Source organism: Dryas octopetala, chromosome 6 (assembly GCF_963921425.1).
Source record: "Dryas octopetala chromosome 6, drDryOcto1.1, whole genome shotgun sequence".
NCBI lineage: Eukaryota > Viridiplantae > Streptophyta > Magnoliopsida > Rosales > Rosaceae > Dryas > Dryas octopetala.
The window spans coordinates 3,544,505-3,607,673 of record NC_141371.1 but is presented as its reverse complement, the minus strand read 5'-3'; the positions used below and the strand labels follow the sequence as shown (position 1 = coordinate 3,607,673).

The 63,169-nt window shown below is 35.8% G+C and overlaps 10 protein-coding genes and 1 long non-coding RNA gene across 15 annotated transcripts in view; 7 read left to right on the top strand and 4 right to left on the bottom strand.

Moving 5' to 3' along the window:
• Nucleotides 1–6,418: 6,418 nt before the first annotated feature.
• LOC147281219 (uncharacterized) lies at nt 6,419–10,607 on the top strand. Its single transcript, XM_086248646.1, has 2 exons — nt 6,419–6,739; nt 7,829–10,607. The coding sequence occupies exon 2, from the start codon at nt 7,844–7,846 to the stop codon at nt 10,265–10,267; it is 2,424 nt and encodes an 807-aa protein (XP_086104772.1). The 5' UTR covers nt 6,419–6,739; nt 7,829–7,843; the 3' UTR covers nt 10,268–10,607.
• Nucleotides 10,608–11,260: 653 nt separating this feature from the next.
• Nucleotides 11,261–16,071, bottom strand: LOC147281218 (transcription factor PIF3-like). 2 transcript variants are annotated; one of them, XR_015122961.1, is made up of 9 exons: nt 15,025–16,071; nt 13,648–14,890; nt 13,456–13,557; nt 13,271–13,336; nt 12,860–12,925; nt 12,225–12,752; nt 11,746–11,875; nt 11,554–11,645; nt 11,261–11,467 (listed from the first exon to the last, which is right to left on the bottom strand). XR_015122961.1 is itself a non-coding variant. In XM_086248640.1 (9 exons), the coding sequence occupies exons 2-9, from the start codon at nt 15,084–15,086 to the stop codon at nt 11,635–11,637; spliced, it is 2,208 nt and encodes a 735-aa protein (XP_086104766.1). In that variant the 5' UTR covers nt 15,087–15,186; nt 15,922–16,071; the 3' UTR covers nt 11,261–11,634. The 2 variants fall into 2 exon arrangements, 1 of the variants encoding a protein (XP_086104766.1); XM_086248640.1 differs by having other exon boundaries at nt 11,261–11,645; nt 15,025–15,186; nt 15,922–16,071.
• A 5,189-nt stretch (nt 16,072–21,260) lies between these two features.
• LOC147281217 (uncharacterized) lies at nt 21,261–21,995 on the bottom strand. Its single transcript, XR_015123127.1, has 2 exons — nt 21,876–21,995; nt 21,261–21,711 (listed from the first exon to the last, which is right to left on the bottom strand). It is a non-coding gene; the product is annotated as an uncharacterized LOC147281217 (long non-coding RNA).
• Nucleotides 21,996–27,569: 5,574 nt separating this feature from the next.
• Nucleotides 27,570–28,650, top strand: LOC147281216 (hydrophobic protein RCI2A). The gene is made up of 3 exons (XM_086246612.1): nt 27,570–27,797; nt 27,937–28,035; nt 28,282–28,650. Exons 1-2 carry the CDS (start codon nt 27,717–27,719, stop codon nt 28,018–28,020), a joined length of 165 nt encoding a protein of 54 aa, XP_086102738.1. The 5' UTR covers nt 27,570–27,716; the 3' UTR covers nt 28,021–28,035; nt 28,282–28,650.
• A 3,308-nt stretch (nt 28,651–31,958) lies between these two features.
• Nucleotides 31,959–33,289, top strand: LOC147281215 (uncharacterized). The gene is made up of 3 exons (XM_086246360.1): nt 31,959–32,328; nt 32,464–32,562; nt 33,036–33,289. The coding sequence occupies exons 1-2, from the start codon at nt 32,020–32,022 to the stop codon at nt 32,545–32,547; spliced, it is 393 nt and encodes a 130-aa protein (XP_086102486.1). The 5' UTR covers nt 31,959–32,019; the 3' UTR covers nt 32,548–32,562; nt 33,036–33,289.
• Nucleotides 33,290–34,128: 839 nt separating this feature from the next.
• On the bottom strand, nt 34,129–36,344 carry LOC147281214 (anaphase-promoting complex subunit 11 RING-H2 finger protein). Of its 2 annotated transcripts, XR_015122913.1 has the most exons (4): nt 36,170–36,344; nt 35,927–35,961; nt 35,676–35,727; nt 35,448–35,517 (listed from the first exon to the last, which is right to left on the bottom strand). XR_015122913.1 is itself a non-coding variant. In XM_086248055.1 (3 exons), the coding sequence occupies exons 2-3, from the start codon at nt 35,454–35,456 to the stop codon at nt 34,412–34,414; spliced, it is 174 nt and encodes a 57-aa protein (XP_086104181.1). In that variant the 5' UTR covers nt 35,457–35,517; nt 35,606–35,624; the 3' UTR covers nt 34,129–34,411. The 2 variants fall into 2 exon arrangements, 1 of the variants encoding a protein (XP_086104181.1); XM_086248055.1 differs by lacking the exons at nt 35,676–35,727; nt 35,927–35,961; nt 36,170–36,344 and adding exons at nt 34,129–34,527; nt 35,606–35,624 and having other exon boundaries at nt 35,399–35,517.
• Nucleotides 36,345–38,068: 1,724 nt separating this feature from the next.
• On the top strand, nt 38,069–38,836 carry LOC147281213 (agamous-like MADS-box protein AGL80). Of its 2 annotated transcripts, XM_086248706.1 has the most exons (2): nt 38,069–38,596; nt 38,672–38,836. In XM_086248706.1, the coding sequence occupies exons 1-2, from the start codon at nt 38,069–38,071 to the stop codon at nt 38,834–38,836; spliced, it is 693 nt and encodes a 230-aa protein (XP_086104832.1). The 2 variants fall into 2 exon arrangements, with proteins under 2 accessions (XP_086104832.1, XP_086104831.1); XM_086248705.1 differs by having other exon boundaries at nt 38,069–38,836.
• A 9,517-nt stretch (nt 38,837–48,353) lies between these two features.
• On the top strand, nt 48,354–52,081 carry LOC147281212 (D111/G-patch domain-containing protein). Of its 2 annotated transcripts, none has more exons than XM_086245996.1 (8): nt 48,354–48,443; nt 49,403–49,484; nt 49,792–49,987; nt 50,278–50,432; nt 50,673–50,816; nt 50,920–51,023; nt 51,138–51,312; nt 51,827–52,081. In XM_086245996.1, exons 2-8 carry the CDS (start codon nt 49,413–49,415, stop codon nt 51,899–51,901), a joined length of 921 nt encoding a protein of 306 aa, XP_086102122.1. In that variant the 5' UTR covers nt 48,354–48,443; nt 49,403–49,412; the 3' UTR covers nt 51,902–52,081. The 2 variants fall into 2 exon arrangements, with proteins under 2 accessions (XP_086102122.1, XP_086102121.1); XM_086245995.1 differs by having other exon boundaries at nt 51,135–51,312.
• Nucleotides 52,082–52,271: 190 nt separating this feature from the next.
• Nucleotides 52,272–56,678, bottom strand: LOC147281211 (aspartic proteinase-like). Its single transcript, XM_086245994.1, has 14 exons — nt 56,518–56,678; nt 55,322–55,682; nt 55,170–55,230; nt 54,998–55,092; nt 54,786–54,898; nt 54,517–54,685; nt 54,366–54,405; nt 54,167–54,231; nt 53,958–54,071; nt 53,793–53,857; nt 53,300–53,456; nt 53,081–53,200; nt 52,823–52,911; nt 52,272–52,607 (listed from the first exon to the last, which is right to left on the bottom strand). The coding sequence occupies exons 2-14, from the start codon at nt 55,667–55,669 to the stop codon at nt 52,523–52,525; spliced, it is 1,521 nt and encodes a 506-aa protein (XP_086102120.1). The 5' UTR covers nt 55,670–55,682; nt 56,518–56,678; the 3' UTR covers nt 52,272–52,522.
• A 1,208-nt stretch (nt 56,679–57,886) lies between these two features.
• LOC147281210 (40S ribosomal protein) lies at nt 57,887–59,179 on the top strand. Its single transcript, XM_086245997.1, has 3 exons — nt 57,887–58,021; nt 58,409–58,627; nt 58,870–59,179. The coding sequence occupies exons 2-3, from the start codon at nt 58,480–58,482 to the stop codon at nt 59,010–59,012; spliced, it is 291 nt and encodes a 96-aa protein (XP_086102123.1). The 5' UTR covers nt 57,887–58,021; nt 58,409–58,479; the 3' UTR covers nt 59,013–59,179.
• A 2,727-nt stretch (nt 59,180–61,906) lies between these two features.
• The window catches only part of LOC147281209 (Pyridoxal phosphate (PLP)-dependent transferases superfamily protein), a 5,347-nt gene continuing 4,084 nt past the window's right edge, over nt 61,907–63,169 (top strand). Inside the window, exon 1 of the mRNA XM_086246308.1 lies at nt 61,907–62,976. Coding sequence (XP_086102434.1) covers nt 62,009–62,976 — 968 coding nt within the window. The 5' untranslated portion in view covers nt 61,907–62,008. The remainder of the gene's footprint in view (nt 62,977–63,169) is intronic.

The following is a 63,169-nucleotide window of genomic DNA, read 5'->3' as shown; positions in this document are numbered from 1 at the left end:
TATAACTAGTTATGTATAATCACTAATTGGATATGGGGTTATTCATGTTGATGTTAATCAAGAGATAATGTCCACATTACTGTGGATTCGTCACCAAAGACAAGAGAGGTGCAGAAAGGGTGGCTCTTAAACCCTTTAGTAATCATGGCCAGACAATGCTTGGGACAGATCTAATCCAAAATCACTCCTTGAAATTAATGTGTATTTGTATATTACAAGTTGCTGAGCTGGAAGTACTAGTACTCCCTAGAGAAGGTTGAATATACCCCAGAACTTAGAATATAGGTCCCCCAACCAAGTTTATCAGTTGCAAAAACAACACATCAAATTGAATTGAAATTGCATAAAAAAAGAGGGTTGTGGCCCTGTGGGGCTTTGCTAATCAGTAATCAAGCATACACAATATGTGAAGTATATCAGTCCCTCCCGGCAGGCCCATGCCCTTTATTAACTTACTTAGCTTATTATATTGGTCCACTGTACGATGCCATAAAGGAGAGACAACCATCTCGGCAGAACAAGGGCTAATCTGCAAGACTATATTATGTCTTTTGCAGCAGACTCTTCTTGGTGCATGTAAAGAATTTCATATTTTATAGAGAGGACAGTGAATTTCGTTTATTCAAACAGTCATCAGGACACCATCATTGTGCTGAGAGTCTGAGACCTTTCCCTTAAATCAATGCATTTTTCTCTTTTATTTTCTTTTCTGTTTACATGTTTCTACATAAATTATCTCTATAAGTACCTGTGTCTGCAAGTACATGGTTTCTCTATTGATATTTAAATTTATTAGTATTCAGTCATAATGTCAACCAAGTGAAAATATCAGTGAACAGTACATGAAAATGGGTTAGAATTTAGGCTTATAATGGTGGATGGGAAGCATCATCTAACAAGCTAGTCTTTTGGGTCAAGTAACAAGCACCTAGGTTGTGAAAAAGGGTATGAAACCGGGTCTAATCCCTTATACGGTGTCACGCTGGTGGATCTAGTCTTGTGATGGCTAGACTGCTTGAACAATGAGTTGCAGAAGTGCATACACTACCAAGATATGTTGTGTACAATACAAACATCCAAAACGTCCAACTCCTCTAATTTCAGCTCTAACATGCACTAAACAGAAAGTGAACAAGCTGGGAACATGCATGTAGTTGGTTCTCTATTTCATTCTTTCCTCCATTCTATAAAAGATAATGCTTTTGTATCAGTTGATTTGTGTGAGTTCACTTTACAGAAATCTTCCACTCAGGTATTTTCAGAGTTGAGGCACATAATGTTCTGTGGAAAGAAGCAAGTCTTATCAAGTTTAGTTCTCTGTATCTTAGACAAAGTGTGAGGCATCAAGTTGGCATGTTTTGATGACTATTAGTACTGCTTTAATGCAAATTCATCATTTAAGCAAGTGTAAATTATAACATCTTTGTAAAGAGAAAGGCACTTATGCAAAAAGCCTGGTTGATGGGAAATTTGTAAAATGAATTGAATTCATGAAGATAAAGATTTGGACGATCATAATTAAAAAGTCATTGAAATGGAGGGAGACATAATCCATATGCCCTTGAAAGATGGAGATGCCCTCTTTGCATTATCCTTAAAGCCATCTTTTCATAAGCTAAATTCAAAAACAGAACCAATTGACAAGGAAAGAGCAACTGTTCATATCACAGAATGATCACACTTATTGCTAATTAACCAAGTTCTTTTTAAGTACAGATATTTATGTCAAACCACTCAAATTAAGATAACCAAGATAACAACTGTTCATATGCAGGATGTAGAAATAGTTGTGTGACCATCAGATCAGAGTATTTCTCTTTCACATTATTATAGTCTCTCTCTCAATCTTCTACCTAAATTTTTTGAGGTACCCATCAATCTAAAATCCAAAAGTAGCCCAAGATTTTGGGGATTTTTGTTCTGAATTAAGATTAGGGATGAGATTTCCATTTATTAATTGCCCAAATTATATGGCTAGGAAGTGTTACAGCAGGGTGTGAAGGAAAAGAAAAGAATTTGTGGGAAACACTCCACATTGTGCTGCTGGGCAATTGGATCCAATAGAACCTAGAAAGGTTACATTTGAGATGACCCTAATGTATCTATTCCATTGGCCCATTAGCACTAGTTGGAAACATAAGCACATGCTATCTCATGAGATTTTAGTTAAATCACAACTAAACTTAATTATCTTGTCAGAGAGTGATGATGATAGAAACATCAAACATGAGCATCAGCATCATGACCCCCTGACGTTTACTGCTTTCCTTATATGGAAGCTTAAGATCTCAATAACAATCATTATGAGAGTAAAAATGCTACTATTCATTGCCCATTAGTAATTAGTTAATTCTAATAGGTTTAATTAGCAACATATAATCATGCAGAGAAGAGTTGTAGCACTTGATTTGTGCTAAGTTAAGAAGAGAGGAAGGTGCAAAAATTAATTACAGTGGTAATTGACTTTAATGAGAAGGCAACATTATAATCAGAAGTCATGTTTGAAGCCATTTAATTAATCCCATCAATTATCAAAACGTTTGTCTGGTTGAAATCTCTTTGTACCCCATGTTTTGAATAATTACATATTTGCTTTTGCTTTATAGTGGGAAATGATAGTCAACTTTCTTGCCTTTACATCATTACTTCTAATTTTGGGAGAGAGCCTCTGCCCTTAAATGAACTGTTTGAGATTCTAATGGGAATGCCCTCAGAATTAGTCTTCTCAATCAGTGTGCTTTTAGAACTAGCATGTCACACTCTCATTGGAGCTTTGCTTAACAGATTTTGATTAAAGGTGTCTAATCATATTCATAACAGAAAAAAAAGAGAGAACTAGGAGGTCCATGACAGACACAGAGACACTTCAGTGTGTATTCCATCACAGTTCAAGGGCCTACTCGTAAATCCACCACTTCCTTCATCTTATTCTCAACCACCAAAAATATTTTAGCTTTGCTGGGCAACTTCTAACCGTTAAGATGCTTGAGTCCCACACATACACATCATGACATCAATCAATGGTTGCCAATTGTTCACACCTTAGATACACACACATAACGGTTGAAAATAGTTTACAAAGCATGAGACACAGTACGTAGCATTCAGTGAGTCACCCAAATATATATATTTATATTTCCTTTACTACCTTTCCATGTACCATTTGCCCATCATGACATCATCCTTATCAACCTTGAAATTGACACTTGGTAAGGGCTTGTATTTTGGTCTGGTTTATAACTTCAAACTCTATAACTCTGCTTAAAGTTGGTATTATAGAAAACCCAGTGTTAAGCAGATTCAGGATTAGCGTTTGAATCTAGTTATCCAACATACATTTTTTGGGTTCCAAGATTGTATAAAAGGTGTTCTAAGTTTAGAGGTCAATGTTGAAATGTATAGAACCCTCTTCAAACACAATATTGTAATGGGGGTGCTAATCTTTTTTCTTTTTCTACTAATAGAAGTCCCCAGACGAAATAATGAACTGTAAAACTGGTTTTTTTTTTTTTTTGGGTGGACTGTAATACTGTTTGAACTTTGAAACAAGCTAAATGGGTTACAATCAGAATCTCATCTACTGGGGTCTGGGGATATCAATTGGGTCTGCTCTTAGAAGGGCCATGCGCTGCATTTTTGTTTGCTGGGCTGGTTAAGGTTTGGGTTGTTGGCTTTGTCTGCGGGTTGATAGACGAGGAGGGGAGAGAGATAATTGTGTATGTGTATGGATAATGGATATGGGTGTGGTGAGTAATTGGGTGGACATATCAAATTTTTAGTTTCATATTGAATTGGAATGATTACACTATATTTCCCAAACTAATTTTTCATTTACATTTGACCCCTCTTATAATGTTCCATCAAACACATAATCCTATTATGTAAAAATAATCAAATGGGCTGGCAATTTTGTATACATAGCGTGGCACCACGTGGCATTCTCTCTAAGCGGTGTCACATGTGCAAAACTGACACGCCATTTGATTTTTTTTTTTTTGAAGTAATAGGGTTAATTGTTTGACAAAACATAATGTAGAAGGTGGAGTGTTAAAAATTTTAATTTAGAGGTTAACTAGTCATAGTTCGAGATGATTAATTGTAAATTTGTAACTAACCCATTCGAATTTCGAGTTAATTACACTTACACTTCCTAGGGTTTATTGTGTTTTCACATACACTCTTTGAGGTTTTAATAATTACACATATACCCCTTGAGGTTTCAAAACTGTTGCATATAACCCCTATTGTGAGCAAAAAATGATGATCAATTATGCAAAAAGACATGCTAAGGGGTTAAATGGCCTAATAAGATTTTTTAAGGTGTAAAGTCCAACCTCAATACAAATATTTTTTTTTTTGTTTATTTATTTTTTTCTCTTGTAGGGGGTTATATGTAGTAGTTTTGAAACCTCAAGAGGTATATGTGTAAGTTTTTAAACCCCAGGAGATGTATGTGTAATTAACTCTCGAATTTCTCAAAAACCCAGGTGAAAACAAGAAGGCTCAAACCCATGGTTAGGAAGGTTGCCAGCTGACGCTCTCAAATAGATTTTGGGCTTTTGGTCTATGAGGCCGAAGAATCTTTCTAAAGACAAAAACCTTATCGTCATAAAGCTTGCCATCTAGGGCCTTAAGTAGCTTTTGTCTACAAGGCCCACAGTAGCTCTTTTTTATTTTTCTTTTGTACTTGGTACAATTATGGTGGGCTCAGTTGTCTGTAACATGCTTTACTTTATCCTTTTTCTTTTCTTTTCTTTTTCTGTGAAGGTTTTTTTCTTGGATGTTTAATTATTAACCCCTAATTTCATATATAATTGCATTCGATATATATGTATAAAATGCTTTTTCTATGAAATACTTATTAAGTACAATTTTGATATATATAGAAATAATTGAGTGCGTGTCAACATGTTAGCTCATCATAACTAATTATAAGACTAACAATCCTAACAATGTAAGACTAATTTGAGTTTTAAGTTTTAACTAATCTAAATAAAATTTAGGGTTTAACTAGATACACATATACGGATGTGCATGCTTAACTCTTGGAAAACTAGGCCGTGCTACGTGCCTGATACCATAACAGAAAATAAAAGTATGGCTGTTCTTGTATATTTCAATTGAATTAAATTATTAAGTACAATTAATTTTGATATATATGGCAAGCACTCAGTGCGCGTCAACTGTGTTAGCTCATCATAACTAATTACAACCAAGACGAACAACCCTAATAATGTAAAAAACTAACTCGGGTTTTAACTAACCTAAACAAAATTTAAGTTTTAAATACTCAATCATTTCAACACAAGATCCCAAAAAGTCCTTGAAATTCTTTTTTATTCAAGAGAAAGGCTTGTGAAAATCAAAATCTTGCCGCAAATACGGGTAAATGCTATGTCATTCTTGTCAATTTAATTTATATACAAGGATACAATGCACCACATGTCAGCTACATCTCTTCTCATAATTGATTAATTCATTTATTTTCTCTTTCATTTTCTATTATGATGTCTCCCTCTGCTTGTTTTTTTCTCTACTCATTTTTTCTTGACTTTTAATCTTAGTTATGTATTTACTATCTAATGGTATGGAGCAAAAGATGAAATTAATTCGTAACACTTTTTAAGTAAGTAAAGTTATATAAATCTTTGAATTTATATTATACTATTCAAATTAAAACAAAAAGAAAAGCAGGAAATCCAAATCCCTCATAGAACCTACCTTGATCTTATATAAATATAGGACTTTTGCACCAATGCACCCTATATAATTCAGTGATTGATATACAATGCTCATATTTCATCACTTGCAAGTTTGTAAAATATTTAGAAATGGTTATTCACACCAATACCCTCTGAAAGTAACTTCGATTTTTAATTTACCCCTTAAAACTTCATTCCTCCCACTTTATCCCCCAAATTTTACAAAATATCATATTTCGTCAAGTCCGTTACAAGCTCCGTCAAATAAGTTGACATGGCAGTTTATTGCCTCTTCCACATAAGCGCCACATAGGTTTTTTTGACGGATTCATAGACAGACTTAACGAAATATGGTATTTTGTAAAATTTGAGGAACAAAGTGGGAGGAATGAAGTTTCAAGGGACAAATTGAAAATTGAAGTTACTTTCAAGGGACATTGACGCGAATAAGCCTATTTAGAAAAATATATGAAAGTATTTATGCATGGATACATATTATTTATCCATAGATACATATGTAGTAGATCCCATCTTCTTGGGATCCATTAATTAGTACTGTGCTGCTGTGCATGGCCGCCATGGCCCAACATAGACGCATCAAACAAACTTGACCCAATAATTTTCATACCGTTAAAGTTCAGAAGGCTCTGGTCCCTTTCCACCCCAATGTATGGTTGTCACACCAGTTATATATATAACCGTGGATAAACAAAAGCAAATGGGTTCCTCCTAAGCCTAATCATTGCTACTATGCCAATTGCCAGACCATGTGATGTGGTCTGCCTTTGACAACCTGTTTTTCATTTGTTTTGTGGTTGCTGTAGCTGTTCATCATCTTACTCTACTTCCCAAAAGTTTTTGGGTTGTTGCCAACCGTATCTTTCCTTTTCCCTTTTTCTTTTTTTTTTTTTTTTGCTCTGCTTTTTCACTTGAATCCCCTTAAAACTGCTTAGAAGTACTGTCACCTAATTGTTCTTGAATTCACACAAACGGCCACTGAGACTGTTTTATCACACCAAAGTCCTACCATTGATGAGGTTAGTTCTTACAATATTTCTACTTCACTTCACTCAGATTACTGTGATAAGTGTAAACTTCAGTGATCAAGTATGATCCTTTCAGGGATTTCAAAGTTCAGATGATCCAAAGTTTAGGTTTTGTCTTAATTTGATATATATATATATATATATTGTCAATTAGATTCTATCAGCACCCACTTGTGAATTTGTGATTGTGCTTGTATTTCTCCTTTATTTGGTTTGAATGATATTGGTCATGATTATGTATTTTTCATCAATACCAACTTGGAACACCTTAGAAGAATCGTGTTCCCATGGTTATAATTTGGAGGTATCTGCTTTTTGCATATTTCATATTGGATAGCATCATACCAGTGCCTTTTCTTTTTTGCATAATCAATTTAGACCTTCTTAGATAAGAATATATAGGGTATTAGATGGTACTGTTTACTGTATCATGTAACTTTCAAACTTGAGTTTTGAAAGTCTGTTTAGATCATGTATAGCCTGATGGGAGATGAAAGATGATATGTCCTTAGATTTTCAAGAAACGATATATTTTGACTATAAAAATGGTCCGAAACCAAGTAGGGATATGAATAGCACATCAAGGGCACCATCTCTTTTGTGGCTTTCTACTTTTTTTTTCTTTTGCTTAGCAAAGGATGCCAGATTTCTCTCACTGAAATAAACACTTCTCAAAGATCCCCCAAGAGACCATACCATAGGGTATATGCAGCATTACAATATGATTGATAGGTTTTGACAACTTGTTTATAAGTTGAAAGGAATAATGATAAGAACTAATTCATCATGTGAGGTCCTAAAGCAAAAAAGTTGTCCTTAACAAGTGGGACTTGATATTGGTTGTTTCCAAGTTCTACATTTATCTGGTCTGGCTTTCTTATTTGGTTTGGATTAAGAGATCTAAGTAATTTGTTCATATCAAATTTATTTGTAAATGGACTTAATAACTTAAAAATGTCAAAAGAGATTAAATCAAAGCTCGTAGTTCTTTTTACTTCTAGGTCATATTGCCTAGTTTCTATATATAGTTTCTCAACTCTAGAATTTCCTTTGTGTTGATATCATTTTTAATCATTGCAGCAAGTTGAAAAGAAGATGAGTGAAGAAGAAAAGGCTGCGGAACAAAATGGTGTTTCTTCAACCAAAGAAAGTGGAGAAGAAATACCCAAAACTGAGGATTCAGCCAGTCCAGTAACATCATCTAACTCTGAAGGTATCAATTATAAGAAGATTGACCCTCCTGTAGTTGAGTGTGAGAAGACTGCTGATGCTCCTTTGTCAGATGTTCCACTTATAGATGAAACGAAGGTGGAAAATGACCCCATTCCTGATTCAAAAGCCCCAGAGCAAGTTGTTGATGCTGTTATTGATTCTGTGGTAAGAGAAGAACCAAAAGAACCAGCCATAGAAATCATAGAAAAAGGGAAAGTGGAGCAACCAAAGATGGTTGATGCTCCTCAATCATCAGTTGAAGCCACTGAGAAACCAGAGGAGTCATTGGCGGTTACTTCTGACAAAGGATCAGTAGAAACAGTCCTACAAGAGATTAAAGACTCGGAACTGGAGTCTTTGGTAGTACAGAAGCCAGAACTTGCTGTTGCTGAAGTGGAGGAAAAGCCAGGAGACCCATCTGAACTTACTCAACAAGTTGAGAAAAAACATGAGGTTGAGCAAGAAGAACATGTGCAGGATGAAATGGTTAAAGAAGGGGAATCTGCAGCTGATAAGAAGGTTGAGCACACCACATTCTTGGAGGAGGTGAAAACGGAAACAGATGACACACCTAGTCTAGAAGCGAAGGAAGAACCAGAACAAGAGAAAAAACATGATGAAGTTGAGGCTGAAAAAAGTGTGGAGGATGAAAGAGTGAAAGATGAAGGGTCTTCAGCTGATAAAGTTGAGGATTCCACATTCTTGGAGGAAGGGCAAACTGCTGATACAGACGTCAAACCTAGTCAAGTTAGAAGTCTAGAAGAGGTTTCACTTAATCGGGTTCAAGATGGTGCGGATTCTTCTCTTCCTGATGTTACAGAAAAGCTCACTGCTGCTGAGGACCAAAAGAAAGAATTAAGTGAGGTTGATGTGGTGGAGAAGCTAGCAGAAGAGATCGAAAAGGTTGGAGTAGAGAATGTGGAAACTGAAGAGATTGAAAAGATAAATGTGGTAACTGAGGATTCTACTCAACCAATTAACGAGGAGCAAAAGACAGAATTAAGTGTGGCTGATGTGGTTGAGAAGATTGCAGAAGATGCAGCAGTGGAGACGGAAAAGGTTGGAGAAGAAAATGTGGAAATTGAAGAGAAGGAAAAGAGAATTGGGGTAACTGAGTATTCAACTCAACCAATTATAGAAGACAGAAAAGAATTAAGTGGACTTGATGTGGTTGAGAAGATAGCAGAAGAGGCAACAGTGGAACTGGTAAAGGTTGGAGAAAAGAATGTGGAAACTGAAGAGGATGAAAAGAGAGATGCAATAACTGAGGATTCAATTCAGCCAATTATAGAGGACCAAAAGAAAGAATTAAGTGGGGCTGATGTAATTGACAAGCTAGCAGAAGAGGCAGTGGTGAAGTTGGAAAAGGTTGGAGAAGAGAATGTGGCAAAGAATGTTGAAACTGAAGAGAATGAAAAGAGAAATGTCATAGCTGAGGATTCAACTCAACCAATTCAAGAGGACCAAAAGAAAGAATCTGGGGATGTGGTTGAGAAGCTAGCAGAAGAGGCAGCAGTGAAGTTGGAAAAGGTTGGAGAAGAGAGTGTGGCAAAGAATGTTGAAACTGAAGAGAATGAAAAGAGAGATGTGATAGCTGAGGATTCAACTCAACCAATTAAAGAGGACCAAAAGAAAGAATTAAGTGAGGTTGATGCAGTTGAGAAGCTAGCAGAAGAGACAGCAGCGGAAGTAGGAAAGGTTGGAGAAGAGAATGAAACAAAGAATGTGAAATCTGAAGACAATGGAAACAGAAATGTGATTGATGAGGTTTCAATTCAACCAGATAAAGAGGATGTCAACAGCTCTATCTCTCCCTCTAAAGTTATAGAAAAATCATTTGAGGGAGTTGGGAAAGATGTTGAACCCGTGGTGGAAAATGAAAGAGCAGAACACATAAAAGATGAGATGCCAACTATAGTTGAAACCAAGAACGATGAGAATGTGGAAGAAAAGCAGGGTGAAGTCACTACAGCTGTTAATGAGCCACTTAAAGAATCCAAGCTATATGAGTCAGAGGTAAAAGGGGAGGAAACTGTTAAAAAAGATGCTGATAAATTGGAGAAAGTCATTGACGATGTTGCAAAGTCTGATCAAAATGTTGAGTCTCCCACCAAGGATGGTGATCACACAAAACCCTCCGAGGACCTGCCAAAGGAAGTTCCAGCTAAGCCCCCTCAAAAACAGTCAAACAACATTCTATCAAAGGTGAAGCAGTCACTCGTGAAGGCAAAGAAAGCTATCACTGGAAAATCTCCAAGCTCAAAAACCCCTGCCTCTGGAACCAAGGGTGATATCAAAGTCAAATAATTGAATTTGACTATGAAAATTTGCATATATCACTTCTTATGTCTTCATTCTTGATGTTTATATTATTGTGGTTGGTCCCTTGATGTTGCTGCTCACTCTCAGATCTTGGCTTGTATGTTGATGCCTGATGGTTAGGGTGTGTGTATATAGAAGATAAAGGCTATGCCATACTCAATATTGTGAGAAGTGGTGTGTTTATTGTTAGTTATCTTCCCTTTTGACACTGTTGATGTCATTTGGAACTATTATTTGTGTGTTGGTGCTTGATTGTTGTCAATTATCATCATGAACGAATTTTGGTATTGTGAAAATGATATGTGGATATATGTTACAGTTGCAATTATCTTTTTCATCATCGTGCCCTTTACCAATAATTGGTTGTGCATTTCACTTGAAGAGATAATAAGATTGCCTACCAAGAAATCAAGATTTATCAAGGTGGTTGAAATTGCAAAACAACATGTTTGCCAGTAACCACTCAGAACCTGCAAAATGAGCATGGAACCAAGAATTTTTTACCAGCATTCTCAATGTTACTGAGCGAGGAAGGGTTCGTTTAGTACATTATTTTGGACTGTATTAGACTGGATTGAACTATATTAAATTGTAGGAGACTGGACTGTATTGTATTGTGCCAAGTTTTATTCTACCCGTCAAACTGTTATATCTGGGGAAAGATGTCCCGAGTTGAACCCAAATTAAGAAATGACCAGGTGAGTAAACACTCTAAATGGAGAAGATGGTCCAAAGTTTTAAGCATTACTTATGTCACCATATATCTAAACTTGAATTGACACTGACCAAACCACATCAGTATAACACCAGTACAAGAGTTTCACTCCTATTAAGACCCACTCAGCACCCTATAATACATCAATTATCTAAACTCAGGACATAAGTGAAACTAGATGAACCATCAGAGCAACCAATATTCTTTCTTAACAATTGTACCATATTTCATCACAATGGCTGCAGAGAATGAGAGAATACAAATGTACTAAGGCATTACTATCATTTCATTTAATTCAAAGAATTGTTATATATGTCCACCAAAACACACATTTGATACATATTTCTAGTATACTCGACTCTTAGACATTGCATTACCTCATCGGTTACAAAGGTGAATGTACAAATGCTAGAACGAACTTCAAGTCTTCTCAAGGTACCAAAATCTGTGCAATATGCAACTGTACTCTCCTGAAATTAGAATTCGGATGGTTATTGTAAAGGTTCAACCTCATCAACTCAGAGCTACCTTTTCATGTACTTCAAATTGTATCTACCCATATCAGAAGCAAGCAAAAGGTCCAATCTCAAGATGCTGCAACATGGATCTCTCCTCCAACCACAGACAAAACTTCTTGTTAATCATATCCTGAATATACAAGTAGAGATGAGTTCGTATTCTTTCAAAAATGAATTATTAATGTGCATGTGAGTGTGAGTGTGTCATGTGAATATAAAAATTTACTCACTAGCTGCTCTACTATGCACAAGGTCATTTCCGTTAGGTGATCTGTTAGCTCTGCTGGTATTAACATCGGACGCTTGAACAATATTTTGCACCAAAGCAGACTCTCCAAATCCCTCATTTGTTGCTTGACACTGGCAACAAAAAAGAGCAACAAAAGTTTAATTTACATACAAAAAGAAACTAAGGGCAGAACACAACTAGACAATAGGAAATTTAAGATGTTGAAGCGCTGAAGTTTTGGATGGTTAGTAGAATCACAAAGGTTTCTTTTTCTTTCACATATGTACAATGGTGTAAATCCTACATGTTTTTATTCATTCTAATACTCAAACTTCAACATTAATGAAGAACCCCAACGGACATGCAGCATTATTTAAACAACTTAACTCCAAGATTCATGATCATCATATATTCTTTCAAAATTTGACCAAAAAAAATATGTTCTTTCAAAAAAATTCACTTTATGATAAATGCACAGACCTGACTAGATGTCTGATTCATAGAGGTATTGGCAATGGTGTTTTGCACCACTTGGGAGTTCATGTTCTGCAATGAATCCTTTGAACCAGAAACTGGAGCTGATTCCACATTTTCCACAGGACCTCCTGCACCACAAGCATTCATTCCTCCAGCTGACTTCATAAAGGGCCCTCCTGATAAAGGAACCAAGGGTGCACGCTGCATCGGCATGGGAATTCCTTGACCAGGAACTCCAAACATCTGAAGGTTAGATCCTATCATCCCATTGAAGGCAGTATGCCCTGTTATAGGTGAACCAGGGAAATGTGCTCCTTGCATGGGGGGCATCTGAAGCATAGGGTAACTAGAAGATCCACCATTCATGTCGGGCATACCCATCCCAAAACTCATGCCCAATCCCATTCCCATTCCCATTCCCATTCCAACACCCATGGGAGATAAATGAGCCATGCGGGGTGCATGCATGTGTTGCATTCCTGCTGGTAACATCATTGACGGCATATACAAACCAGCTCCCATTGACATAATCTGCATAGAGATTGAAAATAATACCATGTTATAATTGAATATCCAAGTTCTTATACATTAAAATTGAAAAGTGAATAAGTAAAGAGGGTGTGAGAAAGTATGTTTACCTGTACTTGGAGTTGAAGTGTCTTTAAATACTCAATAGCCTCATCGAGCATTGAAGCTTTGTCCACCTTATATGATAATGAAAATGTCAGCATAACCAAATTACAGAAGATACTAACTTATAGCAGGCTATGTTTAAACTTCCATGACTATCAGGAATGTTCAATATAATACGCCACCAAATTTCTAACAAAAGCTGAGTTTGAAAAGATCGTGGACATGCATTTCAGATTTAATTAACAGACTTCCCTATGCATGATACTATTTTATTAATTGCTTTCACTTCCAAAAGTAAATTAGATCCTTGATTTAACACCAAAATAATAAAACTTAGGAAGTCCATCAAACATCAAGGAAATGCCTGGCAAGACTATAAAACTCAAATTAAGAAAAAAAAAAAAAAAAACAAGTACCTTGTTGCAATTGGGTATGAGTTCTTGTAGCGCGCGCATCTTTTCATTGATTCTATCCCTTCGCCTCTGTTCACAGAAGTCCAAAATGAGTACAACTTAATTATCTTAGAGTTTACAAACAGCACATCACAAAGCAATTAACATGTTCTCTGTTATGAATACTATTAATGAATGGTTTGGCTCACCCTTTCTGATAAATTATGCACTTCTGCTGCTCTGCTTCTCTTGGAACCCATACCTCGAGCATGGGCTCCTTTTTTCACACCCACAGATTCTTCCTCTGCATCCTGCACATGAGGTGGTTTTCTTGGTTTAGGGAGGGAAGGGAAACAGCATGGAAACTCCAAGAAATATTGAACACTAACTTTTCAACTTACTTCACTATGGCATTCAGACTCGTCAGTATCACGACCTTTTCTCTTCAAAGCATGTGTTGGTCCTGTTGGATCATCCGAAGCTCTCTCCACACTATTGCCTGAGCAAACGGAAGAAGCAACAACAGGCTCCACAGTTTTTTCACCATCCGGAAGTACCCTAATTGCACTTTCACAAGGAATATGATTGGGGTTTGTGTCATTCTTAGAGGCATCCTCTTGGCATGCAGCCTTAGACTGTTTAGCAGCATGTGGTTCCTCAAGAGGCTTAGCTTCTGTTGGTTTCAATTCAACACTGGATGGTGTCATAAGATGTTGGCATTGTGAATTTGACTCCTTTGGTAAACCACTGCTTGAATCAATTAGTGTTGATTCGGGAGGATTGTTACTTGTTGCAGCTGAAACCTTATCCTTATTTGCATTCCTTTCCACGCTTAATAAACCTGAGCCAGCCATCACTCCAATGTTCTGAAGATTGGCTTTCACAAGAGCAGCTGGTCGTGAGAAATGGGAAAAATTCACTATGTTTGAATTATTATTACTAGGCGCTACTGGATCTTGCTTCTGCATTTTTATGCCAGGAAGCCCACCTGTAGATGAAACCTGAACAGGATTCTTGCAAACAGCATGATGGGTGGCACTACTTGTATTATCAGCAACAATATCTGAAACCCTTGATCTAAGAGATGGGAATGATGCTTGGGATTGCTGTGATGACAATGGGTACAACTGAATAGTACCACCTCTAGGTCTGCCAACCTCAGCACCACCTATTGAATAAACCTTTGACACATTCCTTTGTTCCAAACTAGAACCTTCATGTGCACAATTGGTATTGGCGTCCCTATATACCTGACAAGAACTACTCATTTTATCAATTGGTGGGAGATTGTTATTGGTGGAAATCTCATTTGCGACACTAGATAATTCAGGCAAAAAATCATGGCTGTAGTCATGCTGTAAAGATTCATCAATGGGATAACTCAACCAAGGCAACATGTCATCATCACCACTCAAACCCATTTCAGCAGATGGAACCGACAATGGAATTTCATTCAATACAGAGTCCATGGACCCAAACTTCCCAGTCTTCCCAATGGTGCCATTTCCTACATCTTTATCTCGATTCTTGGGGGTATAAGATGGTAAGCTGTTACAAATTGGACTCTTTCTAGCTCTACTGGACTGACCTTGCATCATAATCTGACCATTTTCCCATACTAGCTCAACAAAGTTATTCCCAAGTCTGCATTAAATCCCAGAATGTAGAAAAGGGGAAGAAGAAAAACAAAAAACAAATATTAAATGGGAATACAGAAAACAACTCAATGGCAAAATCAAAAGAGGTAACAAGATTGTAAGGAGTGGAACTGGACTTACTCAAAATCTTGACTTGAATCAACCCTCCCTTTGGCCATTCGATATAGCTCGGATAAAGGCATGGTGAAGTGTTGGAATCACTGTGTTATTCTGAAATGCCCAAAAGCTTCAACAACACAGCCATTATTGGTAGCTTCTACACAGTAGTCCTCATTTTAAGTGCTGAGTTCAAAGGAACAGAAAAAAGAAAATTTGTATATATATAATATATGTTGTGTATATAAATAGAATGCCAATAATGGTTGAAGACGTAAAAGCACAACCGAAACCCCACTATATGACAATCCCAGTTCAACTTATAGTGGAAATTAAGAAATCTATATTCTTTCCACAGTTATAATTTACAGAATAAAATCATTCTTTAGAAACTAAAGTCTTTATCAGTAAATAAAATAAAATAAAAAGTGAGCAGTCAAAGACTCAAAAGTAATTATTTAATGGCTCCCAAAGATCCCAAATAAACCTCTAAATTAAGCTGCTTTGAGTTAAAAATTAGTTCTTTTTCACTTTTTTAATCATTAAACGAAAAACCCAGAAACCAGATTATGTTTCCTTAAATTAATCCACAATCATAAACAAACAGCTCCAAATTTTTGACTCAAAACTAAAGGGAGTACAGCAGGTAACTTGAAGAAGAGTCCAAAATCCTCAATACCCAATACCCAGCTGAAAAATCCTATATAGAGTAAAGAAACATAATGTTGGGGAAATCTGAGTTCCTCGAACAAGTCAAATTACGCTAATCCACATGGTGAATCAGAATAAAGCTCTTGAGAATCAGTAACTGAGCTCGAACAAAGAGGACCCATTTCAGAGAGAGAGAGAGAGAGTAGAAGACGGCGAAAGGCTAGCAGAGTTGCAGGGGGACCAATGCAGAGAGAGAGAGAGAGTTTTAACTGCAAGAAGAGTGAGCTGAAACCATTTGTGGATTTTCTTTTCCTTTTTTCGGTCGAAGCCATTTGTAGCTTTAACCATAGTCAATCTTCTTATCATGCCTTTCTGAATTCTAACCTATTCGCCTTTGAATTTTGTTCTGATCCTCGGTATGCGGGCTTATCACTAATCGGTTTTGTTAGCACTAATGGGAGAAGGTGGACTAAGATTTTTTTTTTTTTGGCCAAGCGAGAAGGTGGACTAAGATTAAACATTCAGTCATTCAATAACCCAATCTTACCTTTATTAGTTAAAAACCTAAAATAAAATAATTTAATATTAAAAAAATGTTAGTAAAATGATTATAACTATATCTCTATTTTCAGTTGAGGATCTCATTTTCACTTTACTTTAATCAAAGACTATTATTTTTCAAGTGCTTCAATCAAGAATATTCCGTCAATTCTGTCAAAACTTCCGTTAAAATTGATCACGTGAGGATCACGTGACTAATTTATAAAAGCAAAAAAATCTTTTCTCATAAAAAATAAATTATAAAAAAAATAAAACTAAATAAATTTAAAAACAAAAAAAATTTCCTCCATATCCCACTTTCGCCACCCCTGCACCATATCGATCCAACATTCCCCCCACCCAGCCCAGTCACTCCCCTCCCCTCCCCTCCCCTCCCCTCCTCTCCCCTCCCCTCCCTTCCCTTCCCTTCCCTTCCCTCCCCTCCCCTCTCCTCCCCCTCCCCTCTCCTCTCCTCTCCTCTCCTCTCTTTTCTCTCATATCTCTGCCTTCCTTATCTTTTTCTTTCTCTCTGCCCCCAGCCAGCTCCCCCTCTCCATCACAGTCACCCATTCCTTTAATCTTTATATTATAGGGTTATATATACTCATTTTGCTAACATTTTTCCTTTAATATTTTAGAGGCACAATAGTAAACTATAATAATTAGAATTAAAAATTAAAACAAAATGCAGAATTTTACTCTTATTTTTAACAACCCACTTCCCCCACCACCGTTTTTTTTTTTTTCAGGACAAATAAATTATTTATTAAAAATTTAACTACAAATTTAAAAAAGTCAATCGGCACATAGCGTGTGCCAAGAGGCTAGTTACTGATAAAATGAAAATGGTACCATTCTCACTCACTAATATATTTTCCACCTTTTAAAAAAATTAATTATAATTTTATTTTTTTATGAAATTACAAAACAAACACATTTAATTAAAAAATAAATAAATTCAAAGTTGCTATAGCTGCAGCCATGGCAGTCCATCTTCTATGGCAACTCAATTGATGGGCTTGTACATCAGTAGAATTTCCACCTTCTAAAAGCATTCAATTCAAGCAAAATCATTTTCCTAATTTAGGAAATTGAAGCTATGAGCCTATGACCAATCAAAAGAAAAATACTCATGAAGAATATAAATTCAATAGGTGCAAGTAGGCTAATTGTAGAGGTGGCAGCTTTCTTTTGTTTTGCTTTTTCAAGGTTGGGGTTAGGGTGGGTAGGTGAGAAGGGAAATTTGAATAGAAAAGGAAAGAGGTGAGGGTAATTTAGGAAAAAAGAGGTGGAATAAGTAGATTAATATTAAAAATAAATAAATTGAAGAGGGTGGGAAAATATGGTGGATGAGGAAATATGAACAGATGGTGAGAATAATTATACTTTAAAATTATTTAAATCATATTAATTGATTATATGATGTACTATCTTTTTATAGAGGCATGACTATTTCAAATAAGACCTATAAAAAGTATACACTACGTAATCAATTAAAATTGCCTAAATGATTGTAGTCTTGCATTACTCATCTGTCCTATTTTTAACATATGTACCCATACATTCATTGCATGGTATAGAACAATCAAATTCTTAGCTTTATGTTACTAAGCAATCGGCGTCATAAATTATATTGTAAATACAAAATAGGCTGGAAGATGTTTTTGGTCTCTGTACTATGACTGAGTCGCACTTTGATTTTCATCATTTTAATTTACTTTTTTTAAGGACCATATTTTTATTAGTGTCGCAAACAATTCCAATTCGTTAAAATTGAGACGAAAAATGCCGACTTGGCACCACCTAATTAGCTCTGAAGTAGATAATTTTGACGAATTAGACCTGATTGTGACATTAATATAACCACAATCCTTGAAAAATGCAAATTGAAATTACGGGAACCAAAGTGCGACTCAGTTATAGTATATACTTTACTATAAACGTCTTTTGGCCTACAAAATGTCTCGCTACCATAGATTATACTATAAATACAAAATAAGTACATACTTTACTGCTTAAATTATAAGTTTTTCATTTTATCTAAAAAGAGAGATTCAAATATGGAATCTCTTCAACATTGTAGAGAAATATATCATTATATTACAAATTAATCACTTAAGATAATAACTTGCCTACTTTTATAGGGGCAGGCTTGTGTAACGATAGTAAGTAAGAGAAAAAAAAATAAGGAGAGGAGAGAGAGAGAGAGAGATACCAGGCGTTTTAGGTAAGTTATTCTCATTATTTAAATGATAAGTTTGAACATGTGTTTTGAATTTATTTTATTTGTTAATCCCTTAGCTTTTTTTTCTTTTTTTGGGTCAAATTGTTAATCCCTTAGTTATGTGTGCTTTGTTCATACAAGTAAGGTCCACCTAATCCTTTAGCGCGTGTATTGCACGCGTTGTATGGAGTGCAATTGTCCTAATTGATGGTAGCTGGTAGGTTGTTCTCCTAATAAGATGTGTGTATTTGGTGTCCCTATTCTCTGTACTCGAATAGAATAGAGCATATTATCCTTCGGTATTTGTATATGTTATCTTATCAAATTGGATGTGGATTTGGGTATTGTTGTTGTAGACTTTATGTTTGGATCCATAATGGAAAACAACAAATATCATTATCATATATACACCGATCCTTATGATATGTATGGAGGGTGCTGCTTGCTCTTTTTCAAGTTTCAACTAATTAAATTATATTAGGGTTTGAAAATTATGGATTAAGGCATAATAAATAAGTCATTGACTTGCCCATACGATGGGTTCTTATAAAATCTTCTTCCCCTTCATTTTTGGAGAGACTTTTAATTTCTTACATGTATTATTTATGTGATATTGGTAGTGGCGCTGCAATGATGTTAAAGGTTGGTCCTTTTTGCAATGTTTCCGTTTTATCATCAACTTAGCTAAGATTAGGTTGGTAATACTAGGAAGCCCAAGGTCATTAATTGAAGTTTACTTTCAAGGAAATATCTTTTATTTTTTTATTCTCCTATATAAAGTAGGATTTACTATACATATTTTGAACTAAGAGAATGCTAGTTGATAGAGTGAACTCACCAAATTAACGATTTACGTACAATCTGTATGTTTAGTAAAATTAACTATCAATCTCATATAAAAGTGTTAAGAAACAAAATTATAAAAAGAATTGAGTTTGATAACATGATCATCTTATCCTTAATGAAAACGATGAGTAGCAATTGCTTTTAAAAATGATGTCTAATCTCATTGAGTAGGATCTGAGGTCATCCTACATTGAATAATTGAGTTTTATTGTGCTTCCCTTGATTAAGGCAAACAAAATGTCTCACTTGCCCTTTGATTTGACTGAATCATAAGGATTTACAGCAAGGACATGATACATTGATACCTTTGTCAGTTGATGCATGATGTATCACAAAAGCCAACAATTAGGAGACACCCAAATCACAAACTTTATATTCTTGGTTTATAGGTAGGACCCTCCAAAACAAAAAGTAGAAAACATATAATACAAGTTCGACAAGTGATAAGACAGTCTGGGGAGTAAAGTTAGTAAGTTCCATTAAAATCTAAGTCTATCATGGTGACCTTTAGTGCGGACAGAGATATCAACATCTACCTCATTGATTCAATGGTAGAAAATTCGAAATTATACTTTACTAATTCATGGTTTACCCGTAAAAACATCTAAGGGTTTAAAAATATCTGTATCATATAATCCGAAAATTATTCAGCTTCCACATGCTAGCATTTCCCCTAAAAATGTTCAATAGATCGAAATAGTGATTAGATATGATGTATGAATATAATCCGAAAGGACCAATTGATTAGATGTGTGTGTGTGTCTTGTATGTAGAGGACAATTAATTTGTCTTAATTTGGCTTTTTGCTGCAGGTGTAGTAGTACCATTGCATAAGTTGAATGTGACCATATGAGAAGCCAATGCCAAACCAAATTCACAGATTGGGATTAGTATTCATGGACCACCACTGAACCAAAGCATGGGCAGTGGGCTATGTCCACGTGGACTCCTGACCCGATAAGGGATTTGGCACCATCACATATGGACCACCTCACCACCCCCAGTTTGTTTATGGAGCATCTTTTCCTCTTCTCCTGTTTAGTGCAAGTGTTATCAGAAAAGTGAATGCTAAATATTTGAGGCCTCAAATTAGTTGACTGAACAGTGAACGCAGGTGTTAGGCTGGAGAGCCTGGACGTGGGCATTGATTTGGAGGGTGTGTGACACACCAAAAAGAGATTTGCAGGGTGTGAAATTCACGTGCATGTGTGCATGAACTTCACGTGATCGATGTCCCTGTTTCCATGTTCATGGTCGACTCTGATATCCAACAACATATATGAAGTCTGTGCCTTCATGAGGTCATTCATGAGCCCACTGGGTCCGTCATTTGCAATTTGCATGACATGCTGTCTCTGATTCCCAACCACATATATGTTGCATTTACGAGGATGCATGTGTTTAGCTTTAATTAGTGCCAAGCAAACTAACAACCCCAGAAATTATTTGGCATCAGAATGGTTAGATATCATAAAATCCAGTAAGAAACTGTAATTGATATGCATGTAAACATCAGTTCCATTCTTTCAAAATATGAAAGCAAAATTTGGAAGCTACTTAAACCATTTCTGTGATCACGGATTTAAGTTAAGTTGCACCTAGTTATCTTGTTTAAGAGCCATCATTAAGTAATTTTCATTGAAAAAGTAGTCTTTCTTGAACTGCATATCTTCAAGTTTTACTGTACGTCATTGCAGTAGTAGTTTATGATTTATGACTCAAAGTAGTTGCTGTAATTTCCTTTTGCGACAGACTACAGTACTGGGGTCTAATTTGTTGGCTCTAATTTGCTATGTGTTAACTTCGAATACATCGTCCCAGCTATATAACAACTGGGTTTAGTGTTGCTTAGCATGTTATCAAAGTTATAATTTGCTACGTATTTCCTTTTGTCTACCTTGTCACGTGTAAGCTTGACATACATTAGTTTTAGTTTTTAGAATCAGTGGTTGTCTGATAATTAATATGAAGTGTAAATTGAGAAACAACCTCAAAACACTTGAGTGGAACTATAATTATTAATTCAGAGCAGGGTTTAAACAAACAAATACTGTACTTAGATGTGTAAACAATGGCTCATGTGGAGAAAATGACAAAATGGTTTGCCTAAACATGTTGGAATTGGCATGAAGATCCCAAGTAAATCAAGAAATGACAGAGATACTGTAAAGAAAATACAGCATAGGATACAGCTAGTACAGGGTGCAAAGATGTGGGAAGAACAGAGGATAATATATATATAAATAAATTGATGAGCCTTCATGGGATGATAGAGGAGGCTACAATACTGCAAGGACTGACCTCCAATAATTTTATGCATGCCTTCTTGGTTGAGGGGCCTTTTAAATGGACCCAAACATGGATCACGTTTTATCAGCACTAACAGTCTCTGGCCATTGTCACTGTCTTGCCTGCAATCTGCACATGACCACTACACCCATCTATCTAATCTGCACAGATATATATATATATATATATATATTAATTTATGATTGAAAATATTTTGAATGCTCTGAATAATATGCAGAGGCACAGTGCCAGGGTACTGTATATAAACAACAACCAGCCTGGTTTTTATCTTATTTCTTGTTTTTCTGTTTCACCAAAATCTTACATTTATACACTGATATTTAAATCTCCTGCTATTCATCTTAAAAAAGGGACTCGATCCATAGCATGTGCAAAATTATTAAAATATTGAAATAGCAGGCATGCATGGTTTCTTGTGGTAAGATAGATATATAATTGTTAATTAGTACTATAGTTTGGCTAAATGAATCAGGAACCACCTGTTTCATATGTACATCTCCTTTTTAAATTTTAAGTTTGGACACACAGACAGGGCATATGTTCAAAACACTTTAAGTGGCAAACAAGCATTAATTAGAGAGTAGAGGGCTGATAGGGGCAGGGCAGCCTTTTTTTTCAATTATTAAATATTTTATTGTGTGATGAGAGCAATCATTTTTCAGGTTTGTCAAGGGCCCATCTCTTTCTATTAATATATCAGGTTTTTTTTTCAATTATTAAATATTTTATTGTGTGATAGACTGATAGGAACCACATATGTCAGCAGCAGAATATTTAAGCAGAAGATAAATGACTAGTTGTTGCTAGATTTTGACAGCAATCCTCAGCTGTTGGATTTTAACTTTGGAAGACTCTATAGTGTGAATACGTATGTCATACAATCACTTGGACCATAAAATCTAAAGGGTTCGTTTTTTCCGTACTAAGATTTAGATTTATGAACCGCTGAATCTATTCACATTACATACAAATTCTCACTCTATACGATTTTCTTAACTTGCTCCACATCGATCACTTGATCACACAGCCAAAATTTGAGATATATATGATCCGGTGTGATCGATCAATATGCATTCGGACATTTGGCTTTGTCGCTTTTATACAAGAGTAAATTCTATTCGGACTCTTCAAAGTTTGTACTATTGGAACTCCTGCATACAGGCCAGCTATACATGGGCTGTACATAGGTTGTACGTTGTTTTAATAAAAGACTTATATGACGGTGTGCTACAAGCCTACAATTGTCCTGTGGTGAAAAGTCTAACTTGTTTATTTATTGCTTTCTGAAAATGTCGTGTATGAGGTTAACAAATACGGATTCAAAAGTAAAAGACAAGATGATAGAGTGGATGAGATAGGGTTACAGATATGCTAGAATAGTCTTGCAATGCAACTTGATCATCACATGATGTAATGGCAGATTTGATAGTTGATACAGATCAAAACAGCATCACATCAGAAAACTAGTCCACATTTGCCTATATGCAACTTGCCTTTATACCATATTTCGTTCATGATTGAACAGAGATATTATTCGATCATGTAAGTGTTAAACCCATAAGTAGAACTTATCCTTGAAAACCGGCTTGCAAGTAAAAAGTTTATGAGCTTTAACAATCTGTAATTCGTCTTTAAAGTTCTCATTAATCAGTATGGTAACATCAGATAGTAATTACTAATTTGTGCATATACGCGCGCAATGGTTCCTTGAACAGTGATTCTTTGGCACTCTGGCACCATTAGCACAGGACAAAATGGAATTCAGTAAGACAGCTTTTGAATATTTCATAAAAATCATCACAGGACATTGAAAACTAGCTAGTTACAAGCATGGAGTATTTCATCTCTGTGCATATCCACAAGTATCCAGGTCCAAGGTAGTCCCTAGCTACATTACAAACACCCTCCGAAATATGCCTGCACTACTAGTAGTAGATCGAGGACAAAAAGTAATGTCACATAGGAACCTAATTTGAGAGATTTATGGTCATACCATTGCATTTTTTAAACTTCACAAATCTGTCATCAGTGGAGAACAAAAAAGAAATTCTAGAATTCTCCTTACATATTTCTTAAGGACTACTTTAATATTCATAGGGAAGTATATATCCTGTTATAGGTTATCGTTATCAGGGTTTTTTGTTGCACAAGGATCAGTCTATAGGCAGCTTTTCTTGTATGTATTCTGGTAATAACTTAAGTTTCAGCAGTAGTTCAGGCAAATCACTCAAAAGATGCATTTACCAAGAAATCAAATTCCAATGATAGGTTATTATATAATAGTGAAATACCCATACTGCATTGTAATTGCCATCTATTCACTGACAGTTGGCTCACCATCATTCAGATTAGTAGTTATGATCTGAAATCAGAATATTTCCTTACAGAAAAGTTTTACAGAAATTAGCTGGAAACCATCCACCACCAGAGAAGAAGAAAATTATGCAAATGAAAAAGAAAAGTTCTTTAAGATTCGAATGTCCCAGTCACTAAACTCTATTCCAAGGTGAGAAGCAAATGAAAATCTCTTTGCTTTTTCACCAAGAAAATTATCTATTTGCCCTCCAATGAGGCACAACTGCAAGACTTATGTACCATTTAAAAAATAATAATAATTGTAATATACAATGAAGAGAGAGCACCTGTGGTAATTAACTAATTAAAAGCAAGGAACCAAATGCATCAGATTTGACTCTTCCTGCATTTAACACAGTACAATTGCTTTGCAGGTGATGGGATGCATCCTAGGGAATAATCCTGACTCAAACTGGGTGAGATGCCCTAGCACAACTGCACAACCAATAGAATAAATTAACAAGTTAACAGATAAAGAGAAGTAGTACACTTTTACAAAGGGAAAAAGAAATTACAGAAAAGAAGGATTATCAAGGATTAATTCAAAAGTACAACCTACAAACCATATATTCCTATTTATATCCATTCTAAATTTCTAATCTAGATTTACTGATTCCCTATCAAATTTTAAAATCATAATATGTAAAGTAGTGAAGGGAAAGAAAAAGGACCCAAGTACCCAACTGTTAATCCATTAGAGAATTTGGTCATAGGCCCATAGGAAAAACGATTGCAAGGAAAAGCCCAGACCAAATGTTATAATTAGTGGGGTTCTTCCTACAATAGGACCAATAAGTTACGAACTTTTCATTACTGCAATTCTTAATGTTGGCATATAGGATTGAAAAAGCGTACATAATGATCAAGTCAGTTGTGGCCATAGTAAGTGTTTCTTCTTTTACATGGCCAGAATGGCTACAAATTAATGATTCACTCACTTGGTTTGCAAAACCATGTTAGTTGTTCAACAAGCCACATTATGAGAGTCTTCAAAAAGACCTTTAGATTAGAAAAAAAAAAGATTTCTTCATCAAACACCTTATAAGTATTGCGGGTAGCTCAATTGAAAAGATTGTAAAATTTGCCCATGCACCTAATAAGCATCAATCAGGCTCCAACATTTCCATTCAATGTACTCAATGAATCAGTGGGATCACCATAAACCATGGGCTCCAACCCCATCCTATATACCCTCTATGAACATAATTGGGCACATGTAATTATGCCACGAATGGCCCACTTAAAACCTATGTATCATGAACATGGGTTTGGCTTGAGCCTTAATTTTATAGCCTCATGTAATGAGTTATTCTAAATACCAACCCATCTGATAAAAACCAAATAAATACACGGGCCCATATAAATTGGACTATTTAACTTGAACCTCATATGATATCTTTTTTTGTTTTTAACCCCACATGAGTCTTCAACTTACAGAATTAGGTTGGAATTTAAGTTGGGAACTTGGGAAGGACTGTGCGTCACGTGCGTAGTGTGCACAGTTGGATGAGTCTTATTGGGGTGCAACGTACATATTTGAAGCCTCCATCCCCGCCGTTGTTCAAGTATGTGACGGCAACCTACGAGCCGTTGGATTTTTCTGACAGCCTGGTTGATTGATCGATTCCATTCCCAATGCTCCCTACTTTTTGTGTTCACGCGCCATTTCATGCTCGTGGAAAACAGTAACGCATACCCGAAGGGCCAATCAAGTGGAAAAATGTTGCAAATATTAAGTTTTTTTCTAAAAAAAAAAAAAAAAACATGTAGCTCAAGTTCCACATTTTTTTTTTCTTCCGGACTAGGCAATTGTTTTTCCTTGTGCCAGAAGCTCCATGCTTCGATGGGTGCCAATTCCTTCCAATTTGACATATTACTCTAATGTGTTCGATCTCTAAAGTTTTGAGTGTAGAATTTGTTGTTACACAAATTTGGACTCGGTAGTATGCGAGGTCTGACTTCCAATCTGAATGATTATGATCGATTACGTGAGATCAATAAGGGATGATAAGGTTCTTTGCAAGATAGTAGAAATGAGGTCAAGAGAAGGGTAGGCACCTGTGTGGTACAAGCTTAAGGTTCTACAACACTCAAGTTTGTAAGTTTGATAGAATAAAAGGTAGTAGGTGAGAGTAATAAAATGTGTCTCCCTTACCTTCCTAATAGTGGATCTCTTTATAGTGATCATGAATGAGAGTAACTTGGTGAAGAAACAGGTGCACCCAGGGATATTGGGTGGTAGCTGACCCTTTATGGTCGAGTCGGAAGATAGGTCTAGCCAATCTTCCACGGTCGGGTCAGGAGGTAGTCGACCTTCCATGGTCGAGTTGGAAGGTAGGTCTAGCCGACCTTCCATGGTCGGGTCAAAATATAGATTGGTTTTCAGGATAATTCTACTGGATAGGAATATATGTATCAATATAATCATTTTTAAAAATGTAGATATTAAGTTTTGATTATCGACCAAATTATAAATAGATAATTAAGTGATCAACAAAGTAACAAAATCTTAATAAGATCAACCCATTAGCATGCATATCGTACTAATTAATTGGCAGTTTGGCACCGTCGCTTTTGCATACGGGTTAACCATTTTAAAGATAGATCAAAATTGTCCATGTCATCCTTCATTGTCATCCATTAGTGTCATGCTTGGAATGTTTTTTTTTTTTTGGGCCCATGTCATACTTGGAATTTTTAATTAAACAAGTTTTATCTTAAGGCAAGAAGCGCGTGGAGGGAAGGGAAACTGCTCAAAGCTTGAAAACTGTTAATTTTGGTGAATGCTTAAGCTTGAAGATATTATGTGGGTGCTTTTAGACTTTTAGGGGTGTCCCCAACTCAGATTTTAAAGGAGTTTAATGAATTTTAAAATCCATAGAATCTATCAAAATCCAAAGGAATTGGGTGGAATTTTTATGGAATTTGTTATGTGTAAAAAATGCATTCAAATCCAACCAAATCCATCCAAATCCATTAAAATCCTTCACTTAATGAAATCTATGACTTTTTGAGGACACCTGGATTTCATTAGAATCCATTAAAATCTGAGTTGGGGACACCTAAAGTTCATTGGAATCCATTAAAATCTAAATTAGGGACACCTAAATTTCATTGAACTTTTAAAATTCAATGAAATCTAAGTTGGGGACATCCCCCTTAGTTGCTTTATATTGTGAGATATTATATTTGCTTGAGATAGATATTATGTGGGTAGTGGGTGCTTACACTGTAGCACAGCCCATTTGAAACCTCCTGTCGGTCCTATTTTTGGACTGATGCAGGAAAACAAAAGTTGGGAGTTTTCACACATTTTATGTTATCGAGTTGGTGAGTTTATTAATTGTTGACTCTTCTCAAAATATGTGGTTCACGCAGATCCGTTCACACAGAAAATTACCCAAATAAAAGCATAAAAAAATGTACATAGAATGGTCCGTTAACAAGAGGCACAAGGAAGACTGACACGTGGCATGTTCACCCACTTATGGAAATAGTTAGATGATGCTTTTTATGTATTGGGACTTTAGGATATTAGGCAGCTGTATGATTCGTTTTTCTTTATTTGTGATATTTTAGGCTGTATGTTCACCCAATGCATAGCCTCCACGTGGTTCCTGAATCGTGATGAGCAGACTCTCTATATATAACCCCTCTCACCCTTTGCAGTTTCTGAAACTCACAAAGCAGTTATTAGCTACTTAATTGTTGTTGCAGTTCCAGTACTACTGAGCTTTTAACTTCGATCTCCTAGAGAAAACCCTCCTTTGATAAATATTAATTAGCAAGTATGAGCTCAGCAAACTTCGTAGACATCATTATTGCCATCCTCTTGCCCCCTCTTGGTGTCTTCCTCAAGTTTGGCTGCCATGTCAGTACTATAAATCTCTTCATCACGCCATGATCGAATTATATAAATTATGCATGTCATAGTCATATATATGTATATGTGTGTGTGTGTGTGTGTGTTTTAATTGAAGCCTGAATTAGTATATGTTTATATGATGCAGTCGGAATTCTGGATCTGTTTGGTGTTGACTATTTTGGGGTACATCCCTGGGATTATCTATGCCGTATATGCCATCACCAAGTGATCTACTTCAATTTCTGTAAGCACCCACCTCTCTTTTTTCCTTTTTTGGTAAGTTTCTTTTGTTTTGGTCACTTGAAAAGGAAAAAAAAAAAAGGAGTTAAACACGTACCTTAATTAGATATTTAGATCAAGTCATCACCACATGTCATGACCTGCAATAATTTATGTTTATCTAATAATCGATCTGGTCTGTGTCTTTGAGACTCTGACAAAGAAAGAAGAAGAACGCACTCTTCTTACTCTTTGTTTTTTTATTGGACAGGCGATACAGATGTGAAGGGCATATCGGTGTCTTTTTGTTTCTGAATCAAGGATAAGCGTTTGATGGATAATACTTATTTGGTGCAGTAAATGGATGGTTGATGCTATTATTATTATTTTATTTTTCTTTTTGCTTTGAAAGTTGACACTTCATGTAGCGTACGTGTCTCAGTACTGTTTGTTAATTTTTTTTTTCCTTTCTCCTTGATTTTATCCTTCGATCTCTATCTATCTGGTTGTAAAGGTGGGCACGTGTTAGCCTGGTAGGGCCAATATTGCTAATAATTATAACAATGTTTTTAATGTACAAGGGTACCTAAATTCCTTTCCAACTCCTCAAGGTTTGTACAATCTATTGGAACTTCTGCAATATTTGTGGGCTAGATTTTCAAAACCATGTTGTTTGCAAGCTGCAATATTTACAGAGGTCCAACTAGCCACACTAAATGATCTCCAATCTCTTTAAAGTTTAAACGCACTAAAAAGTCTAAAATGATTATCTGATTTAGTGAATGACACTCAATTAATGTAAGAGGTAAAAAGTTTTGAATTAAATTTTATAAACGAAAGTTATTAATTAATTAAAAAACAAAAATATCTTCCAACACCTTCAGTTTAAAAAAGATGAAAAATATTTTCAAACATTGATAAGCATCAAGCAGACTTACCAACTAATTCTTAATCTAGTAACATTTCTCTTTTTAATATTGAAAGATATGTAAAAAGCATAAAGCTCCCACATCGCATGCATTGCACAATGAATTTAACTGTTGGCCAGGATCATAGATCATAAACCATGGGCTCCAAAGTTCAATATATGGACCCTATATGAACATAATTGGCAATATGTAATTATGCCATCAAATGCCCACCTTGAAATAATTATATCATGGCAATGGGCTCCAATCCTAAATAGACCATCTGATCATAAACAATAAAAAAAAGAAGAAAACAGCCCATAGAAAATGTAAAAATCAGATTTGGCTTGTTGGCATTGGTTTCTTTTCGTTTTTTATGCGAACGCAAATGGAATATAATTTGACCCCCATATCTGCCACGTGGGAAGGCGGATTAGTCTTGAGATTTTGGGACTTTAAAATTGAGAAGGACGGTTACGTCACGTGGGTAGTGTGTGCACATTTGGATAAGTCCAATTGGGTGCCAACACATTTGAAGGCAACATCAACGCCGTCGTTTCAGAATGTCGCGCGGCAACCTATGAGCCGTTGGATATTTTTCTGACAGCCTGGTCGATTCCATTCCAATGCTCCTACTCTTCACGTTCACGCGCCATTTCATGTTCGTGGGGAACAATGTACCACTTCGCATGCTCCAATCAAGAGGGAAAATGTAGCAAATAATATTGAAAGAGAAAGATGGGTGCTTTGTGAAAAACACTTATATCCGTCCTATATGTTCAATATAAATCTTGTGACATATTATGAGATAAAAGAGATACACACATAAATATAAATATATAAGATAGTCTTATAATTATTATTTTTTTTGTATTTTTTGTTAAGTCATAATTCATCAAGATATATATTATCGTTGAGTTGAGTATTTACTCATCAACTATTTATGTTATTAGAGATAATATTTTAAGTAGGACCCTTCAATTCTATTATATAAAGGAGTCACAAACTTACAAGATAATGTCACTATCTCACCTAAGTAATATTTTCTGGTATCTATAACTATAAGTTATTTAAATCTTTCAAAATTATATACATACCCAATAAATAATAAGGGTTTAATCTAAGATTCTAAAACAAGCCAATGAGCAATTTTTTGTTTTTCTTTTCATTAAACAAATGATTTAACGGTGAAGCTACTCAGAATCACGAATTTAAAAAAAAAAAAAAAAAAAACCAACTATCCTCTCCTCCTTTTAGCTACCCTCAGGGCTCAGGGCCAACTCACTATCTCACTTCTTCGTCGGGCTCCATGGCAATGTTGTGTACCAGTGTACCACCACTAGACCAAATATACATTAGCCATAGTACAGTGTCTTTAACATGTGGATACGTAATGCCTAAAACGCCACCATTAATTTGAGCTTCATGGTCAACTAGTCATATAACTCCTATATTTGGGCCCAAACATAATATACTTACTATTTAACTTTTTTTGTTTGGTTCCTAATTAATCTACTATTAACTATTTAACTTTAAGCTCCTAGCCTCCTACTAATTTTCTGATAAAAAAAAAAAAGAAGCTCCTACGAATTCTAAAATTAAACAAAGGAAATTTCTTCCCTATTTGATTAACAAAAGTGTTAGACGACCTCCTTAGTTGTGCCTTGATCAAAGTCCTATGTGTATTATGTACGTTACATGAGTTTGGGTTTAAATGAATGTAATCAACATGAAATCATCTTGGTTGATTTAGCTTGATTGTAATTAGTTCAGGCTTAATTGATTATAATCAACATATATGAAGTCCGCTGAGTTGATTTAGCTTTATTATATTGGATCCTATTAATTAGTTGTAATTAGCCTAGTTGACTCAACGTGGTATATGTGATATATAATATGTGATATATACCTCTTGTTGGTGATGAATAAAAATTTTTTTTTTTGTCAAGAAATAAAAATCATCGAATTCCCATTTTTCTACAAATATGACAAATTTTTCTTTCCCCTGATAATATGACAAACTATGTCACCAAATGATAAGATGGACACCAAAATATGATAGACCCTTTTGGAGGAGAAACTATAGGAGTAAATTCTATTTTATGGTATCCATGGTTACCAAAAAAAAAAAAAAAAAAAAATCCAGTTTATGGTATTGACAACTCATTTGGCACCGACTGAAGATAGGAATATGTATTGAAAAAAAAGAAAAGAAAAAGATAGGAATATGTAATATTCCATAAATCTAATTTAATTAAGCAATCTTTATCATAGACAAGAAGCGCGTGGAGATAGGCATGCGCGTAAAATTGAATACCAAAACGTTTATTTTGGTGGATGCATGATACTTAAGCTCGAAGCTTCGCTATATTGTACATGCATGAAGTTTAATGTCTACGACGTGTGTCCTTTTTATTGGACTGATGCATACGCGCGTCCTTAGACTTACTAATTTAATGCTTGACTTACTAAATTTTTACAGTCCATCAAATAATTTGTTTGTAGACTACCCTATTTGTGAAAAATTAACCTAACTTTGGGTCATTTAGTAAAAAGAAATTGATTACATAAAGAGAATTTCATATCTCCTTCTCTCTCAAAAATGTAAAGAAATTGATTTTTCAAAAACAATATTACTAGTTGTCCCACATTTTTTTTTCACATTTGTATCCTATCTGATGTGTCATTATTTTACTGAAAGAGTATTTTCTTTTTCTTTTTTAGGTTTTATTTTTTAATTTGTAGTGTCTAATGTATGAATGACATGTAAGATGATATGAAATTGTGGTATAAAAATGTGGTAAGTGTAGCATTACTGTTTCAAAAAATCAATTCCTTAAACCATACGGCTTTAGAAAAAAATATTCCCTAGAATGACCCTTAACAATAAGCAGCACATGGGAGACTGACACGTGCCATGTTCAGCCATTTATGAACCTAGCTGTATCTGTATGGTTCTTTTGCTTTATTGAGAATCTGGGATATATAGGCTGTATGATTCTCTATTTTTTTTTTTGGTCGACATAGCTGTATGAATGTCACAGAACCCCCAAAAGTAAGATTTACTCTGAGGAGCTTTACAAGGCTAAGAAACCGCGTACATGATACTATTATATGTGCACGCTGCACCCAATGCACAGCCTACACGTGTTCCCTACTTTCCTCAATCCTCGATCATCAGCAGCGCTATATATATAACACCAGTAATTCTGAGACTCTCACACAATTCACAAACCCACAAATTAAGCACTTTGCTACTTGCTGCAGTACCACTACTACTCTCTCAAAGTTCTTCTTTTAATCCTCCAAAAGTCTCAAAAATGCCGAGTGAAGGCACAGCAAACTGCATAGACATCATCTTGGCCATCATTTTGCCTCCTCTTGGTGTCTTCCTCAAGTTTGGCTGCCATGTCAGTACCATATATCTCTTCATCACCCCATGAATTTATATATGCATGTCATAGTCATATATATATATATATATATATATATGTTCTATGTGGGTTGAAGCCTAATCAATTGGTATATATGTTTATATGATGCAGGTGGAATTCTGGATCTGTCTGTTGCTGACTATTTTTGGTTACCTCCCTGGGATTATTTATGCCATCTATGTCATCACCAAGTGATCTACTTCATTTTCTGTAAGAACCCAACTATCTAATTCACTAAAATTATTTTCTTATATTTTCTTTAGGGGGTTGTGGACCTGTGGTGTGTGTGTATCTGTAAATTCTTTTCTTATGTTTTAGACTTTTAGTCTTCCAGAAAACAAAATTTCTTTTTAAAAAAGGAGTTAAAACTACATGGTTGGGCAAACAGATCGACTCTTGAGTGGGAGAAAAACCTACCTAAAACTATTGTAGACAACATGTGTTCCACATTCATTGGTTCTAGTTGTGATGTATGAATGTGAGAGACACTTGTTATCTTATTGAATTGCCACAGATACAAGTAAATTTTCCTTGGGCCCATCAGCCCAGCTACTCAATTTGGTTAGAGAAAATAAAGTGCGAAAATGGGGCCTCATGAGTCATGACATGACCATAATGTGTTTGAGACTTTGACAAAGGAAATCATCTTACTCTCCGTTCCTTTTTTGTTTTTTATTGGACAGGGTACAGATGTGAAGTATATGTCTTTTCGTTGCATTAATCAAGGGCTTGTTTTCAGCCGTTTGATGGATAGTACTTATTCGGTGTAGCCAAATGGATGGTTGATATTCATGTAGTGTGTTTTAGTGTTCGTTCTTTTTTTTTTTTTTATCCTTGATTTTATCGTTGTCCCTCTCTATCTTTTGTAGAGATGGGTGGCTGCTATTGTGATGAATATCTCTTAAAACATTAATTATTTATTAGGTCGCTATTGTGATGAATATCTCTTAAAACATTAATTATTTATTATTAGTCAATGTGATTTGGGTTTGGAGGTATCATTCGCATTCTGAGTGCATGCTTCACTTGTTCTTTGTAGCCTTCTTATTAAGCAAAGGAACAAGTCATCCCATCATAATCTTGAAATTTTTAAATATAATTAGTGTATATAACAATTCTTTCACAATAATTGATAACACAACAAACCTTAAATATAAGTGACAAGTTCATACACCCATAGCCTCTCTTGAAGGTGTCTTATTCTTCTTTTATGTGGAGTACGCGAATTTTTTTCTAAAATATAATTTGTAAAATATGATTAAAAAGAAATTCTTAAAGTGTACACTGTACTATGGTAATGTTCAAGAGGTGCGAATGGCCTTTAAGCCGAAACAGAAACGTTGTTCACCTCCATATCCTAACATGGCAGAAAAAACAATAAAGGAAGGTGCCTCGCATCTGCGCACTTGCATCATGAATTCATGGCAATTCCATATTCAAGGGGGTTGTGAAAAAAACTAACTTTATGTCACTCACTTCGTTTTAATACTTGATCAATATTATATTGTTTTACAATTTTTCTAATCAAGGTGGTTGAGTATCAAACTATCAACCAAGTTTTACCAAATTAAATATAACAGTGACAATCCATGGACAGATCAAGAAAACCCTTATCATATCCAAATTGACAACCTTTTATGATATCTAATTCCACATTGACATGAATAGGCATTATCCAGAGTTTTCCCCCAAAAGCCACACTGATGTGGCATTAAAATGCTCAACAAAGAGAAGATCACGATCAGCAAAAAGAACACTTTCATCGACTATCAGACAAAATGACCAGAAAAAAGTATCTCTTATATCTAGATTAATAGAGAGGTTCACCGTATATAACTTGGGAGGGAATATAAGAAACGATTGAAAAGTGAAAAATTGAGAAGTTGTTGCCTCAGTTTACATCAACTAAATACACAACAATTATACGAAGGAATTGCCTCCGTTTACATCAACCAATATGCAATTGAACATTTGCAACATTTGCAAGCCTGCATAGGCACTAGACATGAAGAGGCAGAGAGATACAGGAGGAATTCTTTAAGTGATTCCAATTTTTCTCTCATCCTTTGAACTGCCACTCCCTACGGCACATGGGGCAATGTGCCTGAGAAGTCTGTGAATTTACCCATTTTAAGATGCAATGAAGATGGAAGGCATGGTTGCATGCACCCCAAACTGCAAGATATAATAATAATCAATCAACAACTAACATTAAGTTGTATCAATAATGAACAAAATAATTCATATCATATAAAATGATAGACTAGAAGAAGCACAAATTAGAACAGTAATGCAAAATGTGAAACGTCAGAAATTAGTTACAATGATGATCGCTACAATCCAATATGTTTTGTACCTCTCAAATATGTAAAATCAGATGACAGAAGAAGATTTCAGAGTGTTCTACTGGTTCTTTGTTCTCAAATGTCCCTTAGGTATATGTGTCACCTCAGGTACTACATATATGCTAACTGAAAAAGGGTCCCCACTTTATGGTTCAATGTGAAACCTTATGTGTCACAAGGTTTATCAGGTTGCACATTGAATAAACCTTATGTGTCACAGAAAAATAAATCTACCTTCCATTCACAAGAATATAAGGTTTGACAGTTAGTTGGGGAACTGTCATCGCTGTCCATTACAAACCATGTGCAACATGCTGTTATAAGGTGTTGGCATAAGATCTAATATCAGGTATTTGAATCGTAGGAGGGTAGTTCATAGGTGAAAGAACGAGAATCCAAATGCTGCTTCCTGTAAATTAACAATGAACTGTATATTCCATAAAAAATTCTGCCAGAGCACCGCTATGAATTGATGCCATTAGATGAATGAGCAGCAAGGTCCACATAAATCATAAAAGTCAAGTGTGAAAAAAGCATGGCAGAATGTGGATGCAGACAACATGTGAGTCACTTCTCAACCAGTCTATAGGGCAATATGAAACTCATCTGAGGAATTTGTGGGCATGGATCTTAACAGTAAAAGTTAGGTGAAACATGAAACACTACGCAAATGCTTCAAATCAATTATGTTAGCCACTTACTTAATGGGCAATCATCCCCAGGGAGCTTACAATCAGGACAACAACCATCAAATGCCATCCTACAAATCCCACATGTTTCATCCTGTGCATCCCATGTCCATGAAGCAACAGCATGCCACCTACAGGTAAAAAAGGATAAGAATAAAAGCTCCAATAGATCTCATCTCAGAAAGGGCACATCAAGATTAAATATACACAGATTCACACCTGCAGCAATTGATTAGTTCCAAATTGATCAATGAACATAACATATAGAGAAGAGATAAAGAGGACATACTCTGTTTAAAATCCCAGCAGATATTCGCAAAGAGAGTTGGGTCAAGAGAAAACTGTTATTTCACAACAAAGATGTTTGAAGTTTAGGCTAATTAAGTAGCAAACAAGAACACACCAGAGCAAATGGGATTGTCATATTACTATAATCATCAAAATACTCGCACCCAATAAAGACTGGAAGAAAAGCATGCTAGAGATATAAAAAGTTTGCATTTTGAAAGAGAGGAACAAAATAACATAGTAGAAGGATACGCAAGACCTTGACTTTCATCCTCCTAATCCTGCAACTGCAAAACCAAAAACCTAATTGTCAGAGCAGTGAATGATAATAGGCTCTGTTTAGTTCCATGGATGTTGACATTGGCCCTTCCAATGCCGAATCCATGGTGATTGGGTTTGATCTTGGCATTGTATTCCAATGCCAATGTGCCCCAAAATCAGGAATTTCAAATTCAAAAATGCTTTTAGCTGATTGTTGGAACCAAATCTACTTACCCGATACAGATTCCTCGTTCCTCAATGGCGATCGCAAGCCTGGAGCTTCTCGGATGTATGATTGTCACTGCAAAACCCTAACCCTAATGTTCCAATTCCGATTCCCCTCTCTCTGTCTCTGCGAGCCCTAATTGTATCAATTTAGGGTTCCACACCACTCTAGCAACTGACAAGTGTAAAAGGAAGTATTGCGTTAGTTAGTATACTTACTTTACTGTTTTTTAAATTAAAGTTAAAATTTGCTTTAGCATAGAAAAAGGAAAAAACAAAATTTGCATTTTATATCCTCCAAAGAGAATTTCTGTTTGATAAAAAATAAAAAAGAATTTCTCAAGAAAGAAAAATTCATAAAATTATGGGATTAATGTCATTTTGTTCCCCAAATTATTACACTTGTATCAGTTTATTTCTTAAACTTCTAATTTGAAAAATTAAGCACTCTGCCTTTTTTAATTTTGCCAATTGAGATTCTTCTGTCAATTTACACATTTTTCATCCAAATTTTTTAGGGTAAAATGGTCTCTTCCATTTAGCTCTTATCATTTTTTTCTCATGCATCATTTTTCCCTATTTTATTTATCGCTAAATTTTGGTTAATCATCCCGACATTTTAGATGAAAAATGTGTAAATTGACGGAATAACTTCAATTGTCAAAATTGAAAAAAGTCAGGGTCCTTAATTTTCCAAATTAAAAGTCTGAGGAACAAACTGATACATGTATAATACTATAGGGAACAAAATGACATTAATCCCTAAAATTATTGGTTTTAACTTTTAACTTTTAACTTTCATTTGTCTTTTCAGTTTAGGGTAATGGGCTGCAATTAACCATAGTGGGCCGGATCATGGGTGGAGAAATTCCCACATAGACCATTACATCACTATGAAGCCCAAGTCATAATTGCAAGGATGAATTCCCAAATAGGCCCATTACATTGGAAGTGAGGGAGCACTAGGGACGGGTCGGGTCGGATGGTTCTGTCCCTTGAGGCTATTTTTTAAAAAAGGAAAAAAGTTTGTGTTTTTTAATCGTGATTCGTGAATAAGGAAAAATCAAAATCTTTGGTAAGTAATTAGGCAAATTAGAATTATAAACTATGGAGAGATAATGTATTAATTGTTAGGACATGTGTCAACAAAATAGATGAAGGACGGAGAATATTCAGACAATCTTAAACAGAAACAGCATATTTGAACTCCTGGGCTGGATTACCTTCTAAGTGATTTTCAAAGATGGAAAAAATTACTCACTCTTGATGATTGAATGAGCCACAGAAAAATATATGGTTATATGCATGTATGAATAAGGAACAGACAAGCTTCCATGTATAAAACCAATGCGTGAATGAAAAAAAAAAAAAAATAATGTAGACATCCAGCCAACTCACTGATATATTTTCTGAATCATGTATTACAGCTTTGATTTTGCTAATAGAATCCTCTGCCTAGATTTCATATTTCCCTACCAATAACTCACTTGTAATTACCATTTATGTGATTTAGATCTTGGTAAACATAATGAATAATGGTCAATTCATAGAGCAAATCAACAAGAATTTTAGTGTTTATGAATAGAAATACATACAACATGACCATAATCTTTTAATATTGATTGGTTTAATTCTCTTGCATATACAAGTAAAGTCATTAAATTTGCACCAACGCAGATACAACACCATAATCCAACGCAGATACAACACCATAATCTTCTAGTATTGATTTTGATATCTGATGCATTGTCAGCAATATTATTTTCCTTCCTGGATGTAATCTTCTAGTATTCATTAGGTGTCCCTTGCTACTCTATATATAGAATAGGATGTTGAGGGTAAGAAAGCACACAAAGACTTTCTTCTTCTTCTTCTTCTTCCCTAGTTTGCATTTCATTTTTGAGAGCCATGACTAGAAAGAAGGTGAAACTAGCCTACATCACCAATGACTCTGCTAGGAAGGCCACTTTCAAGAAAAGGAAGAAGGGCCTGATGAAGAAGGTGAGGGAACTCACTACTCTCTGTGATATTGAGGCATGTGCTATTATATATAGCCCTTATGACCCTCAACCAGAGGTTTGGCCATCCGCTCTTGGAGTCCAGCGCGTCCTCGCGCATTTCAGGAACATGCCTGAAATGGAACAAAGCAAGAAGATGGTCAATCAGGAGAGCTTCTTGAGACAAAGGATTGGGAAGTCCAACGAGCAGCTGAAGAAACAACGAAAGGACAACCGTGAGAAGGAGATCATGAGAGTGATGTTCCAGTGTCTGACTGGGAAGTGCCTGCAGGGTCTGAGCATGGTGGATTTGAATGACCTCGGGTGGCTGATTGACCAGACCTTGAAGGAAATTTATAGCAGGATGAAGAGGGTCAATGAAGAGGCTCATAACCAAGTCCTGGTACCACCAACAGTGGCTGCAGCAGCAGATCGTGGCGTGCTGAGGAGTGGAGAGAACAACATGCAGGCGGCGATGGAGAGGCAGGCTGCTATGGAGAGGCAGGCTGCGGAGATGAACCATATGGATGTCATGCAGAGGCCTCAATGGTTCATGGAGTGTAGGAACCCACCACAAGAGCATATGGGGTTTGCTGGCCCTAGTGGGGATGAAATGATATCTCCATATGGGGATCAAAACCCCAATGCTTTTTGGCCTAATAACGGCTATTTCCCGTAAACAATTTGGTGTTTGTTTGTTTTTGTATTGTCTTTGAGTGATTTCTTTCTTGTGTGTCTTGCTGAAAATGTTTTTAGTTTTCGAACCACAGGTTATCTTTTAAGTCTTTTGTCTTTCTTGAATTTTATGTACTGCAAGTTAATGAAACAGTAGTTGGTTTTTATGTTCATGTCTTCAGTGTTTATTCTCTGATATTCGAATATCTAATTAGTCTTTCAATATCAATGGAAATAGCTAGAAAATCTACATATAAACATCCATGGAAGGAGCATTGGGGATGAGTGTTGTGTGGATCTTATTTTCTAATCCCCATCAAAGAGGACAAAGATCTAATTAATAGATCCTTTTGTACATAGTTAAGATTTTTGCTATGCCAATGAAAGTTAAGAAAAACTATTGTGTGAACGTGAGAGAAAATCAAGGAACCAATTAACCAAAAAAAAAGAAAATTACAAGACTGATTAAATAAGAAAAGTCAGTGGAGTTGGATGTTTTTCACAAACTGTTACATTTCATGGATGTCCTTTGATGTCTGTTTAGCATTATACAGTTCTGCACTGCAATATTTTCAAAGATATAGCTAAAAGAATTAGTTCAAAGGGGGTGTCTAGACATCCATCAGGATATGAAAGATGAATTCTGTTGTTCATAGCATTTGAAGGCAAACTTTGACCCTTTAATCAGCCCTAATTTTCTAGAACGAAAGAGTGTAAGAAAACTTTCAGACAGTAAATCATAAAACTCAATTAGTTAGTGTTAGAAGGACATGTGTTCAAGAAAAAAACAATGAGGGACATGGCAACTTTTATGCTTTCTGCCATACAACAAATGGAGGAAGACTTCAGGCTTGCTTCAATGTTGTAATGACATGAAATATGAGTTATCCCTTTAACAAGCAATCATGGCCACTTTATTTTCTCCTGCAGAGGACAGGACCTAACTAGACAACCTAGAACGCGAGTATATGGCTAAACTGCTGTAAGTTCAAAGAGTTCATCCTGATCCAACTATAACCAATGGTTGTATTGTTACAAAAGAATTTTATCGATGAACAATTCACGTAGTTCTCAAGAATTGCATGCGTTAATCACAATTCACGTAGTATTTGCTATATATAGTACCCTAATCATGAGGCAAATCATTCAATGTATTCTCCGATGCAGAGACTACGTACCTACCATATATATTTACTCAGCGCAGAATAGTATTAATTCTTTCATTCATCTTGTAGATATGGTCCATATATTTTGTTATAGCTTAAGGTAGATATCATTCATATGAGGTATCAATTAAACCATATGTTTTGTAGTGTACACAGTGATGATATGGATGATATCACTGGATGCATAGTACTAGTCAACAATATGTGATGATATGACCGATGGTTGTATTGCATGAAAAAATGTAACGGTGACCAATTCACGTAGTTATGAAGGATCGCATATGTTAATAACAATGGATAAGATGTTTTCCATATATAGTACCCTCATCACGAGGCACATCATTCAATTAATTATCCGATGCAGAGATTACCTACCATATATCGTTCATCAGCAAAATAATAATAATTCTTTCATTCATCTTGTAGCAATTATCCGTACATCTTTGGTTATTGATTAGGGAGATATCCTTAATGTGAAGTATCAAACCATCTTTTTTGCAGTACACAATGGTTATGACTGGATGGTAACAAAGGCAGATAACAAGGGCTAATTACCTGTACAAAAAGATCCATCATATTGCACATATGAGAAAAAGAGGGCACAGTTTCTAGAATTAAATGACACTTGTATGTAGTGCCTGCTGCATCTCCTGCAAACTGTTTCACTTTAGAAGGAAAATTTTCCTTTACATGTTTCCTTATCTTTTGAGTGAAAACATTATTTGTCTAGCAGTAAAAAGAAAAGAAGCTAAACAGCTGCAAATGGGAAAATGATGCTTAAATAGGTTTGAGGGGTTATAAATTTTTCTAATATTATGAGGGAAGATTTTTAAGGTTTAGATTGGTTCTGGAGTCTCTTGAGTGTATTCTGTTTGTTCAAAGTTTTGTATCCTGTTTCGAAGGCAGTCAATTCAAAAGAAGAATTTCCACATTCACATATATTATGCATTGAACATGATTCCCCTTTGAAGAGGTAAAAGAAGGCAAATTTAAAATAATATTACTCATAGCTAACTTTTGATAGCTGCAATTCACCGTATCTCAGTTATCTGCTGAATCTTGTAGATTGAACACAACCATGGACTCAGCATCAAAAGTCAGTCAATGAAAAGAAAGGTGTAAAATTGGTCTTACCAAGCAAGTATTGAAGTTTGACCATATGAATTCAAAAGCCTACAGAGACCTCTTAATGGAGGAGAACTAGCTAGTCTAAGTCAATTTGATAACTTTTGGAGATTCCATTAACTTTTCAGACCCAGAGATCTCAGAAACTGCAGAATTGTTTATTCTTACATTAAAACTGGTGGGACAAACAGGCAGTGAAATTCTCTCTGAATATAGAGGAGCAAAAGTAGCACTACTATATTCACGAAATTTACTATGTATCCAGTATAATTTGTTATACTGGAAGTAGTTGGAGGGAGGAAGAATTACCTTTTGTATACATGCAGACATGTCCAACCACACATACACTGATACACAACCACATTGTCAAATGATTTCAACACTATATGGCATGTATGATGTATCCCTATATGAAAATGAAGTGGCATTACAAAGTACCTTCTGAGATGTTCAGGGCTATAAGAAATTAAAATTCCTTAAATGGCAAAGTGAGATTTTTCCACTTGTAGATGTTAAGAACAATTTTAAGTGTACAAATCTCAAATTATTCTCTAGAAAAATGCACTTTGCAAAACGTAAAGAAGGGTTTGCTGCAAAATATCTATTGGGACCTTTGGAGTTTGGAGGGTTTGTTTTAAACAAAAGTTGTTCAAGGCAGCACATGAACCATCAAAACGTACTCATAAGGGATCTCAGAAAAGGGAAACTTTTACTGATTTAGATGCTCACAGTTCCATACAGCTATACAAAAGTGCATGACAACACTCACGGCACCAGTAACTTTAGGTTGGCATCACTAGTGACTTGTTTCACATTGTTTTTTCATGTCTCAGAATATGGACGTTTAAAGGAGGGGGAACCATTCAGAGGGAAAATTAAAGTGGAAGGCAGAGGAATAATTTCCAAATGCTGCTAAAATTAGTACAGTCCGAACCAACAACGAGTGATAGAAAATTAGTGCAATGTTCACTGCATTTAATATGAGACCTTAAATCAGTTCACCAAATGATGTAGTTTGGTAGTTGAAGTGGCTTAGGTTGAGCATCTTACATATTAACCTATGTGACAGTATTTAGCTATTCCAATTAATGAGGAATATTTCCAAACACAGAATGATTGGCCTTCAGCCCAAACTTAATAGAAGGGTCATCAGGAATAGTTTTAAATCAACCCTTGAGATTCCAAAATTAATTAATTACTTCTAGGGTTTCTTTTGCAGAATCTTGTGAAACAAGTTGAGCAAGTTGTTTTTTATTGATCAAATCTTGTTTTGATTCAGTGCTTAAGGAGTTAAAAATTTATTGAATGACACACAACATGCATAACATGCTCTGTTTCTGGTTCAAATTGATCTACAGGGGTCTCCTATTACTTCGGAGGATTGTTCAGTATATTGTTCTCTATCATTGCTTTCTTTTCTGCTAGCTGTACTTGGGGTTTTTGGAGTGGAAATTCTGCCTAGCTACATTTGTTTGTCATAATAGGCTTTAAAAATATCTATATTAAAGTAAAATGCTAAAAGAAAAGACAAAGGTGGGTGGTTGTGCCTTAAACCGTAAAGTACAAGATAGAGAACAAAAAGCATGTACCATGCACAATAATTTGTGGGAAGAAACCACAACCTCTGTTCATGGAACTGTGTTAGATTCCAAAATTGTAGGCACTTACTTGGATTTCAGCCAGTATCTTGCTAGAAAAGAGACTGATAAGTTGCTTGAATTAAGAAGATTGAGTTCGACTCTCGTCCTTCCCCGTCTTCTAAAACATTCTTGTATAATCCTTCACATATTACATGAGTTGATTGATCCGTAGACGGAGCAAATTATAGTAATTTGTTCCAACCTGAGACATAAATAAAGACGAGGATAGTCTTTCTAAAACAAAAAGGACTCTCAAAATCTAAAGGAACCCCATGCACAACCAGTTGTATGCAATAATTTATCAAGCCATAGGCCTCCTTTATACCAAGGCTCAAAGGAACCAACTGCTGATTTATCATAATTCTTCTGAAACTAGGTGAAGGAATACTATGTCAAGGGAATGTTGAGGGTTGCAAATCTAAGGGACTCTATATGCTCTTTAAAGATTTTATGTACTTCTAGACAAAAAAGATCTAATTATTATTAACTTTATATTTAACAAGCTCAAAAATCAAGCTGCAACTGTGTCATAAATCAATTGAAGCCACAACAAGACTATCATAGGACTGCTGCAGATTGCAAATCAAAAGGCAAAGCTGAATTTCTAAACCACAATATTGATTGCTGACATGGGAAGATTTAAAGTAACTTAATTCTATTTTCAGTGGTACAAATATAATTGTACATTTTTGGCCATAAAATTTAATTGTACATTAATATATATACTAATAATTGTTTAATATCTTGAGCCTGCTGCAGTTCTTATTTCATCTTTATCCTACTAATTTATTTAAGAATACAGTGGAGAACTTCCACTCTGATTTTTGGTCTCTCAGTACTAACCACTTCAGCCAGATTCTTGGTGCTTAAATCTATATACAACTAAAGTTGTTGCTTATTAACTTCTAGATTTTAGGAAAATCAACAGCCATTTGAAACATTTTAAAAACCATAGATATAGGAATGAACAAAGTTGAAGCACAATTAATGGTAGTCAATTATCTGTACTGAGGAGAATAGCAAAAGCTTTGAATTACATAAACAAATATAAAATACATTTATTTATAGTGATTCACAAACTAGATACAACATTTTGAATAAAATAACAGTACAATGACACTAACAAATATGCATAGTTTCTTGTATATTAGGGCCTTGCAGCTGGGTTTACAGTTAAGGTTTGGTAGTCAGATTCCGAGACAATGTTTCTGTGGATTTTGTCTATGTAAGCAGCAGCTTTGTTGTCAATTCCAGGCTCAGCTACGCATCGATCTCTGTCATAATCGCTCGGCCACACCCTTCCTGCACTCATATATGAATACTCATTGGTGTCGTCCACTCTGCGAGGCCTCCCGGACTTGAACAAGTTGAAGAATGAGAAGGAAGATTTCTTCTGCCTGTTGTTGCCTCCCATAACTCTTACACACAACAAGCACAAGCTTAACTGAGATGAAGAAGGCTAGTTCAAATGTAGACTCTATTTGGTTTATAGTGGCAATGAGGCTACCCCTGTATTTATAGTAGGAAAAAGTACCCTTTGTGTTTATGATACTGGAGGGTAGAGAATCTGGAGGATTCAGACTGCTAAGAAAATAATGTGTGGTTGAGATCACATCTGATGTGGGACACGATCACAAAATGACAATTTGTTGGTAAAAACATTGGAGACCAGAGAAAAGAAAAGGCATATTTCCTATGGTCCTCTGCTTTTGCAATTGACCTAAACAGCCTTATTGAAAGTTCACAGTGCATTTCTTGTGTATTTCCCTTCACTTTCTTCACCTTTCAAAGATATTATTGGCACTTTAATTTTTCTAAGTACTACCGTGGACCATGCATGACAATTTAAAAAAATATATCTTGTAATAGTGATATTGCACCTAAAATTCATTGCTTCCCACCTTTTACACTTCCATCTTCCACATCATATAATTGTCAATTAATGATGATCAGCCAAAAATACTGCCTACCATGTCCTCTTTGCTGGGTTTTTAGTTTTGTTATCTGCAGTCAATTATTACCATGTCTTATCCAGAGTATGCTTCCCAAGTACATGCAAATTACCATCACATGAGGCATAAAGAAAGGCAAGAAACTTTACTGTGTGTTTTATAATTTGATTTGATTTGCTTTGCATTCGCGTGCATTTTACGATGTATTTAATTCACAGATACTATCTATGATTTTGACACTGCACAAGATAACCCTCATGATCTAAAACTTGTTTAAATTATGATTCTGCTTGTATGAACAGTAAAATTGGCATGATATTAGTGGGGCTTTCTTAAGAAAAAAAATGACTATTTTTGCTTTCACCTTTAAAATAAGACATACAAGAAATTGTTTATGGCAAAAAAAAAAAAAGGTAGCTACTATAAAATCTAAAGAATGCAGCAGGTATATCTGGTCAAAATTCCTTTTTCTTTTAGACTAACTTGGTTCATGCATTTGCAGTTAAGTTAATTTATAGTTTCAAAAGCAAAGGTTGGAACCCTTTTCTTCTCCGAAGGCTTCTGGTATGCTCAATCATAAAGCAGTCAATTGCATTAGCCGTTAGAGAACACCATAGCATATGACCATTATGCACCCAATATAACATAGTTTTTCAATTCTTATTGGTGACAGAAGCTGCTGATTATAGCAATCAAAGGGTCTGAAATTGCACAGAAGCCAAGCTTTTCCTTATGTAGCATTGAGTGAAAGCTGTCTAGCTTTAAGGTATCTAGAAATGCTTACTAATAATAAGAGTTAGAGTTTGGCATTCCCCAACTTTATATTATGAAGCACGGAACTTTTATTCCCACATGCTTTTCAAGTCACTAAAATAATGGTTTCTTGCTGTAAATCACATTGATTAATTAAAGTTCATACAATTTTAATTCTTTGTGAGCAGAGAATCATGCTTGATTTTCAAAGTACAAAATTGTTTTAAAGATCAATGTGGGTGGTGGGTGGCCCTGAAATTCTTAAGTATTAGTTTGTTGACACGTTGGTTAATTCTTGATTAAGCAATCAAAACAAATGATTTTGGTTTGGCAAATGAGTGATTGAGTGGTACCAAAAAAGTTAGGCAGGATACACTCTAAATTAAGAAGCAGTTCTAGATTGAGGTGCTCATAGGCTGGCAATTAATCTTGATTTTTAATACACAAAACTCTATGAGTGCTTTATACCGAGTCCTAGCTTCTATAATATAAACTTCACATCGTATACCACCACACTCAACGGTGATTATCATTTTATAATCTAAGAGAAGAAGGTGAACCCGTCACATTCAAAGATTAAAAGAAAGACAGTTATGCACTTAATATGAAACTAGAAGAATATTGTATGTAGTGTTGCTGGGGCAATACAGCAAGAAAGAAAAGAGATTCTTTACTGTTTTGTATCAATCATGCTAGACTTGAATGAAAATTAAAGTGTGATATGAGAAGATAGATCCAGCTCCCAAGTTTTATTAAATTGTTTTTCATGTGGTCTCTTTATTATATGCGCGCTTGTTCTTATTAAGTTATTTGTTAGTTTGAATATGATAATTGCATATAGGAAAATAAAAGTAGTAAATTAGTAAATCATCCACTCCTCTCCCTCTAAACTAGACCCCTTACCTATCTCTCTTTAAACTATCATTCGTATTTTATTTCTCTTTACCATGTGATCTCTCTTCTGTCAGTTGTGAAAGATCGAGCGGTAGAATATGCTTGTTTCATAGCCATACTTTCAGCAGATAATTGCACTATTAAATTTTCATGCTGGATATATGAAAATAGAGTGGGTTGTTACGAACGTAAATGTCAATTCACTTCTCTTACATGATTTTTTTTTTACAGTGTCTACTTTCGATGTGATAGCAAACTATAAATGCACAAAGAGAAAATTTTATCATATTAAAATTTTTATGTACATACTAATTGCATATTTTGAATTGAACCAAGTATAAGATATTAGAGGAAACTAAACAATTTGAGTCCGTCCATTTCCTCAATTCTCTTTTTTTTTCTCTGTCTTTTTTTTTTTTTTTTTTTTACATTACAGACGCAAGAGTGTAAGACCATGCAATACCACTTTGAGGTTTGATGTGAGTATCATCACCTTTAAATTTTAAGATCTTATTTTAAAACAACACATAGAAATGTTACTAACTTTTTATAATTTTTCGTTACAAAACAACTATAGAGCTAGACAAACTCCTACCCGGATTCATCATACATCATATTAAAGGTTTTCACTTTATTGAGCATTATGTCCCGCTGCTCAGTAAAGGTTGTTAAGACTATAATTGGTATGTACGTGTATAAGTCTTGGGCAATATTTTCCTTACACAAATCTTGATCAAAATGAAGTAAAAAGAGAAAACACTTTGTTAACAAGAAAAAAAAGGGTTATAGGGGTTGTTACAAACAAGTCTTTGTATATAAACCCTCTTATGCATAACCTCTTATTCATAAATGAAACATGTCAGGTATAAATGTATAAATAACTTTTCTTTGTATTAAGGTTGAGTTTGATCGCTTTCCAATTTTTTGTTTATTAGGATTGTCCACCCCAAGGAAAGGATAATTAAGGAGATCCAAATTCCAATTGGAATGAAATTTGGTGTTTGAGTAGGAAACAACTAATTGCCGTCGGCATTAGAAATTTTTTGGTGTGACTATAACATTGTTATCATGTGGTGTTATTAATTTACATATTACGCTCATTATATAACGTAATCTTTATCATTCGAATCGTTTATTTTTTAAGTCCCCATCCAAATATCAACTTTGTACAAAATTATTGTAATCATAAATTATTTATCTATTTAATTATCATTATAATCATTTCAATATTTTATACAAAAAATTTGTGTTCGTCAATTTATTTGAGCACAATTAAATTATTAATATTTGATTAAACGATTTACGATTTAGTCATATTTTCTTATTAGCTAATTAACTATAAAACACTACTAATCAAAATAATATATATATACAAGAATTGACTATAAAACTAATTAAAATAATATATTTTCTTATTAGCTAATTAACTATAAAACTAACTTGTTAGTAAGTTAATACAAAACTAACTATCATGTTGAACCCACTGCACAATGTAATCTTAAAATCGGAACCGTCTATTTTTTAGGCCATATTTCAAAGATCATCCCTGTAAAAAATCTCCAAAATTGGAAGTCATTTAGTCATTTGATTATAACAACAACTATTTCTATACTTTTATCGAAAACACTGATCGTCTATTTATTTGATCTGAATTAGATGACTACATAATTTCCAATTTAGTTGATTTTTTGCAATGATGATCTTTGAAGTATGACCTAAATAATTGACGGTTCGGATTATGATATTAGTTATGTGGTGGTCCTAAAAACATGATTAGCTTCGTATTAATTTACTAATCAGTTAATTTTAAAGCACTCCTCTATATATATATATAAATAAATAGGGGGCATAACCGCAACCCGCATCCAATCAATTTCAAAACAATGTTCCACCCGCCCCTTTTTTGGTTACAAGCCCATCTAGCTAGAGTTGGGCTATCCAAGCCCATACTATTTATTAATAATAACTTGTTTGTTAGACCAATCGCAAAGATTCAGAAACAGAGCTAGTACAATACGAGATCCGAAGTAGATTTGTTTCTCTTATTCGCTAAGAAATTTCCGTTCTCTGTTTGATTCGAGGTAATTTCTACTGAATTCAATAAATATTATGTATCCTAATATCTTGATTTGATTCTTCCCTGACCACTTTTACTCGCTAATCACGGCCTATTTAGATTTATTAATCTGGGGCTTCTTATCTAATTGTTATTTAAACTAGTCGAAATTATTCATGTTTACATGATTGTTGAAATGAGTTTTGGACCCATTTTGAAGAAATCATTAGCTTTCGTTTACTAGTTTTTTTTGTTTAAGCTTAATTTGAGTGTTCATTCAATCTTGCATGCCATACTCTTTTCCTAGCTGGGAATTTGATTTCCCTGAAAACCCTTTGCCGGAATTGGTCTGAAACCTATGGAAGTTACTGAAAATACTCATTAACCTGTTTTTGTTTTGGTTCTAGTATAGTTTGCAATGGTTTGTAAACATAAGGCATATTGAAGATATTTGTAATATGCTATAATTATGGTTGTTGCTTGTTTGATTACTGGGTAAAGGTATAATTAGAAAATAGGATTTATATCTGGAATCTTAGAAATTTAATTGACTAAATTTAATGAGATGAATTTTAGTTTCTGCTCTTATTGGTTCAAGCTGAGCTATTTAGCTAATATGAAGTGATTTACCTAAGATTAGACAAAAAGAAAATTGGAGATTGACACATTACCTTTCATTGTGTTTTATAAGTTTTCTTTGCAATCAAACAGCTGGTCAGTAGGTTTTACCACATTAGCTATTGTTTCTTAAAATGAAAATAAGTAATTTCCTTTTATTCTGGTTCCTGAACTAATTATTACAATTTTACAAGAGTATCTATTACTGTGGCTCAACGCCCTGAAGTGGTGTTGGTGCTACCCAGAATGATGCAGTTTTAATACTACAATGCATGCTTTATTTATGTCTTCTGTTCTGAACTGAATAAGTTTAGCCATTCCCTTGGAATTGGAGTTTTCATTTTTTGTTGGTTTATAATGGTTTAGGTAAAGCGTAATGGCCTACCGGCGGTATAACGGTAGACAGGAAATGAGCACCCGAGAGAAACCGCAACATGAGAAGGAGCAGGTAAATAATAGATATGTAGGACCCTTATGTCTATTTATGATGGATCTGATGGACTGCTGATATCATAAGTTCGTCAGACAAGTGGCTTTTTATTTGGACCTCCGAAGTGGTTTGTGCATTCTAAGATTCTCACATAACTATATGTAGTTCCTCCTTAAAATCATTTATTAAACTTAATTTCAGACTACTTTAATGTATACTTAGCTAATTTTGCATTAATAGTTGGTTTACTTATTTGCCAATGAGTGTTTTAAGAATTTGTAATTCCCAATTTATTGAGGTGCATTACTAGGACTTTATGGTGCAGGCATATCAGGACTCCCTTGTTGATGATCTAGCAGAAGAATTTCGACTGCCGATTAATCAAAGGCCAACGGAAAATGTTGATCTTGATAATGTGGAACAAGCATCATTAGACACACAGATAGCATCATCTAACATTGGTTTTAGGCTTCTTCAAAAAATGGGGTGGAAAGGGAAGGGGCTCGGGAAGGATGAACAAGGTTTCTATTTATGGAATACTGATGATTGCTTGATACTTGTATTCTGTTTTGATAAAATATTTTCTTTTGATTAATTGACCCCCTTTTTTCATGGATAACTTCTTTATAAACTCATTTCAGTGCCCTTAAAGTATATCATACCTGTTCTGCTGTTATTTAGTCTTGCATATGTTTCTTAGTTTAGCCCATAATTTCTTATGGTTGTTGCTATTATTGGTCCTACTGCTTAATTGCTTGTCTAATTTCGTACATGTAAGTTTCAAGTATTTCTAAGCTCTGGTGTTATACAGGAATTATTGAGCCTATAAAGTCTGGGATTAGAGACCCAAAATTAGGAGTTGGAAAACAAGAAGAAGATGATTATTTTACAGCAGAAGAAAATATCCAGAGAAGAAAACTTGATGTTGAGATAGAAGAAACTGAAGAAAATGCAAAGAAGCGGGAGGTATGCCTTTGTTCTTAGTTGCTATAAGTATTTAAGATATTGGATAATATCGAGGTTGATGCTTTACTTTTTCTGAAACCCCAATCTAATAACAGAAGGCAGCATATAGCATATATGTGTGTCTTTTGACGGGAATGGTATATCATAGGGGACCATCAACTTTGGAAGGTCTTGAGAATTTCCTGCAGTTTTTATTACCTGGTGGCTTCTACTGCCTGCTTCGTGCACATTAAAATCCAGGTGTTAGCAGAACGTGAGCAGAAAATTCAAACTGAGGTGAAAGAAATACGGAAGGTGTTCTACTGTGATCTCTGCAACAAACAATACAAGTTGGCCGTGGAATTTGAAGCTCACTTGAGCTCATACGATCACAACCACAGAAAGGTAAATGATCTATGTTAATCTTGTTCGTTGACTCAATTTTGTTTCTGTGGGTGTGCTACCATTTGGTCTTAATCCTAAAAAAACCCTTAAATGAGGCTTGCAGCGTTTTAAAGAAATGAAAGAAATGCATGGTACAAGTAGTCGGGATGATCGCCAAAAACGAGAGCAGCAGCGTCAGGAGAGGGAAATGGCCAAATTTGTTCAGATGTATCCAATTATTTTCCCTTCCCTGTTTCATACATGATTTCTTTTTCTATCTGTTTTCTTTATAGCCTCATTGTGGTATCATTCTTTTTCTTTGTTTTCTTTAATTCCAAGTAGTGCGGATGCCCGTAAGCAACAGCAGCAGCAGCAGGAGCAGCAGCTACAACAAGAACAACAAGAATCTGGGTCTGCCCCAGGTTCCACTGAAGTGAGAAGTGCTACTGAACTTGCAGATCAGGATCAACGGAAGGCTCTGAAATTTGGGTTTTCTTCTAAAGGTGGCACGTCTAAGGTATGCCTGACTGAAGTTATGGATCTAGAGTGTGCATTGTAATGGTTTGTTCATTTGAAGATACGAGTTTGATTAGAGAGGAAGCTGGTTTTGTATGGTGTATTTAGCATACAGCATTTATACATGTGCAAATATTCATCTATGATTCATGGGTGTCTACAGTGAGAAAATTCTTATTTTTCATGTTCTCTGATGACTTGTTGCTAATACTCCTTTCTACTCTATGCCAAAGTATATCTGGTTTGTCTATATATGATAATTGAAAGATATTTTGATGTTTGCTTTCATTTCTTGGCTCCAATGCTTCAAGTTTCACTACCATACCACACTGTCACATTTCTATCTGTCAGTCGGCGCAACTGCATGTTATAATACCCTGAGCTTGACTAAATCAATTACATTGGATTCATTTTATCTTATTGAAATTTGATTGTAGTATTTGTTATAAGGCAATCCGCTGAATTGATAAAAATTATGACCTTTAACATATTGTTACTTCTCTCCCTTTGTACAGAAGCCAAAAGTAGCTGCAAAGAAACCAAAAGTAGCTGTGGCCTCAGTATTTGGCAATGATAGCGATGAAGAATAAGTGACATAGCACCCGCTGAAACTGCTCATCAGCTTTGTACCTTATAAAGCTTTACATTGCCTTCTTCATGATTATGTAGTTTATGTTATCTATGCCAGGAGTTATACGCAGTTGTGAATTGTGATGCATGAGAGAAAAGATCATTTTTATAGGTTTACCAATCGAAGTTACAAATGTTGATGGATATGAATTATTGGTTTATAAACATTATTTATTATGATTATTGCAGGACTATTGTTTATGAGGATAAATCATGCTCCGTTTAATAAAAGTTATGCCCCCTCGCCTTGATGGCTAAATCAGCTTTTGTGATATTACTTCATTATGTCATTGTTGTTTGTCAATATATTGCAATATTTACAGCTATATATGTTTCATGAGAGCAAGTTCCGTAAATGTTTCATTTTGTTTATTGAACACCTCCAATAAAACTGCAAAAGGAATTTAAGAAAATAAGAAATATAGATAAAAAGCCATCTATATTCTATACATTATTATAAAGCATCAGGGGAGGGAGTCAAATATGATACATCATTTGATCACAAATTCACAATCGATAACATCACCATCTTAATAGTTTCCGAAGATCACAAGATACACAGAACCCGAATGGTATGGTTGTTAAGCAGCTTCTGCAAAACCCACTTGAAGATTACCAAAGTCGAACACTGTGTGATATGGCCCCATAAATACATCTCCAAGAATCCTGCATGCGCATAATGTTAGCTACAATACAAACCTTAAAAAGTCTTTGCATACAACCTTAAAAAGTCTTGTATACAGCCTTTGTATACAAGGCCTCTCTCACTATTAGCTTGTCATATGCCAGTCACATGTCCAGTTTTGTGAGATGAATGTTATATACAAGTAAACATGTATGCATGTGTATATAGAGTGCTAGTAAAGGTTATGATAAGGTACCACAGAGGACCCCTTGGAGGAGGGATATCAAACGCTGTAAACCCGCTGATACAGATAGCAGCATTGCCTTGGCCAGTTTTCAGCACATACTGGAAAGTGTGACAAACCAACATCAGTTCTCCAGTAATTTTAAGGATAACAGAATTAGATTACAAGCCCCCCATGGATATATTTAGTGGAAAACCAAGGCAGCTCTGTGATTATGTTATGAAGACAAGAAAGTATCATCAACACATCAACTACAAGAAGAAATCTAACCTGTTCTGGAGTGAGAACAAAAGGCTTATCTCCAATGGTGAAGGTAATGTTTGGCATGCTGGAAATGCTAGTGCAGTCTATTATTGATTCTCCCATTGGACTTGGTAGGCTCTCACACAGCTGTTGAAATTCAATACCAACACCAATACTCAATACAGCTAGTAATCTTGTTGCCAATTTTGGATTCCCAACACAGAACATGGTTTCAGAGTAACTCACCTCACTAATGTAGTTGAGTACTTTATCTTTTGTTCCTTTTCGTTTTAGCTGATTCTGGGCCCAAACAACAGCCATCTCACAAGCTGTGCACGTACCACTGTCACCAACAGATGATCCCTCCCTGCTTTCCTTCTCAACCACTGTTTCAATCCCAGCACTGCCCAGAATTGGGTTTCACCATCAACAAATGTATTGTTTCACAGTGCTTTAATTGCAGCAAATGAGAAGAAAAAACAAAAGGTATCTGCTGATATGAAGAAACCCTTCACCCAAATCCTGTTGATATTGTAAGTTCCACCCTAATTCTGGTCTGTTTTAAAAATTCACTTCTCACCCTAATTGTCATAGACTGATCACTAAAATATCTATTTTCATTAGCATGAATCTGGTGTATTAAATAACATAGTCTGAGGTATATATAGATGATGCATCAGAAGTTTATAAGGAAAAAATAGAAAAGAAATTGACTGTCTATCTGTAAGAATTTCCTGACCTCACATACTGAGTCCCATTGAAAACACATAAACCAAGCTGCTTACATACTTGGTCAGGGTGTACCTGCAGAAGGCAGACGAAGGATAATCCTTAAATCCGACCTTGGATATGTTAAGGTTGAAATAAAAGGTTGATACTAGGTTAAAGATAGAAAGCAACCCACCCCTGATATTAAAAGATCCCATATCAAGTCTCCATATTGAGAAACAACTTGCTTACATTCTGTGCTCACTACTCCTTCAGCTCCAATAGCATGGTTAACTTCAGTCACAACAGACTGAAAAAAATAAAATAAAAAGAAATTAGCCAATATAAAATCAAGTGCGGAGTCTCTGAAAATATAACAATTGTAGAAAGGTTGGAAGCACATACAGTCGGACCGGCAAGTAAGGATGTCCCTGAATCCACAATAGCAGCACAACCCCCTTCACAAACACCTGAGCACAATCATAACAATTTTAAGAGTTCCATTAATTTTGTAGTCATTGCTTAGAGGCTACAGTTTGAGCTTTCTGCAAACTTTTGATATTATCCCTATGTTTAAGGCATGTTTAAGGTGCTACTGAATCACCTGTTGACTGGTTCCCAATTATAAGATCTCCCATTTCAAACTGAAAACAGAGAAGAGATGTTTAACTTATCACACATTTAATCTCCGAGAATAGAGAACAAAATAAGATATAAATAGTCCAAACATATATGATCTTTTCAATTTTACCTACCTGCCAATAACCCTTTTTAGTAACTGGAACATAGGTATGCTTCCCTTTATAATGTTTTTTGTCAACCCCACCGAAAACAAGTTCACCTCCTACTTCTGCATCTGTATCTCGGTTAAGCCAGAATGAGAAGACATCATCACTCAAAAGACCTTGCTGTGCCATGGTAGACCTGTAATCTTAAAATGAATCAGCTATCCACAAAATCTACAAAGCTTTATTCTGAGGACAGACAATATAGATTTTAGCACTAAGTTTAGACATAATCATACCACACTGGTGTAGCATTTCCAACTGAGATTTCTTGAAATCCAAGCCCAAGAATTCCATCAAACTTCGCCAAAACGAATGTGAGACTGCCTTCTCGTGTGGTCTCAATGAATTCCTAAATTTACAAAGTAGATAAAGAGGGTTACATGCATCGCTATTGCTGCAGAAAAAGTACAAACTGAGTGTAAAAGTGAAAAACAAGGCAAAAGCTCACTTGATTTTTGACAACAACATCTCCAACTTCAACATTGTCTTGACTGAAGAACCCAGAAATTGATCCAGTTCCATATGTTATTTGCGCAGGCGTTCCTGAACCACAAGGCAACCATTATAATCTGAACTTACATTTCACAAAAGTAAACCCCGTAAAAAGCTCATGTCATTACCAATTGCGGTGTATGTTCTGGACTTGCTTGACTTGTACCGAGTATGGAAATAGCATGCAATCTGCACATAATAATGAAACAGTATGTGATCTTTAGTACATAGGAGATTATGGAATATGAAAATTGAGAAGCTAAAATTAAGCACAACTTACAGACAAATAACATTTTGATGATGGTACCCAAAGATTGGAACTGCCGGTATCAAATATGACAGTGAAGTTCTGAGGAGGAGAGCCAATACCAATCTCCCCAAAGTACTGAGCATCCATGTAATTCTTCAGAGGTACTATATCCTCATCTGAACTACCCAAATTATGATGCATACCCTTTAAACTCCCTCTGATTTTTTCCACCCTTGCTGCTCTGGCAGCTTTGATGGTTTGAAGATCCAAGGGTCGCTTCCTTAGGCCAATTCTCACTAGCCCAGTAGAGGAAGCAGGAAGAAGTGAACATATCAAGGCCCATATGTAGAAAGCCACCAAGAGATGTTTATGCCACATGTTTAGAGATATCCTGTCAAAAAGAGTGGCCAAAAGTAAAGAACAGAAATTAATCGAGAGCAACAATATATGTGCCTGAGGTCCATGGTACTAATAGCCTAATCACATACAAAGAAATGTCAATTCAAAGTGTCTTATTGAATATTCTTATGACTATAAATGTTGCAGAAGTCATACAAGAATCAAAGGAATCAATCACTATACTCTCAGATGTTTTCTTAGTAACAAAGTTTTGCAGTATCAGAGAAATGAATCGGGACAAAATCAGACTATATCGTTTACTGAGGTATAACAGAACCTTCAGACTCCCAAATGAAATATTGTTGAAAACACCATCATAAGCCTCCCTACCACTTAAGGCCATATCCAGCAACACAATTTAGGATGCAACTGCATCAACTGTGGCTCAAGGACCCATCAGGCTTTTTTGGAGTTTGATTTCTTATAATTTCAAATTTTTTAAGGAGTTCAACTATAACAAGAAGTGGTAATAATTGCTCTCGGATAAGCTTAAAAGCAGAGTACAGACTTAGAAGGAGAACAGTGAGAACACTCAAAACTTGGAAGCTAAATTCACATATCATGTCACATCTTAGTATAATATTCTTATATAAGACACGATTACACACTTACACAAACAACCCCATGGCCAAAAACTCAGCAAAATTTTACACATGCAAGAGATGCTATGCATAAAGAGAAAGTAGCTACTTGCTCAAGCAGAGCATATTAGTACTATAACAAGTTACAACACATAAAAGCATGACTTATATGATGAAGATGAATTCTTTGGTTTTGACAATCAAGAGGTTGTGATCACTATGATCATGAAGATTAGCATGTCAAACCTTGCTATAAGCTAGCTTGGGGAAAGTGTGGAGCTGCTGCTACAGAAGCTGAGTTTGGTGATGCTCGATGATGATGATGATGATGAAGAGCCTCAAAGTGTCTAGAAGAACACGTAATCCACAAAAGTAGGAAGGAGATCCCTTCTCATATATATCATGGTCCATACACCATTACTCACCCTATAAATCTCTCAAATCATGAGGCCCACGCGCCTTTCTAGCTCGTGAATTCAAGTGTGCCTATGTGAATTTCTCCTTTTTGGCCTAATTTTCAAACTCACTTTAATTTGCTAAAAGGACCAATATTGTCAATTTTCAACATGCATCTTAAGTACTTAAACAGTTAAACATTAAACATGTGTGTCTATGTGTGTGTATTTCAAATTTGTAAAATAATTGAGAAATAATGAAAATAGAAAAGGGTTTGTAACTTTGTGCTAATATTGTTTTGGCTAAACTCTAAAAAGGTACGTATAGCCATGCAATAACTTCTGATGAAACCGAAGCTACCCAGAAGTTTCCAAGATAGGAAGATGTGGACAGGAAGGAGCGGGGTGGCAATCAAATTGAAAGCTCTTGTCTTGTCCCTTGTAAATCACTACTCAGACCAGAAAAAATGTATGTCAGAAAAATTTGTAGAGTCCCTGCTATTCACTTTTAATGAATCATAGGTAACGATCACAAATTCACAACAGTCCATTTTTTTTAGGAAATCAAATCTTGAAGATATACTAATCTGAATGCATTATTTCACTCATTCTCTCTACTTAAGTTCATTTATAAATTTAGCAATTCAAGTTTCAAGTTCACAAGATAACAGTATCCAAAATTTTGATGTTATTTATGTTGGGAACTCTCAAGAATGCTCAAACAAAAATACTTTAGGAATGTAAATTCTTACGCTATAATATATACTACATATTTTGGCTTCATTATTAATAAATTTTGAGTTGGTCCTTTTAACTTTCACAAAATATTAGAAAGAACAATCCATATGTTAAATATAATGGTTACAAATTAAAGTATTCAACTCAAAATCTGTTGATAATTATTGATAGAAAACGTAATTAATTATCCCTAAACTCGCTTTCTTTAATATGGTTTTTCATTCTCTAGTGGTAAATGTTTTCAATTTTTGGTCTTATGTGGGAACTGACAGAAGTGGACAACCAAATTGACTGGCCAATGCAATTTAATCATCTCCAAATCATATTTTATAGCTTACGTGATAATACTTATACCAATGAAAAAATTCATACCAACCCCCTGTTATCCCAAAACTCAAACCCTCACCCAAGACCCAATAGCCCAGCCCAAAAGTCCATTCCACCCCCAACCTTAGCTATAGCCATCCCAGCCAGCCCACTAAGAAAACTTCTTTCATACTACTCCCCCTTCATCGTTTCTTCTTCTTCCTTCCGTCACTCACAGTCAGACAATCGCACTCAATCCCACACTTCCCACTCAATTTCTCAGGCTGGTCTTGCTCCCAAAGGGCCAAAAGGTAATTTTCTTTAGTTGGGTTTCCCATTTTTCCTTTGTTTATAGTTTCATTTCTAATTTCTTGTTATGGCTCGGATTTGTGTTGTTTTGTATATGAAATTTCATCCCAAACTGCCCCTTTTCAATAATACCTAACATGTGTTATAGATTTCTTTTATGGAATTGGACTTTACTGAAATTTTACCGTCATATGAAAACCCTGTTCTTGTTTTCTGTGAGTATCATAAAGTTAAATACTTTGTGCAATATGGTATTTGGTTGCATTTAATTCAACCCATCCATTAGCTTAATTGTATTTGGGTTTGTTCAGTCAGTCAGTCAGTGTTAGTCACATTCTCAAAATTACAAGCTTAATTTGGTAACTGAATCAGTCTATTACCATTTTCAGTGGGCTAAGGAAGGCCATTAAGATCCTGTGTACAAAAGCAGCTTTGAATTGTAGGAAAAATTTATAGACAGATGGCGTTGAGGCGCTTTTTTGGGTTTTCAGATGGCGAGCTGATGAGGTCGGACTCAAAACCTTGTTCCAGATTGATGAGACAGACTGCTGGGATTTTCACTGTTGGAGGAGGATTGGGATTCTGGATTCTTTGTAGATTGCATTATGGTCTGTTCTACTTCTGCTAGTTATGACTTTCTTCTTGTTGTTTCAATGCCATGTCAATGTCGCATGTTTGATTCTTGATCCTTATGATCTAATGCCAATGCCAAGTTTAAGCCATAAGCAGATATGCTTTTGCTGAAGCTTTTGTTCTTCCATGTTGAATAACTTATAAAATAGCTGTAATTTCATCCATTCTAATTGATGGGAAAGAAGTCATAGCATATGTGTTTTCTATGCTCTTGCAGGTCCCAGAATCACAGTTCCTAGGAGTCTTCGGTGGGCAGCTTGTGGAGCAGTATCTGTGAGCTCCTCCACAGCTTTGCTGGTCCGCTTATTTAGTCCGGAGTGTGAACCCCAAAACATAGCTACTTATGACAAGAAAAAGTAGCACTAAACTCATGAAGGTTGTATTGCTGTTGAGTAAGTTCTGCTGATTTGTTATATTGGATTGATTTCAAGAAGGATGTTTTGTTGAATGCTAGACATTTTGCTTTGAAAGGGATGCACCATTGATTATGAAATGAACAGGATTAAGGAGATGCTTTTCTTGCATAATACTTTGTTGTCTTCCTTATATGATAGCCATAAGATCCCTATGGTCATTGTTGGTTCTCATTATACATTTCCACCTGACCTAACTAGTTTGAGGTGCTGCAAATTGATTGAGAACATCAACAATTTCCACAAAACAAAAAAATCTTCTTCCTGCCATTTTCAATTTTTCACAGGATACCGTACAACGGAACTCTAAGCTTTTTCTCTCCTGAAATGAGCATATGCAAACATGTTTCTCCTGTGCCCGTGAATGCTCAAAGAATTTGTAGGTTAGCGAATGCCTTTGTTTGAAGTCTCTTGCATATCTATAAGGTACACTAACATATCAGTCTAGTATTGTAGCATTTTTTTGTTGGCCCTAGCATCAGAGCAGCCCTAGTATGCAGTAAAAATACAAACTTATCGATGTCACTGTTGATCGAAAGTGAATGCATGGAGTCCATCAATGGCATTATATGAGAACTGACCTTGCCTTGCCAGGAAATGCAATAAGAACACTAATATGAAGAGGAAGTATCAGAGAGGAGTAAAAACATCTATGCAGTGGGTGTATACACCCATTGTTTTTATCTTTCTCATCAAGTGTTAGGCCACGTGATCACCATGAGGGAGAGTTAGGAGAGTTGAGACTCGGTATTTCATATCCCACATTCACCTTGATAGCACGAAGCCCAGTGCATGTTCAAGCCCAAAAGAACTCAACCCAAAAAGCAAGGAAAGAGCCTGTGACTAGTTTGAGCCCAAAGTTTACACATGTGGGACTGTGGGTTACACATCACTATCGTTGGTTCAATGATCCTTGAATATATCCTGGTTTTTTGAAAGGGATTTGGGACCTAACGCAAACGGAACCCATTACTTGTCCCACTTGTGATGAGGAATAAAGACGAATGAGTGAACATTGTCTTCATGTTTTGGCAAATTAGCAGCGGAATTTCAGCTGAAAAACAATAATAAGACGATGGAGCCTACACCAAAAATTCAAAATCTTAAGCAAGCACACATACTGTTATTGGTTATTTTATTGTGGACTAAAAACGAAAATGAATAGAAAATTAGAAACCAAAGTACAACCGGTACCAAACATTAGCCATTCGACATAACACAAAAATAAAGAGAGTTACTATTTGCACATCTTTTTTTTTTCTTTTTGCACACCTCTATTAAAAAAAAATTCTAAAAAAAAAACCATACAGCCCCTCTCCTTTTTCTCTCGTTCACACCCTTTTCCCCTGTTTTCTTTTTCTTTTTCTTCTTCCCCCTACTTGAGCCACTACTGACCACCTTCTTCCTTTTCTCTCTCCGCATGCACCACCAAAATAGTCACCACCACAGCACCACTAAAATAGCTACCACCACCACCTTCTTCTTCCCCCTACCTAAGCCAAAACAGCCACCACCACTACCACCTTCTTCTTCTTCTTCTTCTTCTTTTTTTCTCTCTCTCTCTCTCTCTCGCCCAAGCAGACAACAAAAAAGAAAGAAAGAGGGTTACAGGTGGTTCGGCAGACAAGTGCTGAACCAGTCGATTTCGTTCGACATGTAACTGTCGAACAAACCTGGTTTGTTCAGCGGTTACCTGCTGAACAAAATTGACGGGTTCGGCACTGGTCTATCAAACCACCTGCAACCCTTTTTTTTTTTGTCTGCTTGGGAGAGAGAGAGAGAGAGAGAGAGAGAGAGAGAGAGAGAGGGAAAAAAAGTGGTGGTAGTGGTGGATGTTTTGGCTCGGGTAGGGGAAAAAAGAGGGTGGTGGTGGTGGTGGTGGTTGTGCGCCATACAGAGAAGAGGATAGAGAGAGAGAGGTGCGGGGTGGTGATGCCTGGTGCCGAGTAGTGGTGCATAGTGCAGGGTGGTGGTGCGTGTGTGTTGATAGAGAAATGGAGAGTTTGTGAAAGATGATGGAGGTGTGTGGAGACAGAGAAGAATGAAGTGTGTAATGAAATAAGAATATTTTGGTAATGAGTTGAGTGTGTGTTGAGAGGTTTTAAATTTGAGATGAATGTGTAGAGTGTGTAAGAGAAAAAAAAAAAAAAAAGTGTGCAAAAAAAAAAAAAAGTGCGTAAATAGCATCCCTCAAAATAAAATGAGTTCATCATAATTAATAGTGTTAGTAATCATTATCCTGCCTATGCAGACCCATAAAGTGATAAAACCTGCCTCAATGCCACAGTAAGTGTCCTCTCCTTTCCTGGAGAGTTTTAGTGTCTGACGGGTCTGCTTAAAAAGTGAGTGAGAAACTGAGAAGTAAAACTGGTGACATGGATTGATCTCTTTCAAGTTCCACACCCACAATTCTTTATTGGGTTGAAATTCATAGCTAATACTTTTCAAAAGTTGAGAAATTAAATAGTAAATACCTGTTGGGATTGGGTTTGGACTTTTGACTCAAAAGCAAAAGCTCTTATTCTAATCAGTAAAATCAAGAAAGAAAATCACTGTACTGGGAAAAAGAAAGAAAAAAAAATTGCAGGTGGGAACTCACGTGCATGTCACGTGGGTATTAAACCAAACAAATGGAAATAGTCAGTTGAGTGATGAGTGTGTCTTATTTGGCGCCACCTGACTAGTTAATTCAGTTAATGGCACCTCCAATGCAACCCACTTGTCCCATTTCATTTTCCCCAATTAAAATTTTAATTAATTATTACCTAATTAATTACTCTCTCTCTCTCTCTCTCTCTCTCTCTCTCTCTCTCAAACCACCAATCATACACCACACTCCCACAAACACCCACACACTCCTCTCTCTCCTTCTCTCTCATTTCATGCTCTTCTTCAATTTCATCAACCCCTTGAAACCCTAACCCACCAAAACCCTAATTCCCAATGGCCTCCTCCCCCAACAACCACCACAACCACACTCTCAACGGCGACAGCAAGACCCACGTACCCAAGAAGCCCAAACTCTCCCCCAATTTCATCACAGCCTCCGAAATCGCCTCCGAGTTCTCCCACCATGACCCCAATATCACCCGAATCAACAACGGCAGCTTTGGCTCCTGCCCTGACTCAATTATCAAAGCTCAGCGGCGATGGCAGCTCAAGTACCTCGCCCAACCCGACCACTTCTACTTTAACGAGCTCAAAAAGGGCATCCACCACTCCAGAACCATAATCCAGAAGCTCATCAATGCTGAACACGTTGACGAGGTCTCGATCGTGGACAACGCCACCACCGCCGCCGCCATAGTGCTCCAGCAGGCCGCCTGGGGGTTCTCCGAGAGCAAATTCGATAAAGGGGATGCGGTGGTTATGCTTCATTATGCTTATGGTGCTGTCAAGAAGTCGATTGAGGCTTACGTGACGCGTGCTGGTGGGTATGTGATTGAAGTCCCTTTGCCTTTTCCTTTGAATTCTAATGATGAGATAATCACTGAATTTAGAAAAGCTTTGGAGAGAGGGAAGGCCAATGGTAGGAGGGTTAGGTTAGTTGTGATTGATCATATTACTTCAATGCCTTGTGTGGTTATACCTGTTAAACAGTTGGTTGAGATTTGTAGGGAAGAGGGGGTTGACCAGGTTTTTGTTGATGCTGCTCATAGTATTGGTTGTACTGAGGTTGATATGAAGGAAATTGGCGCTGATTATTATACTAGCAATTTGCATAAGTGGTTCTTTTGCCCGCCGGCTATTGCGTTTTTGTATTGTAAGAGGTCCCCCAAGTGTGCAGAGTTGCACCATCCTGTTGTTTCTCATGAGTATGGTAATGGGTTGGCCATAGAAAGTGCTTGGATTGGGACAAGGGATTATAGCCCTCAACTGGTGGTGCCTTCGGTTTTGGAATTTGTCAATAGGTTTGAAGGCGGCATTGAGGGCATTAAGAAGAGGAATCATGAAGCTGTTGTTGAGATGGGGCAGATGTTGGCCAAGGCGTGGGGAACACATCTCGGGTGCCCTCCGGATATGTGCGCCAGCATGATCATGATTGGGTTACCTGCTTGTTTGGAGATTTCAAGTGAAAAGGATACTCTAAAGTTACGGACGCAT

Bases quoted from the DNA above. Each gene is read 5' to 3' on its own strand.
- LOC147281218 (XM_086248640.1), bottom strand. From the start codon at position 15,086: ATGCCTTTATCCGAGCTATATCGAATGGCCAAAGGGAGGGTTGATTCA. The intron at 13,558-13,647 runs GTAAGTTGAAAA...CCTCATGTGCAG, and splicing joins AGTCTGAATGCCATAGTGAA to GATGCAGAGGAAGAATCTGT. The intron at 11,876-12,224 runs GTCTGTGCATTT...TTTTGTTGCCAG, and splicing joins TGAATCAGACATCTAGTCAG to TGTCAAGCAACAAATGAGGG.
- LOC147281213 (XM_086248705.1), top strand. From the start codon at position 38,069: ATGACTAGAAAGAAGGTGAAACTAGCCTACATCACCAATGACTCTGCT.
- LOC147281215 (XM_086246360.1), top strand. From the start codon at position 32,020: ATGATACTATTATATGTGCACGCTGCACCCAATGCACAGCCTACACGT. The intron at 32,329-32,463 runs GTCAGTACCATA...TATATGATGCAG, and splicing joins TCCTCAAGTTTGGCTGCCAT to GTGGAATTCTGGATCTGTCT.
- LOC147281211 (XM_086245994.1), bottom strand. From the start codon at position 55,669: ATGTGGCATAAACATCTCTTGGTGGCTTTCTACATATGGGCCTTGATA. The intron at 54,232-54,365 runs GTGATTCAGTAG...GATTGTGCTCAG, and splicing joins AATTGGGAACCAGTCAACAG to GTGTTTGTGAAGGGGGTTGT. The intron at 52,608-52,822 runs GTACCTTATCAT...ATGCGCATGCAG, and splicing joins CCTCCAAGGGGTCCTCTGTG to GATTCTTGGAGATGTATTTA.
- LOC147281212 (XM_086245995.1), top strand. From the start codon at position 49,413: ATGGCCTACCGGCGGTATAACGGTAGACAGGAAATGAGCACCCGAGAG. The intron at 50,817-50,919 runs GTAAATGATCTA...TGAGGCTTGCAG, and splicing joins ACGATCACAACCACAGAAAG to CGTTTTAAAGAAATGAAAGA. The intron at 51,024-51,134 runs GTATCCAATTAT...TTTAATTCCAAG, and splicing joins ATGGCCAAATTTGTTCAGAT to TAGTGCGGATGCCCGTAAGC.
- LOC147281210 (XM_086245997.1), top strand. From the start codon at position 58,480: ATGGCGTTGAGGCGCTTTTTTGGGTTTTCAGATGGCGAGCTGATGAGG. The intron at 58,628-58,869 runs GTCTGTTCTACT...ATGCTCTTGCAG, and splicing joins TCTTTGTAGATTGCATTATG to GTCCCAGAATCACAGTTCCT.
- LOC147281219 (XM_086248646.1), top strand. From the start codon at position 7,844: ATGAGTGAAGAAGAAAAGGCTGCGGAACAAAATGGTGTTTCTTCAACC.
- LOC147281214 (XM_086248055.1), bottom strand. From the start codon at position 35,456: ATGGCATTTGATGGTTGTTGTCCTGATTGTAAGCTCCCTGGGGATGAT. The intron at 34,528-35,398 runs GTAAGTGGCTAA...TATATCTTGCAG, and splicing joins TGGGGATGATTGCCCATTAA to TTTGGGGTGCATGCAACCAT.
- LOC147281216 (XM_086246612.1), top strand. From the start codon at position 27,717: ATGAGCTCAGCAAACTTCGTAGACATCATTATTGCCATCCTCTTGCCC. The intron at 27,798-27,936 runs GTCAGTACTATA...TATATGATGCAG, and splicing joins TCCTCAAGTTTGGCTGCCAT to TCGGAATTCTGGATCTGTTT.